The 72,089-nt window shown below is 39.7% G+C and overlaps 3 protein-coding genes across 3 annotated transcripts; 2 read left to right on the top strand and 1 right to left on the bottom strand.

Moving 5' to 3' along the window:
* The first annotated feature begins 39,664 nt into the window (after positions 1-39,664).
* LOC135714287 (uncharacterized) lies at positions 39,665-49,117 on the top strand. Its single transcript, XM_065237623.1, has 2 exons — positions 39,665-39,871; positions 47,234-49,117. Exons 1-2 carry the CDS (start codon positions 39,665-39,667, stop codon positions 49,115-49,117), a joined length of 2,091 nt encoding a protein of 696 aa, XP_065093695.1.
* Positions 49,118-49,140: 23 nt separating this feature from the next.
* On the top strand, positions 49,141-50,314 carry LOC135714286 (uncharacterized). The gene is made up of 2 exons (XM_065237622.1): positions 49,141-50,259; positions 50,303-50,314. The coding sequence occupies exons 1-2, from the start codon at positions 49,141-49,143 to the stop codon at positions 50,312-50,314; spliced, it is 1,131 nt and encodes a 376-aa protein (XP_065093694.1).
* Positions 50,315-59,853: 9,539 nt separating this feature from the next.
* Positions 59,854-64,701, bottom strand: LOC135714285 (uncharacterized). Its single transcript, XM_065237621.1, has 2 exons — positions 64,489-64,701; positions 59,854-64,347 (listed from the first exon to the last, which is right to left on the bottom strand). The coding sequence occupies exons 1-2, from the start codon at positions 64,699-64,701 to the stop codon at positions 59,854-59,856; spliced, it is 4,707 nt and encodes a 1,568-aa protein (XP_065093693.1).
* Positions 64,702-72,089: the final 7,388 nt, after the last annotated feature.

Genomic DNA, 72,089 nt, shown 5'->3' with positions numbered 1-72,089 from the left:
CAACAGATCTACCACTAGCGAATCAATCTTCGAAAAATATTCTTTTATTTCTCGCATCTACTAGCATCGCGTCTCATCTTTTTACAGGAAATCTTCAGAATCGTCATCAATCTTCTTTCTATCTACTCAGCGTGCGCGCAGCTAGCCGAAGCCTTCTCCGTTCTTGGGTTCATTCGCCGCAATGCATCTCAATTCACCGACGTGCACACATTAAAAGCCTTGTTCTGTGCTTTAGTGCGAAGTATCCTGGAATATGCTGCTCCCATTTGGGCACCGTACCATACATCTCAGGTGATCCGCATCGAACGTGTGCAGAAATCATTCATTCGCTTTGCTCTTCGGCACCTACCGTGGAATGATCCTGTCCATCTACCTGCATATCCAGAACGATGTCAACTAATTGATCTGGAACTGCTATCGGCAAGACGGCTGAAATTGCAGCGGCTGGTTATATTCGATATCGTCCAGAATAACGTCGACTGTTCGGATCTTCTCCTGCAAGTATCACTGAACGTTCCACAGCGTCAGCTGCGGTACTCAGCACTTATCGCAGTTCCCGCACATAGAACATGTTATGGTCATAACAACCCGCTCAGTTCTTGCCTCAGAGCTTTCAACAATGTTAGTGATTTGTTTGATTTTAATGTGTCCAAAAATTGTTTTAAAAATAGGATTAAAAACATAGCATAAGTTAAACTAGTCTGTACGACACTGTCGAAGACGAAGAACAAATAAACAAATAAACAAATAAAGAAACAAAACACAATTTTTCCTGCATCGTAGCTACAGTCGCCCCCCTAGGTCTATATACATATGTTTTTTAATTTGATCAATAAACCTTGAAAAATTGCTACATTAGTGCGTAGCTACTCAGGTTTACTGTTCTGCCCGTGTTTTTTTTTTCAGAAGAGCAGAACGATGGGCGAGCGTCTAAAATAAGCTTCTTAAAAAGTTTCTAAATGAAAATTCCATAGCTTCATAACAATATTATTATAGAATCTTCTTTTGGAAGCTAATTCTAGACGGTTGCCCGTCGCTTCGCACATCTACCTTAAATACACGGGCAGGACAGTAAATCTAAGTAGATAAGCAGTGGGGCAATTTTTCAAGGTTTATGGATCAAAATTTATAAAAATAGTGTCCTAAACATGAATAATATACGTCTAATTTATGGATCATGCCTATATTTTTAAGTGTGCAAACTTGATTTTTATGGATCACTTTCTTTAGCGAGTAACATTCATTGCTGAATATTTTATGGATCAATTGCAATATGTTTATAGGTAATTTGTACAATTCCAATGCTCATTATTTAGAAATTTAGTGGTACATTTTTACAATTGTGTTGCTAAATTTCACATAAAATATTGATAATATTGATATGTTTTATGGATCATCCACACTTTTTTAGGGATTTTCTCCGATGTTTTATGGATCATTTGGATGTTTTTAATGGAACGTTTTTCAATATTTTATGGATCGTTTTATCAATTCTAAAGGTGCAAACTTAGGGCTGCCTTTATTGGTGAACCCCTGTAGTATTTAGTCCAATTTGAGATTTTTCATTGCTTGTGCTTTGTTAATTAGGGTACGTATATATTTTAGTCATAGAAGTACCAGATATGTTTTGCAGTGTTAGGTACTCAATTTTGTAGTCTGTGAGAGGGAAATCACAAATCGAGTGCAAGCAAAATACATGGCATGTTGAGAAATTGAACTAGTGAGGGCAAATTTTCTCTCTTAAATTTGAATTTTTTGGCTCTCTGAGAACTGGTAGCAGACCAGGTAAAACTGTATGCGAAAAAATAATTTTTATTTAATTGCAGCTTGGTTAACAATAATTTCCGCGAAAAAACTAAACGAAAAAGTCCCTGACTAATTTATTTAGGTTGTCGTTCATTTTGTTTTTGACCTGAATATGCACCGAAAGCGAAATATTCCCACTTCTATCAAATTCTATATGGGTATTTTTATCACTTCCTACCAGCGGAACAGCGCCATCTCTGTGGAAAATGGCCGGACGATATGATTAATTGACCTTGTACCGAACCGTGAGCTGCTTTGGAGCACCTCAACGACTTCGATTTGGCTGTTTATGTTGTGCTGTTCCGCTGCTCCATATCGGACCGCATTTTGTTGGATCTATTCTTCGGCTAGTTGCCCACTTCCCAACTAACAATTTTAGCTGCAGATTAGCTTATACAGCCAAAAATTAGCTTATACAGCTAATTTTTGTCTGTATAAGCTAGTCTGAAGCTAAAATTGTTTGTTGGGTTGTCTCTCAGTGGATCGTGCTGCTTCTCCAGTTAGTGTGTAAGGTTGATAATATTGATATCCTTTTTTATTACATTATTTGGAACAACTATCTGCCCAAGTCTCAGGATTACTGGAAACAAGAAAGAGCTTTTAAATTAATTTGAAATGTAATTCTCAAAACACGTAAATCATCATGATTTCAAAATTGAAGCATGCCGTTTATTCACACGAGCCGTTGACATAGTTTCAGTATATGGGCAGAAAGGAATTTAATTAGAATTTTTCTCATTTTCACCGTCCTTTCGTCGTTTAGCATTTCAACTGATGACATCAACTTTCACCCATTTTCCCTCTAAGGAAAACGCTCTTTTAAATATGTTATAAAACATGGCATGTCTCTATTCATGTTTCAAAATCGGACAACGACAAAGTTTTGCACTAAAATCTGAAATGCAAATATTCCGGTCACTTTTATACACCGCCGCTCTCACTATACTACACACCAACGGGCCTCTCTGTCTGCTCCCTCCTAGCTAAATATGTGACATCTCACCTAGCCAGTAGAAGATGGGAAAGAAGTTACACAACAGGGTGAGCTTGTCTGGAAATTGACTTTTCCAAGGCTGGCAGCAACCACTAACTGATCCTGCTGGGCTGTCGCCCACATTGACTGACAGATGTGACGTGATACTTTTTCGGCAGATTGCTACGCTGTCGGTGTGCACACGTTGATGCAAATACGGAAAGAATGTCGAAACATATGCAAATTTCCCCGGAACGGTGGCTGGCTAACCAACCAACGCTGCCAACTGCCCAGTTCCACCGTCGCTAATGTATGGAATGTAGGTGTAGGTGGTAAATATTCACGCCAACGGACGCCAGAAGGAAATTTTGGTAAGCTGAAAATTTAAATCAACGAGCTCGGCCCTAAATGGAAACGGCTGGATTTGTTGACACAGTGCCCCTTTTCCTTGTTTAATATGTATTAATGTTACAATATTGAATAGAGAGGAATTTAATAAAGGTTTGAATCATCAAGCGAACAAAATTTGCTGAATGGATAGTTGGGTTTTGACTGGCTTCATGTTGCAGATCTGCAGATTTTGATTTGGCAGCAGGAATGGGATATTTTTTAGTGCTACCAGAACATAATATTTTGATTATTCTTTTAGAAATATTTTCATGAGATAGGTTTGGTAAGACGCCCCTTGGGGTATAAAGGGCACCCAACAGTATTATTCGAAGACTCACATTGCGTAGATTTGACTAATACTGATCCGTATTTCAACTAAATTCAGTTTTTTCGCGGTGCTCACCAATATTATCTTACTGCTTTAAATTTTGTTGCTGAACAAACATATCGTCTGGGCCTCCAGGGTTCGAAACTCGTCACCAAAGCTGGTTATAGGCTCAGATATAACATTCCTGACTTACGCCGATCTGGCTCTGAACACGGTCCGGTGAAGGACCGTGTCAACCCTACCACGACTTCCCTGCTTGCATAGATCACCATGGGTCCATGATAGGCGACTAAATACCGTATGCGTGATAATGTTTGCACAATTGAGCAATGTAAAAATTGAAAAAAGTCTCAAAAATGTTCTTTTCGACTTTTTTTTATTTATTCAAAAGGGGAGAGTCTTAAACTATGTTAATCATCGATCGAGTTTCCACTTGCTGCAATTACGGCCTCCACACGCTTCCGGAATGCACGGCAGGTTCTAATAATGTATACATACATACATACTATAGTCTGGATTCATTTCTCTCCAGGTACGGGTCAATGTTTGTCTGAGGCTTGCTGTACTCGGGTGGCGTTTAGAACAGGCCTTGGCCTTCATGACGCGCCATATTGAGTAATCCAGCGTATTAAGATCGGGGCTGGATGGCGCCCAGAACGGAAGATGTTCCTGCAACCACTTCTGAGTGCGGTTCGAGGTTTGGCCCGGAGCCGCATCTTGTTGAAATACAACATTTGGCTTCGGACCGTACTGTTCTTTGATCCACGGAAGAACATACTTACTTAAAATCCCGATGTAGACCTCCGTGTTGACCTTGTCGCCTTCTGGAATGAACACCGGGTCCATTTTGTTGACATCGGAAGCCACCAATCCAAACACCATAACGCTAGCATGATGCTTGGTCAGATACACGTTCTTGTGCTCGTCGGCCACGTCTTTTACCGGAAGAGAACTAATATACCGGTCGGTTCTGGAATTTGATATGGGATCGACGGTAAACATGCTGTCGTCGGTGAACAGGATTACCGGATTTTTTCGCTTAAGGAAGTTCAAGATTTTCTTGCATCGTTCGACTCGTAGCTCCCGGATGCGGTTGGTAATCATGTGAGTTTTTTTTTTGCCGTGACCTCGACTTCACCCCGCAATCTTCCTCTACGATCTTCCGTGCCTAAAGTCACTGATCCCGTGTTCCTTTACCATTTTCCTTATTGAACGCACTGGATTCACCCGAATCTTCCTTTTGATAGCAGGGATAATCATCGGAACCCGAGCTGACCTCGGACGACCTGTGGCCACCTTCGCTGATAGTTGTCATTTCTTTTCTCGGTCTAAAACCCTTTTGACGGTTCACCGGGGCACTCCCACGGCGATTGAAATCACGAATACGCTGCCACTTCGTCATGGTGCAACAGTCAAACTAAGTATATCATTTTCTTTTATACACAGCCTACTACGGTATGAGCTCTAGGTTACGTGCAAGCAAAGAAAACCAAGGCATTGTATGCACAGGTGAAACGGAAACCTTATTGGTACGAAACATTATCACACATACGGTACAACGAGAGCAGATAGCGGCCCGGATCAGGGAATGGAGAAAAACCGAGAAAAATACAAAACAGATGAAAATGAAAAACAGTAAAACGGAGGAGCGAAGGTGTTTGCAAGGAGTGGAATGTTGCAAAGATCACCAGAGTCGAACCTGGTGGTCACAGCAAGTTCCAGTAGTAACAAGTGTCTAGGAGAGCAGCAAGTATTCCAATGAGAGCTATGTGTTGTGCTAAGCCAGATGTTCACACCGAAATCCAGAAGTAGCACTCTTGTGAGTGAATAAATAAAATTTACGGAATAGGACTGACATTTTAATTAACTAATATGCGACCGTGATAAATCGGTACTCGGTGAGCTACAAAATAATTGGAATTATGGAGAGAAGCTTGAGAAGGCTAATTTTTTTCCTTGATTTATTTTCCATGCTGAGCACCAATGCTACCGCCAGGGAGGCAGCTCCCACACCTGGACCCTACCTATCGACCCATCAACTCATGATCAGAGATGTTATGCCTCAGAACATCCCGACTGGGATTGAACCCAGACCTGCTGGAGTGAGACGTAATCACGCTTACTACTACACCACCGGCGCCCAGAAGGCCAATTGCTTGCGCTAAAAAAAATAAAGATCTGATTTCGGTAAGCTTTCAAAATCATTTAAATCCTTTGAATACTCATAAAATAAATGAAAATATGTAAATGGAGTACAAAATCTTACGCCAAAAATAACTATGCTACTAAAAGGTGTTGAGTCGAGACGTTGAGAGGTCAACGAGTATCAGCAGAATGCTGATCCAGAGTATCATGCTGGACAATCGTATCCCATAACCCTCACGTGTGTATATTGAAGGGAATTGAACGTTTTCACGATCCAAAACCAACTAAATCTATTTCATTTTCATTAAAATAAAATGCAATTAGATTAAGCGTCACTATATTTTCAACTTCTTCCGGTTTACTGTTTGTTTTGATTCCATGAATATTTCACTGATGATAATTGCGGTTAAAGATGGTGCAAAGCCATGTTATCGATCTATGAGAGTGGCTACAACAGCTGGAGCGTCGACATACTTTTCGAGAGCTGAAATTGCCGATTTCGACTGGCAAAACTGTTTCCGGTTAGCAAAACCAATACTGATAGAATTTTTCAAAAAGCACTTCTATCCGAACTACTGTATCCTACAGCATGTATCGTATGAGCCAAATCAAAAGAAAAGAAACTGAACTTATGACGTGCTGTGCATCTAGAGTTTGGGCAAATGTCAACCTATTTGAACCGTCGTGAGTTGCAAAGGGAAAAAATCAATCTATGGTGTGATAAAAAGAGCACCAGATCCGTAACTCCGTAAGGAAAACAAACAGAGCACGTCTTGCGAGAGTACACACACCCTTTTGAATGATCGTCTGATTTCTAAATATTTCTTGGAAATTGACCCGCTGAAGTTGATTTATTGATCGTGACCACTTTTTGTATGTGCCGAAAAACGGTTTCAGCAACCTGTACCTAAAGAGTAGAACCCTAGTAAAAACTGCCAATGATATAGTTCGGCACTAGGAAACACATGCCATTTAGTGTATAAATCTACGAGTTGTTCGTACCGGGATAAGCAACCAAGCCAGGCACGGAATGATGACGATGACGACGAAGACTACAAAAAAGACTGAGAACCTGCAACTGGGTGCAAAAGTCATGATAACAGGTGGGAAAAACGGCATAATTTTCCATTAAGAGAAGCGAGTGCTGAGGAAATCTTGTCGCTCGGTACATTCGATGAAAGAGGAAGGGATGCTATTTTTTTCTGTGTGAAGGTCCTTCGAAATTGAGGTTGAAAATTTCGCTTCGGCTATAAAATAGCACCTTTACCTATGTTTTACTATTATTGCTTTTAACCCTCTTGTTGGTGCCAAGACCAGGTTGAAGATTTGGTGCTTTTATGTTTTGTTCGCACGTTGTTCTTAAAGCAGTCGGTGTGCGTTTTATTGCTGTTCGGAGTTTGACTCTCGAAACAGACGAATAAGTGTAGTAAGCAACCACAAAGGCACACATCTTAGCTTGCATTGCGTGGGGTGTTCCAGAAAGTATAAATACTAACTTACTGTTTGAGATTGAAACAAAACTAATTATTCTAAACGAACTTAAATTTAATATACATGTTCTATACACAGTGATGGAATTCTCACCAAAATATCATTTTCGCTTGCGATACGTTTTCTCTTGGGAACTTTCCCTCACTAGTTTCACACTCCAATATTTCCTGAGCGAACTTTCTGGGATGAGAGAATGAGATATCGCGAACTTTTTTAACTCGAATCACCAACGTGAGGATACGAAAAATATCAGATCATTTTTTCTCTCTATCTCTTTACACCACATTCGTTCTTGAAAATTGCACTGCACATTTCACAAGGGAAAGATTATAGACAGAACGCTATCCCGAGTAAATCAATACAATCTCTAAAGACTGATAAGTCTGGTACCTGGCTGTCTACTGGCGCCTGTTGTTTAAAGTAGCCGTTATCAGGATGATGTGAACAGTTTTGTGCAACTGATTGATTGGTGCATTGGTTTCTGGCAAAAAAAAAATGAATGAATCAGCACAAGTGTCAACGCGACATTAACGAGGAACGGGGAGGGTAGTGTAAGATTTTGTGACTAGCAATTTTTATATTAAAACCGTTCCTCAGGATAGGGGGTTGCGGAAGGAGGAGCGCCTAATGTATCCTCATTTTCACGAAATACAGTTAATGCATGGCTCCTCTCATCACTAGTGTTCGTAATATCGTTCCTGTAAGCTCTTATGCAATAATTATATGCAGGGGGATGGTTGGAAATATAGGTGGTGGTGAACTTTTTCACTGTGCTATTAGTCCAGTGCTGTAAATTCTCAAAATCATTTGAACATTTTTGATGAAAATGAGAAAAGTAGCTATTCGCTATCAAAGGGGACCTCCTCCGAATGGGTGATATCAGTTGCTTAGTCATTTGACGAAGGCATGGATCATTCTCATTTGAGAAACACTATATATCATTCGATTGAGTGTAACCTACACACAAACGGAGCTCTGGTCGACATTCCGGCGAAAAAGCTAAGCCAACCCGACACCAACCTGACTTCTATCAAACCCCAACCCGATGTTGACCCGACATTGACCCGACATAAACCCAAAATTGACCCGACATTGACCCGACATTGCCTTACATTGATCATTAAATTAGCCTTACATTGATCCGACATCGGGTCGACTTGTCTGTTCGGGACCATTTTCCTGGATTTCTTCCATACTCCACTGTCGTATATCAAATGATACTGAGTGACTCAATTGACAGTGACAATGAGCTTCGAATGAGAAAGGGGCTCTTCAAATTATGGTCATGTGAGAATTCGTTTACACAGAATTGATTGAATGGTTGTAGTGGTTCATCTTCAATCGAATGATATGAAAATTTACAGCACTGAGTTACAAGTATCTACTATTAGCTGGTTGCATTGAGAACTAAAACTATAAATAAATCCGGAAAACTTTGAGATTAGGGCGTAATTTCTTTTGTAAACACACACTTAATTCGCCGATTTCTCGTGAATTAAAGTTCAATCTAAAAAACTAACAACACAGACAGGTAGAGGAATGATTCATTTGGTATAGTATAGTTCGCTAGATTGTGCTTTGATTCGTGAGAAATCGCTGAATGACGTGTTTGTTTACAAAAGCAATTACGCCCAAATCTCAAAGTTCTCTGGAAATGGTATTTAATGTGAAGGATGCGAAAAATATCGGAGAACGAGAAGAAAACAAACAGACACTCTCGCATGATCATCGCCTACCTTTACTCGCTGGAAAAAAAGAACAAAGCTGAGGGAATATTTGGTTGGTTCGAATCACGAGTACGTGTGAAATGATGTGAGATGGAGAGACGAAAGATCTTTCGCGATACGAAATGAAAATTTCTCTCGCTCTACGCTTTCATGAACTTTTTATCATCTCTCGTTCGCGAACTTTTTGTGAGAAGTTCCTTTGGGATTTATCTCTGCAATGAGCTGTGATAGAACTTTTTTTGAAAATGATTTTTCCAACACTGTCTATACATGTGGTTAGCTCAGTATACATATTTTGGATGAATTTTTGGGGGTTATTTGGTAGAATGTCCGACACTTCACGCCATCCATAATAGCTTGTACAGTGGTATCCGGTATCTTTTACTATTTTTTAACCTTTACTTTCTCCTTGATCTTTTTTTAAAGTTCCCGCTTCATCATAGGTTTCAATTGGGCGTAGTTCTGGACAGTTCACTGGATTCATGCCCTTGGGGACAAAATGCACCGAATTAGCCTCATACCATTCCAGCACGCTTTTAGAATTGTGACATCCCAAGTAACATTGCAAGTTTTATGGAGGTTTTAAAGCATACTACAAGTCTAAATCATGGTCTATAGAACCCTTATAAAACCGAAATTGTTACTTGGGATATAGCTAGGTCCAGCCAAAACAATGGTTTTTCACTGTGCTGCCTCAAAAATGGCAGTAGAAGTTTCATTCATTTTTCTGTGACTTTGTGACGAATATTTTACTTCTTTTCCACAGACCACATAAGGTATTTTAATGCAAATTTCGACATTTTCATTTTCTTGAGACGATCATCTACTTGGAACTTATCTTTTCCGGTATAAAACTCCTGTCCTGGGTATTTGTTGGAAGTTAGCTTTGACGTATGTTTTATCATCCATCACGCAAGCAACTGTATCTGGTCAACATTTCCGGGTAGCGCTTCCTTCCCAACTAACAATTTTAGCAATGCAACGCTTTACTCATTTAATTTCTCAAGCCTCAAGCTGTATTAAAATGTTATACGATATGAGGAAACCTTTACTTAATCTCTATACAAGCAAATCTGGTAAACTTAGTCAGCTACTTATGGCTGTTGTGACAGTTGGGACAAACTCTTATTGCATATCTATTTACGCTTCCATACAGCTGTTATTCCTGCTGTTTAGTGGTGTGTGAACTTGAAAGGCGCTTACTCAACCTTTACCCGAATATCCAATAATTACTACACTGCTTTCTCTTGACGCCAGGTTAAATATTGTTCACGTTTTTTTTTTTTTTTTTTTGGAGGGATTTATCATGTTTATTTGACTACGAATCAAATTAATCTAAATTAGTTATAAGCATTACCAACAAATTATTTACACTGTACCGGAACCTGGAATCGAACTCGAGACGACCGCATTGGTGAACCTTGATACTATCAACTTCGCTACGCCAACACTTTCAACTGATGTAAACAAATTTACATGCGCTTCTACAACAAAATCGCTGAGTAGAGGCTTTATAATTGTGCACATGAATCAATTTTCTCGACTAGTTAATTCAGCTTTATATAGAAGCAGAGTAAGCGCTGTAAAACTGCACATGTCTAAAAAAAAACCTAGTTCACTTCACTGTAAAACAGCTATTAAAGTAGCGCTAACACAGTTTATTAGCTGAGTACAGGTTGTCGAAAAAGCACTTTTGATGTTTTTGTTATTCAGCAAGAGTGGATGGTTGTGTAGAAGCCATCAAATAAGTAATATATTCGCTTTACTAGCTTTGTTTTGAAGCTAACAGATTGATTAATATAGAAGTGACATTAGCGTTTATTGGCTGCTGTTATTCAGTGCGACTGACAAATTGAATAATGGTTGTGAAAAAGTTGAGTAAACGCTCTCCAAAACAATTTTGCTAGCTTCTGCTTGTAGCTGTATCTGCAGATTTGTTTCAGCTACTTTACAGCACAACGCTCGAAAATTTGGCTTATAAAGCTGAAAATGTTAGTTGGGTTGAGCGGGTTTGCAGGCGTTCATCGTGGATTGGGAAGTTTTGAACCTTGAATGCATGTAATCCAGCTCTTACCTTGACCTTCTGCACGTAACTTTGCCGAACACCGACCTTTTTGGCAACATCAGGCTTAGAAATGTTGGGATTTCGGGTGAAATTACTCTTCACCTTTCCCTCCGTCTACCTAAATGCTGCTACTGGTTTCCTTCCTTGCTACGTGATTGTGATCCAATATCAACCGGTCCCTTAACCTGTTTATAGCTTTTGATACGGTTGAATTATTGATATGCAGTATTTATCCTAAAGCTCGATGGGACAGCTCCGCATTTTCGGTGTGAGCGTACAACATTTTTTCACGCGTACTCACTTGACTCACTTCTAGCTTAACGGCATCGAAACAGACATTAACGCAATTTCCAAGATATAAATAATAAACTTCAAAGATAAACTATGCAAAGTTTGCTTAATTTTCTCCAAGTAGGAATAAAGATACAGTCAGTGGTAAGTGTTGCAATAATTTCATGTTCGCTCTTTTTATTCTGTATCCTAGCAGGGTGGCCAGACCTACCGATTTATCGGTAGTCCTACCGATTTTTGGGATGCCTACCGATTCACAGACGATTTTTCTCTTTTCCTACCAAGAATCTCAGATTTTAAGGCTGTGTTCCATTTTGTGAATTTTCGCTTAAACTTTACACTTCGAAAATAAGGTATAGTGTTCGAAAATCCCTCTGTTGTTGATCGTTTGATTTTTGACAAAGTGTTTGTTAAGATAGATTCCTGATCGGTCAGAAATCCTACTATAAGATTTATTTGAAATGTTAACATCTGTCAAATTTAAGTGAAAATTCACCATTGTAATCACCAGTAATCTCGAAAATGTTCGAAACCTATGTTTCGTTTTCCGTATAGTCAGTCATCTTGATCGAACGCGATGTGTTTTGCAACTCCAATTTAACGTATACACGGAGACGAAAGACTACCCAAAACTAAGTACTTTTCCCTCGACTCCCGGGTTCAGCCCAATAACCCAGATATGAGTAAATCGCATATAGTAGTTTTCATTTAACACCAGCAAAAAAAAAATATACGTACTCTTAAGTATATTTTACCTAAAATTAAGTTTAATTCACGTAAATTTGAGAATATGTAATTTACTCAAAAGTAACTTATTGGGCTTAACTATATCGTTGGGTCAAATCTCTCGCTTTATGTTTGACAACAACAACGAGTGCAAGTGAGAGACTCAACGCAAAACTAAGTAAAAATAGTTCAAATTTTAGGTAGCATTTTTTATCCGTGTACGGTAAGAAAAAAGTACCCAAAAGTATGTTCTTTTCACTCATCTCGGCACTATCAACAATCAATACGAAACTAACGATTTTAAATTGGCTCACTACTTGACTAGTCTATTGGTCCCAAGCAAATCGATTAACGTACCCCTTTCTAGTCAAAATTCTAGTACTACACAATGTTTGTTTTGATTCGCTATGAAAGTTTGACAGATAAAATGAGGGGTTAGTGGATTTTCCTATGTTTCGAGGGGTGAATCGATTAGCTTGGGACCGAAGAGAGTACCAGAGCTGAGCCAAAAAGTTGAGCACGTTTCTTCGGAACCTACTAGTCTTAGAGTTACCTCTATGGCACTATGGTGCAGGAATAAAAAAGTGAGAAAAGCGGGTCAAAGTAGTTTTCATTTACTTGCACGGAATTCGTATGGAATTTTCTACTAGCTTTCTACCCAAAAGTAAGTTAGTTGTACCCAAAAGTAGGTAAATATGATAATACTCAACGTTATACCCTGGACAGACTATGGCTTATATCATTTAATATAGGCTGTCTTGCAATGAGCATTCATATATAGGATTTCCAGTGAAAACTAGATGTATGAGTTGCAAGACAGCCTATATTACATGATATAAGCCATAATCTGTCCGGGGTATTAGGTTCCCACACTTTACTACCCCTGTGGGGTGGTTTTGCTCCTCCGTTTTTGACAACAACTTTAACTTTTCTTACCGTGTACGAATGAGTTTTTTTTTTACGATTAATCGACATTCTCTGTCTGTTGCTATTTTCTGTTTCTTTCTTTTTTGATTTCGTGTTCCGTTCGTCCTACTCGCACTTACTTGTTATTCTTCATTGTTACTGTTAATATTCGCATCTTTTGAGGGGTACGAACTACTCACATCATTGAACCAATAGGTGTATAACGGTTCTCTTTCTGTTTAAAACTAATAGAATGTCGGACATCTAGGAAATCGTATAGGGGGAGTACACCAGTATTGACCATACACACTAAAAAAATCTGAATTTTACTGGTGATGTAAACATCCATGCATGCAAACATTCATGCATGTAAACTTCCTTTTCACGTAAACTAGCAGCTTGCAAGAAATGTTGCAAACAAAGGTGGAAAGTTGCATACAATATATGGAATATTGCATGACATGTATCATAAATTTACACGATTTATAATGTAAATTTGTATGATTTATGACGCTCCATTTATGTACATCATACATAACGGAAATTTACACTACTTTTTTTTTAGCTGTGTAGGTTCCTATTTTGGCCACACCTCAGAAAACCGATTAAATTACAATATTCGTGCATCTTGTGGTCAAAATGTTTATGTACAGTGACATACATTGTACACCGATGAATGCGATTTGTACCAAAAAACTGAACGCAACTGAACATCTCAAAATTGTAAACACCGTGAACGATTGTCAAAAGGTGGCCAACATAGGAACATGACCAATACTGGTGCGTTTACCCTATTCAAAAAACATCGGTTCGAAAGTCCGAAATTGCGCGTGATTTGTTTTCATGCTGGTGCAGCAATATTGGAAGATTGCCGTAAAAGCTCGACGCAGATGTCGCCACTGCATGATGATGATAATGTTGACAGACTGCATATAAAATTCGTGAAAATTAGCATTAAATTATAATTTTCATCAAGCCTGTGTAAAATCCTTCCAATATAACATTTGAATTGAAGAAGAAAATGTTTTCACGATCAGAATGATGTGCATCTTTGACTTTTCCAGATGAACTTTCATAAGATATATTCATTCCATTTCACAGCTCCATCAATGCTGCATCGTACATATGATGTAAACAGAAGTAAATTGCTCAATTACACAAAATAAAGATGATTTGGCATCTTGTTATCACTTTATGAACCATCTAGCACCATTTTATAGTATGGTGCGTGTTGAGTAAATTAAGTTCCGTTGCGTTTTCCGTCGAAAATTGTGAGTATCAATATGTTTACCTAAAAAAGGCCAAAATGAACATTTATTGAATATTGGCGTCCTATACAACCATTTCTCCATTATCACCAGCATGATACAATATTTGCTAAATAATTTCACTTAATTTCCACTTTCATCCTAGTGGAAATCGCTTATATTCATCATTTTCCGAAAAATGCAGCTGCGCAGGAGATAACCTCTACCTGTGGGTGCAAACTTGTTATGCATAATTTTCCATGAAAACATCTCCGATCTATACCGAAATAATAACAGTTAGTTTGCAAACACGTTTTCTTACACGATTCAAGCAAAAGTTTCCACGGGAAATTATTAGTTTTTCTTTATGGACCGATTTGCCCTAGAAATCGTCTGCTTTACTTGGATAATTTGGAAACTATCCTCCTTCTAGTAGTTCTCACTTCGAAATGTAGGTGGCGAAAGCTTGGAAATGTTTCACTGCAAGACGCCAATGGAACAAAACGTTTTCAATCTAGCTCCATTTGTAAAATGTAAAGTGTATAACAACATTTTAATCACATTAGCCTCTCGGGGTCTCCTTTTACATTTTTCGAAAGATTTACTGTTCATGCACAGGAAAAAATTCTGAATTTTAACTATCGCGTAAAATCTCCCTTCGTTTAATGATGAGCTATACTTGGCATAAACAGCGAAATCGTTTACAAGCTTGCATACAATATTGCTAATTTATGCGATATTTTGCTTAAATTTACACAAAATATCGCGTAGTTTTATGCCAAATCTAGCGTTAATTTTATGTGCGCTATATGTCGCAGAAATTTACATGAATTTTTCGAACGGTGTGGCATCTAACATATTTAATAGCGATCTATGTATATTCATTTAACGTCTATAATTTGGTTATTTTGGCTATTTTGGTTATAATTTGGTGCAGTGGTTGCTGAGAACCACACCGTTCTTAATTTCCTAACACAACCAAGTGTTGGCTACTTCAATCTGAACAACGCATTAGGTCCTAAATAACATTGACAGATTCTCTTCGTCGACTTTCCCCTTCTATCCCCTCGGCCATGTAAAGACTAAAGCTAGCCGTTATAAAATTTTCGGTTGCATTCGGCTCTAAAGAAAAAAATCATGAAATTCAATCTCACCACAGTTTGGAGAGATTTGCAGCTGGTGAGTTTTATAAGCTTCATATTCTGTAATATTGCAATTGCAATATCAACCGCAGTTGGGTGCTTGCGGGGTGGCCACATTATTTTTTTCATTATCGGTAGGTTCTCAAAACTTTTATCGGTAGTTATCGGTAGGCCTTAAGACGGCTTTCCCGAAATTCCATGATTGCTGCACCAGCAATCATTTGACAAAACGTTTTCAAATTTCATCAATTGTGTTTTGTGTGCGGCTCTCACATTCCCTTTTGTTTTCCGCTATGACCTCGATCGCATGTGGTGTATTGTTCAATCGTGGCGGTGTGATGATTCGGGAATGTTCACGCTAGTGTGGTGTGATCAGACACGTTCGGTCACGCAGTGCTTGGGCTTGGCTCTGGGTTTAATGGATGAATGGAAATTATATGGAAGAAAAGTTATGGGGTGTTTACACTTATGCTATTTCACTAGCGCTAATGAGCTAGCTGCTAGCAAAAAAGCTCACTAGCATAATGTAAACAGGGAATCAGCGTCTTCTTCTTCTTCGTATATCAAGCTTATTGAATATCGTATATTAGCTTATTGCGTGCTCTCAACTTAGAGTTCTTGATGCACTTCCACAGTTATTAATTAAGAGCTTCCGATGCCTGTACCATTTTTGCATTGATATGATTGTGTGGCAAGCAGTGATGGAAAAGTTCACAAAAACTCTCTATGACTCGCGAACTTTTCCCTTGGTGAACTTCGTGAAATATCGCGAACTTTTCCAACACTGGTGGCAAGTCTAATCATACTTCTATACCCAGGGAAGTCGAGAAATTTGCCAACCCGAAAAATTCCTAGACCGGACCGGGAATCGAACCCAGCCACTTCAGCATGGTCTTGTTTTGTAGCTGCGCCTTTACCGACTGAGCTAAGGGAGGCCCCAGCGTCTACCAGCATGAAATTTCAGGAGCAACTGAAATTCGTGCTAGTTGGCGAGTACCTAGGCGAGTAAGAGAGGTGACACAGTCGGAAGCAGTGTTAGCATAGAGGTAACTCTAAGACTAGAAGGTCCCGAAATAACGTGCTCAACTTTTTGGCTCAGCTCTGGTACTCTCTTCTGTCCCAAGCTAATCGATTCACCCCTCGAAACATAGGAAAAACCAATAACCCCTCATTTTGTCTGTCAAACTTTCATAGCGAATCAAAACAAACATTGCGTAGTACTAAAATTTCGACTGGAATGGGGTACGTTAATCGTTAGCTTGGGACCAATAGGCTAGTCAAGTAGTGAGCCAATTTAAAATCGTTAGTTTTGTATTGATTGTTGGTGTTAGTTTGTTTACTAAAATGAATCATGCCCATTTTGTTATGGCAAGTTTGCTATAAGAATTGCTCCTCGTGTTTATTAGCGAAATTCACATCAAAGATCGATTAATTGCGTAAGAAATCAGTTTGGCACGGAATTTGTGACCAGCTTACACATTCGGGTCATATTAAACAGGTCAAAAACCGTCCAAATCCACCAAAAAAAAATTTTGTTTTGAATTTCTGTATGGCATAATAGTGAACTTTTCGTGAACATTAACGGCAAAGAACTCACCAACACTGGGAGACCGTGAGTTCCTGCCCACCTGTCATTTTCCATCGCGGGCGAGTACACTATCGCGAGTAAATCCTCACAGATGTAAACACCCTATTAATCTTATTTAACGATCGTGTGCTTAAACAGATTTTTCGGTTGTATTGGTCCCGGGCGTCGCATGGTGGTTTGGTTGAATTAATTTTAGTTTTTCGCATACGTTTTGTTCTCGAGTGCACAGAGTTTTTCGGTAGATTTTGTTGGTCTTGTGCGCCATCATTTGGTCTGATTGAATAAGTTTTGGTAATTTTGAAGTTCTCGATCATGTTGCAGATGTAATTATACTTGCATTTTCCTTTGTTGCACGGTATGGTTGCGATCGTGAGTGATCTTTTATTCGTTTATTGTGATGAGCCTTTGGCTGATCGGAGTGTGTGAGTGGAATTTGTGACGATAGGCTCCGGCAAGGAGATGGTGTGAAAATTATATTGAAGAATGGTTAATCGTATCAAACTATTGTGCAGCTTTAGAATTAACAGCACAACATGTGTGACACAGGCAGTGTTGGAAAAATATCAAAAAATCAAATCTCACCAACGCTCAAGATCACGCTTGATTTTCGTAGACAAAAATCAACAAGCAAACTACTGCGGTTGATTTTGCAAGCTGTGATATCGCAGCTCGGAATATCAAGCTAACAAAACTCACCAACTGCAAATCTCACCAAACTGTGGTGAGATTGAGTTTAATGATTTTTGCTTTACACCCGAATGTAACCGAAACTTCCATAATGGCTTGCAGCAGCGTCTGTCATCGGTGAAGATTAAAAAGAGATGGCAAACTATGCTTTCTCTTTCTAAAAAACGATGTGTAATGGAATCATTTTTGTGTCGTGTAAACTCTCAGCTTGATTTTAGTTCGTTGTGAATAGTCTCGCAATATCAAAGGAGCTTGTAAAATCAATATCAAGCATGATATTTTGTGATATCACGCGTGATATTGCGAGCGCTTGAGAGCGGAAAAATATCAATTGATTTCTGATTTTGCCAACACTGGACACAGGTGTTAAAAAACTGTCATTGGATCTATTATTTTATGTTATTTATGATTATTTTCATCTCTTCAATTATGGGAAATCTTTAGATTCACTTATTTTTGCTTACGTTCAGGTTGGATTTATTGATTTAAATTTTGTAAGTTTATATTCAGTTCTTGGATAATGAAAGATCATTACATTCACTTCATTCAGCCTTCGTTCAGGCTGGATCTGGATCGATTGATCTTAATTATTTAAGTTTGTTTTCAGCTCATGGATAATGAAACATCATTACTCAGAAATGATAACAAATTGTACCGAAGCCATAATCACATAACTTATCAAGGTGAATCCTGATCATACAAACCTAACCATCTAGCCTAGGGTGTCCCAAAATTGCACTATGTCTGGAAATCTGAGGGCTCAACCTCCAAATGATAGCTAAGGGTGTTACAAACAAACTTTTGTATGGCGGCAACTCTGGGAAATGTTGTTTAGAGGTCGCCCCGACGAGATTTTTGAAAAAAGTCCATTTTTTATAGCTATTATCCAATAAATATTTTTAGTTCTTTAAATTTCAGTGAAATCTCACCCTTTTATATTTTTCGCAGATTCCCAAGGGTTAAAACTACAAGAGATAAAAAATGCTACGGCATGTTGTGTCCAATTTGTTAGTTACAATTTTTCAAATTCGCTAAAATGATGTTTTTTGTTGTACATCACTGCATTCAATCATCAAAATTGGGTATGAAATATAGCGTTATTATCAATCAAATGCAGCAGAAGTATGGGAAATTTTATAAGCAAAAACATTGCCCAAGACACTTTAACCTTATTTTTAACCGTTAAAAAGTTATTCGTGAATATACTATCAAGTTCATAACAAGGACATCACCCAGTATTTTCATCTAGAAAGTCATTCAATGGCTATACTCTATATCTTCGCTATCTTCATCATGCATTCATGATAACCAGTCATTTGCAGTGCAATTCTCACCCACTTTAAAAGCTATCTGCACACCGCCATTGAAATTTAGTTCAACGAGATCGTTATCATTAGCGCCAACTTTGCCGCATATTAAAATAATTGGTTCTCCTATATCCGAAAAGAATCCAAAGCATCCTGCAATCGGCCATGGCCCACCCTTAAGACGAATCAGAATGGCAGCTAAGTAGCGATGAAGATGAAGATAATTGCTTCGAAAATTTTCATTCACCTTCCCTACCGCTGATTCTGTTATCTTTTCACTAAAATTTAGAGGACAAGGAACGGAGAATAGCCTTCATCTTACCCCAATTGGATGCGCCTTACTTGGTCTGCCGATTCCCGGGAAGTCCTTTTGACGTCGCCCGCCGGCAATTGATTTTATCGAACTCATGTTTTATTCAAAAGGCAGCCCCTTTGAATCGATTCCAGCAGCAGGGGCTACAAACTATCTGTTCGTTCGTTCTACAGAGCGCACGACCGCTTTCTCTGTTTCGCTGATTGTGACCATGACCATCGTTACCGCTTACTTTATACCGTTGATTATTCGTACGGTGTGAATTGCACTTTCTTTCACTGTCTGATAATGATAACGGTAAGCAGATGGTGGTATTTCCAATTTAGGTGGAAAATTGATGGTTATCTGATAAAGTTTTAAAAATATCATCATTTTTCAACGGTTGGGTTGTTGTGTGGTTAAGAACAAAATGTAGCTGAGATATCTGTAAGTAGAGTTACACACTTAGAAATACCTAATCTTACACGTGACGGAATTCATCTTTGACATAAAGAATGAGACGTAAACAAACATTTCATGTAAAATAAGGTGCTGCGAGACTGAAAAGTTCGAAAGTACATTCGATTGAGCTGAATTTCGCGTCTATTATGACTCAATTTTATGTCAAAATTGACGCTCGTATATGTCAGTCTCAGAGCACCTAAATTTACATCAATTTTTCTAAGCGTGTAGGTAGGACAGAGATAGGCTATTGCGTTGCGTTCAAAAGTAGATAGTCATACTTTTCAAATAGTGAAAAAAATTTAAAATTTGGTAACCAAATTGCCGAAAACCAATCATGTCAACACGAATCGACACGCATTTTTCTTGGGATTTTTCCGAGTTTTCCATTACGACTGGCCAACTACAGGTTCAATCGGGTTTCTATCTATCCAAATAAAAGTAGGTAGCCATACCTGGTGGCTGAATCATAACGATTGATCATCGCATTGCCAAGACCAGTCATGTCAACATGCATCAACACGCTATTTGCAGCCTTGGGGTGTTGTCAGTTAATGTGATATTTATTTTTATTTTTTTCTGTAATACACCACTACTTTTAGTTCGAATCATGAACTGATCTTGCTTGTAAATCATTAACATATATCACTATGATTCTGCTTTGAAACCTAGTATTTAATCTCTTAATTGAAATCCTTCCGTTTCCCAACAACGCCCTCAGGGAGTGCCGAATCAACGACGCAAGCTTTAACGTGATTACTTGAGTTAATTAGGCTATTACTACAACATCCGGAGACTGCAGGGTGTTTTTTTTCCAGCTCGCGTGATAACTGCTTTTCCTGCCTTGATATTTTACCATGAGAAATGTTCATTTTTTCCCAGCGCAAGCACTATTTCATTAGAGTGTACTCTAATTAATTTACACCTTGGTCAACGAAGTTGGAGCTAGTAAATGGGATGCAAGATAGAATCAAAGCATGTCAGGATCATTACAGGACGAGTAATGGAATGCTCCGTAGAGTAATGAGCTTTGGAGCAGAAGTTTTTTTTATTGGATCATAATTAGCGAAAAATGAGTTCATTAAGGTGCCACTAGAAAAAAAACTCTTGTGTTACTTTATGAGGCACTGCTTTATTTTGCATCTTGAGCATTTGAACAACTATGGGCAAAAGCGTTCGTGGTATAATATTTCATCGTTTCAACGAATGGAAATTTCCGCTGCAAGTACCTACCCCCACAAGAATAAAATAATTTACATTATGCACTTGACTTAATTGTTTCTCCAGAATGTGGCTGACTTTGGCAAACAAATTTGACTTGGATGCAACAGAGAGCTGCTCCCGGCAACGAATGGACCAGACCAATATCACAACCGGGCAGTGAAATGTCTAAGACACACAGGGGAATCGGTTGCTTCCTTCTATAAAGTTGTGTGACCAAAAGTGCACATCACAGCAATAGCAACAACAACACAGCGATGCATAGTTAGAATTAGAGTTTTGAAACTTTCTTCGTTGGGAAGAAAGTGTTCTGGAAAGGGGACTGAGTCAAGGAAGGGAAAACGAATTGTGGTGGCACATGCATATGAGAAAATGCTCTCCGAACAGAAATTATCAAAAGTTTGAGCAATCTGAGGTTAAGCCATTTATAGTTTGTTAAAATTTCATAGCCAATAAGGGAGAGGGAAAGTTTCGTAAATAAATTTTGGCAAGTGACCTCAGAAAAGCTGTGCCCTGTGTCTGGTGGCAAAAGTACTGTCCGATGTTGTGCTTCTGGCGAGTTGTGTCTTATGGACACATACCAAAATAATCGATCTGCGCTGTCGAATTTCAGGTAGTATACATGGGCGTAGCCAAGAGGTCGTAAGAGGGGGGGGGGTTACCATCCCTCCCCATACTCACCAACATTTTGATTTTGTCTCATAGTTAATTTACAGAAACATGAAGTGTTCCGAAAGTTATTGGGCTGCAATGGTCATGAGACCCATGTAGTAGATCATCATGATTGACCATTTTTTTTTTATGAATCCTTGAAATTATAAAAATTGCAATCCAGGAAAACCATTTTGACTTACCGAAATTTTCAAGATTCCAGGCCATGCAGACAGAAATTTTCGCGTAAATTGGACTTGCAGATATATTCAAGGTATCGGATTTAAAAAAAAGGCCATGAAACTGCATTTTAGAACATAATAGAAGATTCTCGGCTTTGGAATACTTTTTATATTCTTATAAATGGACTTTGGGGTCTCCCTTAGCTTAGTTGATAAAGGCGCAGTTCCAATGCAAGACCTCGCTGGAGATGACAGGGTTTGATTCCCGGTTCAGTCTAGGCATTTTTGGGTTGGAAAATTTCTCGACTTCCCTGGGCATAGAGTATCATTGTAGTTGCCACACAATTATAGTAATGCAAAAATGATACAGACATCGAAAGTTCTCAAGTAATAACTGTGGAAGTGCATCTAGAACACTAAATTGAGAGCACGCAATAAGCTAATATGCGATAAGTAATAAGCTTCAAATACGAAGAAGAAGAATAAAAAGAAGACGTAACATTGCATTTTTTTCAAGAGCACTTCGAAGTTTCTTAAGAATTTTGAGATGAATTCCAAAGAAATATTGAGAAGAATTGAAAAACAATGGGATATTTTTTAAACTCCCAGGGAATAAATAAACACATATTAGCTATGTTTATGCAAGGTTGGTTTATGCAACCTCCTCTCCTAGGATAAATGCCCGCACCTTCGACTTAACGCTACCCATCAAATCCTGTGCACCATCCTTCTTACACACTTGCATCCACTCTTTCTTCAAATCCTTGTCGTTTTTGAAGACTTTCCCCGTTTTCCGGAGGTTGCCATTAATAAAAACCCAGATTTTTTCTATTGGGCAAAGTTCTGGCGAGTTTGGCGGATTTGCCTCTTTCGGCACAAAGACAACATCGTTGGCTTCGTACCACTCCACACGGAAACAAATCAGATTCCATTTTCATGAATAAAAAATCATGAAATGAAAAAACTTGCCATCCCATGAAATCGTAACAATGATTCATGATTTCGTCATGGAAATTCATGGTTTCATAATGCAGTGGAATCAAGACCGCTACAAACGTTACACGTACTTGGCAAACGTGTTCATAAATCGCACTACATAGGTATCTTTTATACGCCTTTTGTCTTCTACCTTATACAAGTACTGATAGTCTAGTGGTCAAAGAATGGGTTTAATTATCTCAAGGTTCTTGGTTCGAATCCAGTCTGATGCTTTATTTTATTCTTTTAACATTTTTTCGTTAAAAGTTAAACCCATGAATTTAGATCATGATTTCAACTCGGATGATTCATGATTTTGGAAATGTTTGCTGCGTTACGCAAAAGTTGCTTATGATATCATGAATATTATTCATGGTGTATTTTCATAACATGAAAATACGCTTTGTTCATGAAATCATGAGTCATTTTTCTCATTTCGGGGATCGGATTTTTTCCCGTGCATCACCGGTTTCGCGTAATGGCACGATGCCAGATCCGGCCAAAACAGAGCGTTACCTTCGTGGGACCGGGGCAACGACAGCAAGCGCTTCTGGAGGCATTCTTCTTTATTTATTTCGCCGTTGATGGTGCCGATCGTTATGTAAGGCTTGCTGAATTTGCCGCACCCACAGATCGCCTGCCACACTAGCGCCTTTCTTACCTTGAAGAGATGAAGTCTGGCCCGATTCATAGTCTGCTGGACGATCCAGACGGAAGAATTGACCTTCTTGGCCACGTCCCGAATCGAAAGGTTCAGATTGCGCTTGAAGTAATCCCTCGCCTTCCTTGAGTTCACGGGGACGGTCGTCTTCGCTTTTCTTCCGCTGCCAGCTCGCCGCTGGTTCGTCTGGGTTCCTTGAACGATTTTACCACACGGGACACGGTCGAATTGTCGATTCCAAACTGTTTCGCGATCCAACTGTGGGACTGGCCTTGATTTTCCACGAACGCTCCCATATTTTTTTGTCGAAGCACTTCTTGCTTGGAAGCCATCTCGATAACCACTTGTTAGATTGGTTCGAGACTTTGCACATGTAAACATTACACTCTAAACTATTTTTACTCAAAAATTCATAAATTTTTACCAATGCAATAAAAGGTTGTACACAAAAGAAAGTGTTGCATTTTTTTCGAGTACAATCTTTAATTGTTGACGCCGACAATCAGTGCCGGGGTGCAGAAAATAGATACAAATCCACAGTACAAATTGTCCTGACCTTATTTAAAACGTATATACAAATTACTACACCCATTCCCGATCTGTGGGCTAGGGGTGCAACGGGTGAGCGAGCAAGCGTTGATCTGCTCAGAGTCCGTCTGTGCAGACGATGGACCGTTTGATTCGGTGGTGATCCATCGAACTACTCCAATTGCTTTCCCAATACTGTTGCTGCTGCTTTACTGCTGTGGTGGAAGTGGGGGTAGGCATACAGCTGCTTGATCGATCAAGACACTGTACCCCTGTGAGGAGTACAGTGTCTTGATCGACCAGGTGTACAATGCTTTGCGAACTGTGGCAACGTCCCAGAACGGTGAAACTATTGTTTCGCACCGTCTGGACGTTGACCTGCTGTGTGCAGTAGCCAAATCTGGATCAAAAATGGAAAAGGGCCCATCAGCATGTGTAAACAAACCGTTCCAAAACTCTATTCCTTACCAATCGAAAGCCGCCCACACAAACCAACAACATCATCATGTAGGGGGAAGTTTCCTCTTTACGATGATGGTGTTAGTTTGCGTGAGTGACCTTCGCTTTGTGAGGAAAGGGCTTTGGAACGGTTTGTTTATAAGTGCTGATGGGCCCTTTTCTATTGTTGATCCAGATATATAGCAAACATGAATAGTGAAAGGGAATCTGCTTTTGCACTATAGGTATGGGGGGGGTGTCCACGGTAGTGTTTACGTTCGGCGTGAACCCCAGCCAACAATATTGTTCACATTACTGAATTGCTACTCTGCTAAGTGGAACTTTATTCGGTAAAAATAAATCGTATAAAGTGCATTGAATTCAACCACTGACAAACAGACGTAACTCTTCATTCCGGATCTTCGATCACGCATTTACCGATTTATTTGAATATTATCATTTCCGCGAACTACTCACCGCAGCGCTGGCATCGGCACACTTTGACGTTTCTATATATTATGCTTATCTTGCACGCAATATTATTTGCGACTTAGCGAGCAAGCTTGTTTTCCGCAAGAAGCCCGAGAGATGTCGTAACTGAGGTCTAATGTTTATAGATACTATGTTTTCAAGAAAAAATCATTAAAAAGCTACGTCTGCTTGTCTGTGATTCAACTATACGTACAAATCTGGAGGCCATATACGTGCATGTGGAAAAATATTCCTACATTGTATGATTTCATATGATTCAATAGGGTACTTTATACAACTCCATGTATAACTTTATCTTGCATCTAATATGATTTTGTATATACCAATATATAATTTAAAATGTTGTTTGTACGACTTTCATTTTTGTTTTTTTTTTTTTTTAGGAGATTTTCAGCCGTACGCTGAAAATATCCTAAATAAAAAAAAAAAAAAAAAACTTTTAAATTACATCTCCAAAATAATGGCAATCCATATAGTCACACCAAAAAGCAAAATAAAAATATCTGTTAAATGAACCTTCATAACGGTGCCGGTGGTGTAGTGGTAAGCGTGATTACCTCTCACCCCAGCAGGCCTGGGTTCAATCCCAGTCGGCGCCGCCGGGATGTTCTGAGGCATAACATCTCTGATCACGCCTTCCTTCGGATGGGAAGTAAAGCCGTTGGTCCCCGGTTCATGAGTTGATGGGTCGATAGGTAGTGTCCAGGTGTGGAAGAGCTGCCTTCCTGGCACGTCGGTAGCATTGGTGCTCAGCACGGAAAACAAGATCGACGGAAAAAACAAACCAAAGGAAAAAAAAATGAACCTTCAATTTTCAAGTTGGTGGTACCTGGTGATATTGGTTTGAATAGAAGTTGTTAATAGAAATATAATAAGTTATCTTTTAAAATGATGAACATATTTAAAGCATAGTGCTTTTAAATTGAGAAAGTTTTTCGAATACGCGTCATTTTTTTTTCATCACAAAGGATTGATTGATTTCTTTATTATAAAGACTTTCAGTCGTTGGCTGGTTCGTCTCTGACATCACAAAGAAATACATTTGGCTGTCACTTCATTTTTTTTTGTTTTGGTCCAATATATTGTTTTTATGACTGAAACTGGTCTTATATGTGATCATCAACATTTTTAAAATAGAACGCTTTAATTAATTCCTTATTGACATCAAACGAACTCATATATAATCTCGCAAAGAGGATTATAATTGAATCATAATTTTTCATCTTAGACAATTTCAACCAATTTGGTATTGCATCTTGTGCAACTTCAACTTGATTTGGATATTTATACGTTTTTAAACGAACATCCTTTTACGATTTGTGGTTTGCTGGGACAGTAATTAAGAACAGAACTTCTAGAAGAATTTCAAGATAGTTCATAGGAGAACTCGATATGAATTTAAATCCAAGTGAATTAAATCGATAATTTGTACAGAAATCTGAAGAAAATTTAATTTGACATGCACAACATAATCCTCCACTTAATTTACTCTGTACATCTTGTTGGGGAACCGGATAACTGGCTCCTTCGACTGGGTGGACCCTCGACACTCTGCCTCTTTGATTGGGTTAATGACAGTAACCCATAGGTTTTTGATGGGGAATTCTTTCGTAAAATCTCTACACTCGCGGCTTAATTACAGGAGTTTTTTTTTAACAAAAAAAAAACACTAACTACACAAACCACATTTATTACCTTGAACTAACAATAGACACACAACGATACAAAAAAACTAGCACGCAGTGGCTTCTACAATCTTCCATATTAGTTATTTCCATTTAATTCCACTACCTTATTTGCTTTTCCTTGACAGATACGCGTATTTCGTCTACTATGTGCAGACTTCTTCAGAGTCTCTCTAATACTCGACTGAAAAAAAACATCGCATTTTACCGAATATAGGTAAACTTATATTTAATTTCCTGTAGGAACAGGTACTCCGCTGCTTACTCGTTGATGTGTCATAGGTAGTAACTTGAAAAGGCATGTGTCTCTGTTTCCTTGATCCCTGTTGAGTAAAGTTGAATTTCGATGTTTGTTGATCACGAGGCTCTCTGCAACATCCAGTTTCCATCGTGTAAATACGGTTTGTAAAATCGTGATGTCCTCCGTTGATAGTTGGTGGTTCTCTGGAAAGATGTGCTCTGCACATTATTATTTTTTTTCCTATGCATTGATTTCCAAAGCTTTATTGTTCCATTTAATTTTTTGATTTTGGTTATAGGTGTTTTTTTTTCTCTATTGAATTGAGTGTCTGTGGCAAGTGGTGAAAAGTCTTTGGCAAAGTTGTAGAACGAAAAATTGTCGTAAAGTTGTCGCAGACATAGAAGCTTTAATGGAGATATACGAAGTTTTGTAAAATTAGTCTTAAATTCATGTTTTATTAAAATCCTTAATTGATTTTCTCATATTTAATTACAGCAGATTCAAGAAGTCAATATGTATACTAATGCTACGTGGTGAGCGAATTCTTAATATCCAGAACAACATGTGAAAAGGGCATACAAACTTTTTGTAAACAAACCTTTGTAGGCCCTTTTCTCACCAACCGAGGAGCGCCCACGCAAACCAGCAATATCATCAGGAAGGGGAAAGTGTTCCCTACCCGGCGATGTCAAAGGTTTGCGTTGGTGTCATATGGGTGGTGATAAAAGGGCATAAGAAGGTTTGTTTACAAAAAGCTTGTATGCCCTTTTCACATGTTGTTCTGGATATGGTATTTTTCCGGAAGGGTTTGGTCATCTGAACAACTTTAACGAGGACAGTAGTTCGTAGCTAGGCAGAATCTCGTGATATAATACAGCAGATTCAGGAAGTCATATGTATACTAGTGCCACGTGGTAAGTGAATTCTGAATTAATCCGTTCACCAACCAAACGTCTTGGTCACATGAACAACTTTGCTGAAGACAGAAACTTTCTATATGGACAAGCTCTCAAGATATATCAGATACTAGCGCCATGTTATGCAAGAATTCTGAACTAATATGTTCTTCTTCTTCTTATTCGCATTTCAAGCTTATTGCTTAGTGCATATTAGCTTCTTGCGTGCTCTCAACTTAGTGTTCTAAATGCACTTCCTCAGTTATTAATTGAGAGCTTTCGATGCCAATTACCAATGCATGAATTTGTATATTGTGTGGCAAGCACAATGATACTCTATGCCCAGGGAAGTCGAGAAAATTTCCAATCCGAAAGACTCCCTCGACCGGACCAGGAATCGAACTAATATGTCCACCAACCATAACGACTTAATCTCTTGAACAACTTTGCCGAAGACTGTAAGTTTGTATTTGGCCATGATCTGCAGTCTGCAGATATTCTATGATAAATCTTGTAAACCCAAATACATAGTGTTACCAATTTATCAGATGAAAAATCATGCAAAAAAATTTGCATGGGTTCTAAATTAAATAGCTTTCTTAATTGGAGTACTGTCTTCAGCAAACAATTTTAAGAATAGTTGTTCTATATGCTACATATGTATGGAATTGTTTATTCTACGTAAAAGTACTCATCCATTTCAAATTCTAGAAAATTGATTTTCCCCATACTGAGGAAGTAAAATTTCCATGTAAAATTTTAATTCAAAAGCGACCAAGGAAGATGTTTTTTATTTATTTTTTTACGTTCACATGGGATGTTTTAAGGCAGTTATACAACTTTTGTCACTATGTACGTACTAATTCCAAAATTCGCAAAAAATCAACACGGCCTATTGTAGTGGCCTTACATTCACAGAAAAAAAATCTAAATATTACTGGTGATGTAAACATCCATGTGTGTAAACTTATACGTCTTTTCTGACAAACTAGCAACTAATGAAATTAATGAAGTAATGAAATTGGGTTGTTCCATTGCTTCATTGTGATGGCTACCAGGCCTTTGAGAATTTTCCTTATTATAGATTTGTATCGGTTTTTCTCCTTTAGTTTACTTAAATCTTTAGTTTTTTAGTTAAGTAGGTTCCGATTCTACATATTGTAGTTTCATTTTTATACCTGAGATCTTGAAATTTTAACCTAAGGGATAAGTACTTAAGGGGGTTAGGTTTTGATAAGTTCTTTAGAGGGAATGACACTGATGAAGACTGCACATTGTAGTAGAAATACGTATCTGTCATGGATTGCAAAATGAATTAAGTGGAATTAAATGGAAGATAAACTTTTTTGCTGTTTTATGTTTTAAAAGTTTCTTTGATTTTAACATCAGAATCAAATACTTTAGAAGCTCTGCACGTAGAATCAATTACTTGCCGGTCGAACCAAGGATGTGTTAGCTCGTAATCGCACCATACTGTTGGTTAAACAGCAACATGCTGATTCTGACATAAGGGTTACAAACTTTTAGTCAACTTTTAGCAGTTATTTGTTTTGACGCAAATCGTAGCATTTTTGCAGGAATTTAAATTCGTAAGAAGGGACAGATCCCAACCAAGGTGGATAAATAAAGTTGTATACGAATTCTTTGACGCTTGCCATATGACGGCATTGTGCGGAGCTGACTCCAAGTAAAGCCCTGCCAATTAAGAATCGGTACGCTTCTTAAAAAAATTACAATGTCTTTCCCTTTAACTCTTGTGCACACATTTTACAAAAAGTTTGAAATACCACGCACTGCAAGAAAAAAGAAGAGAATTAATTCAGCTATATATGAAAACCCAACATGGTCGCCTACGAGGATCGCAAAGGAGTTGAAAATGGCCAAAACTCCCGACTGTGCCGTGCTGAAACGTTTCAAGGCACGTTTGTCTGTTTCCCAGAAGGTGCAATCAAGGCGTCGAAGTGGACCGGAAACTGCATCAGAACGCCATGAAGGCTTTCAAAGCGAATCCAGGACTTTCGAACGTGGATCTGGACAACAAACTCGGTGCTGTTCGCAGTTCAGTTCGGAATATACGCATTCGGGTACGGTTTCTTCAAGTATCGGGCTATTAAGCAACCGAACCGGAACGCAAAACGTTACGGCCAAAACGCGAGCTGTATGACCTGGTACTGACCAAATCCAACGGATGCATCCTTATGGACGATGGATCGTATGTCAAATTGGACTTCAAACAGCTTCCGGGACAGAAGTTTGATTTTGCCAGGGGTCGAGGAGAGGTTCCCAAAATATATATATTGGTAGGGTTGGTCAGAAGACTCTGATTATCATCACAATCAACAATATGAACGGACAGGTATACATCAACGAATGCCTGAAAAATTGTGTATTGCCGTTCATTAGGTCCCACCGGGGCCCCGTCAAGTTTTGGCCAGATTTGGAGAGTTGCCACTTCAGTACACTCAAAATAATCCACACTTTAATACTACGTGAAAAATCACGTAAGGTTTCAATTTTCCCACTTCAGTCTTCTTTACGTGACTCTCGTAAAATCTACGCGGCACCTGAATGTTAAAAGAATTTCCAATTATTTCCCCATACTTAGAATCTATATGCCTTTCACGTAAGACTTAAGTGAATTCCACGCATGAAAAAAATAGGGCGCGAAGCAGGGTGATCAACATGGCGGCATGAGTGTGAAATGCAGATTGTATTTTTTTGGACTGGTTGAAACGTAAGTATAAAATTTAAATCATGCTGTAAAATATTAGGGTTTTAATTCGTTTATTGGAAGGTGGCAATCAGCAAATGCAGCCGAGTTTACAGCTCACGACTCCTCACCGGAACGGGAAGATAAAGGTTGGTATTACCAGTCATAGGCAGCTCAAATGAAAGAGAAGCTATCACGAGGCCGGGAAGTGCAATCGTCCCATGGAGGCACGTCGACCTAACATCGGGTTCCTGATTGGGTTTTATAGCAATTTTCTTTTTCTAATTTTCATGCATCCGATTGAACGCGTACCGATTCTAATTTGGCAGGGCTGTCCAAGGAGCTCACCCCATTATTGCACTCACATGTAAACATTTCTGAAACGTCAGAGAAGTCTTTTGTCAAAAAGGTTCCTAGCAGAATTCCTGTGGGCCATTCGCATTCCCACATTCTTGATTGTATCCACAAGCCACATACTAATAGCGAATTTGTTTATTATCGGGGTTGAAAACCAGTTCCAACCCAGTGCGAAATCGAACTTTTTGTCAGTGCGAACCTGAACCTGAGGTAGGTTTTAAAAACAAACGATCAAACTGACGTTTGTCAGAAAACAAGCAGAGCCGATCTTGATACCTGATCCAGGTTGGAACTGAATAATAAACAAATTCGCTATAAATTTAGCAACACTTGGAAATTTCGGTCTCAGCAACTTTAATCATCCGGCGTAATTATCACACTGCTGCTACCTAGCGGCAAACGGAAGAAAAAACCGAAACGCTTTCAAACGCTGCTGAAACTTGTTGAGCATTTACGATACGTCTTCGTGTCGTAAGCAGCATACAAAGCTTTTTGGCTGCGTTCTTGCATTGGCAACTGCTTTTCTCTTCGTGGAAAGCGAACGCACGACCGATGAGATCGAACAACAATTGTGCGTGTTTTCACTAAAATTTTGCCAGAACGGACACACGGCCAAATCTGAGATTCGTTCACTCAAGGGGTGATGCACGTATTATGTCACGCTATAAGAGGAAGGGGATTCATGCTTTTGTGACAAGCAATGCATTACACTCATAAAATAAATCACATAATCAGTGGAAAATATCCATGTGAATTTCACATAACTTTCATGTGATCCCATAATTGGAAATTGCACCACTAAATTACATAAACGTTATGTGTCCAATGAAATCTATATGATTTCTCATATAGAATTTCTAATGTTATGTGATATTCAGGTAAAAATCATTGTTTTTGTTTTTGGAAAAATACTATGTGCGTTCCTCCTCCTTTGGTTTGTTTTTTTCCGTCGCTCTTGTTTTCCGTGCTGAGCACCAATGCTACCGACGTGCCAGAAAAGCAGCTCCCACACCTGGATCCTACCTATCGACCCATCAACTCATGAACCGGGGACCAACGGCTTTAATTCCCATCCGAAGGAAGGCGTGATCAGAGATGTTATGCCTCAGAACATCCCGGCGGCGCCGACTGGTATTGAACCCAGGCCTGCTGGGGTGAGAGGTAATCACGCTTACCACTACACCACCGGCGCCGTTATGTGCGTTCCTAATAGAAACTAAGTGAAAACTTTTTTCAGTGTAGGTATTGGAAAACCGTCACAAAAGGGTGGTGGGTGGGAGGTGGTTGATTTTTCCTCAACTTAGCGTGACATAATAAATGGATCGCACCCAAATTCGCAAAAAAAGTAGGTTCCTCATAGACTGAGTAAAGTTTTCCTCGATTTTCCAGGAAAAACTATTCAAATATCCCGTATACAAAACATATGATACAGTTTATGGATGAAATTCTATATAAGCTTATAAGCGAATTATAAATCAAATATGCGGAAGCATCTGGGTAATATTTATTTATAGCTAGCTGAGCTCGGGATTCAATGTTAGCTTGAGTTTATGCGCCGATTCAAAAAAGCATGCTACATTTTTCTGTTTCATTTGTATGAGAGCCCTCCTCCCTTACAGGGGGGGTCTCGAACCATAATAAGAACCTTTCCCGGCCCCTAAAACCCCTGTATACAAATTTTCACGCCGATCGTTTCAGTAGTTTCCGAGTCTATAAGGGCCGGCGCCGGTGGTGTAGTGGTAAGCGTGACTGCTTTCTCACCTCGAGGTCGGTCGGATTTTTCTGAGGCATATAAATCTCTGGTCACGTCTTCCTTCGGAAGGAAAGTGAAGCCGTTGGTCCCGGCCCACGTGTGTTGAATGGGTGCGATATCGTACGCAGGTGTGCAAGCTGCCTTCCTGCACATTTGATTGCCGTCAATGGATGGCAATCGATGTCCGTCGGTGATTGGCACTAGATTGCGGAACAGAGACCGACTTTTAATATGGACCAACAGGTCTGTGCCATAAAAAGGGAGAAAAAAAAGAGACCGACTTTAAAATAAAGGAAAGAAGAAGAGTCTCTAATTTATTTTAATATATATTCGTCTAATTCTTTGATTTGTTTATTGGTTGGTTGAAAGGTGTAACAAAAAATAGTACCGTAGTCCGGGGGTAAATGGATAAAAATGTCTTGCGTTGTTAGCTGTCCCTTAGAAAATTGTCGGTTAACGATATCAAGAGAAATATTGATAGTGTTTAATAAAGAGTCTAATGATTTTTTTGACGAGTTTTTCTCAACAAATAAGTATAGCTTACGGCATGAATTTATTATTTTTATAGTGAATTGAACACCACTTACAATTAGATTAGATTAGATTTCTTTATTAAAGAGACTTTTAGCCATGGACTGGTTCGTCTATGATAGCTTACGATATCATCATTCAAACAAACGATTATAGGGTTGCAACGACTATTGTTATAAGCTTGAAAATTGTTTGTTGACTAAAGTAAGTGTAGTGAATATAAATTATGTAAAATATTACGCAACAAGACTTTCAAAATCAATATAAGGTAGAGCACTACTTCGTTGTAATCGCCCATTTCCGTTCTATCAATCAGAAAATATCAATATTATCAATGATTTCACTGTGCACAAATCAATAATAGGTTTGTTCCGATGTGTTAGTTCATTAGCCACAACATAAATCCTGTTAGAGCGCATTGTATGAATATTTACGCTCATTGTTCTCAAAACAAAAGAAGCGCTCCTAGCGAATCCCATTTTTCTACGTTTATCCGTAGGACTAAGAAAATATAATGGCGTTTAAATGTGTTAGGAGGGAATTGAAACTCGTAGAACGAATTTAGAATCAAGAAGCAGTATTAGATTTTAAACAAATCTCAACAATTTGTGACTCTTTATCAAATCTAACGATACGTATGGAAAGGTGAATAAATTTAGAAGTCATTTTTAACTGAAATATTCCACTGATATTCCATTCAAGCCATGAATCCCTCCAATAAGTTCTTGGTACATCTTTTATCTACCGATTGAACAAATAAAAAAAAAATACGAAGGCTGTGTTCCATTTGGAAAATTTTCACTTAGATTTGTCACTTCGAAAATAAATTAAGATGTTCGAAAATCCCTCTGTTGTAGATCGGCTGATTTTCGAGAAAGCGTCTGTCAAATTGATTCCTTGTCTGTCAGAAATAAATCTGCTGGAATAGCAGGTTTATTTGAAAATTTTCCATCTGTCAAATTTAAGTAAACATTCACCAAATGGAACACAGCCTTAACAACTTAAGCACAGGATCGTTTTTTGTTGTGTTTGTTGTATTATATGCTAGATAAAAACTTCTTTTATCGATATGTGTGCTGAAAATACCTGGGCCGAGTGGATTCAAGGAGAAAGTCGACGAAGAGAATCTTGTCAGTGTTACTTAGGACCGAATGCAATGTTCAGCTTGAATTGTTTCGCTTAGCTGTAAACAGAAAATCGATGAAGAGAATCGAACATAACAAGTAGGCCGTTTTGAACGCTCACTGTCAAATTTCAGAACCTAGCACTGAAAATAAACTCGACGGTACCTCTATTTATGCTAAGAGATAACCCAAGTAACAATTTCGGTTTTATAAGAGAGAAAATGGCCTTACAAGGTTTTTTTTTTATTTTTGGTCAAAAATATACGTAATTTTTTTTTTTTTTCCTTTGGTTTGTTTTTTTCCGTCGATCTTGTTTTCCGTGCTGAGCACCAATGCTACCGACGTGCCAGGAAGGCAGCTCCCACACCTGGACCCTACCTATCGACCCATCAACTCATGAACCGGGGACCAACGGCTTTACTTCCCATCCGAAGGAAGGCGTGATCAGAGATGTTATGCCTCAGAACATCCCGGCGGCGCCGACTGGGATTGAACCCAGGCCTGCTGGGGTGAGAGGTAATCACGCTTACCACTACACCACCGGCGCCGTTTATACGTAATTTATGGATGGGCCTAAAATTTTACTTCCAAGGCTGTGTCACAATGGGCGAGTTGAATTTAACTCGTCTTTAAAAGTGACAGATGAGTTATCGAATAACCCTGCTATACGTGCGTGGATATTTCGGACCGACTAGAAGTTAAATTTTGGTAACCGTGGCTGAGTTCTGTTTGAAAACTGATCAATTTCCGGCATTTTCGAACATTGAAAATAACTTACGAAATGTAACTCGGCAATTGGTACACAGCCCAAGAAGTATTTCTCGATTAATTTTTCGAAGGAACGTATCAGCTTTTGTAAAAAACGCATTTGATCGTCGATTTGGCGTAACTGGTAGCTCGCCCACACATGCTAGATAGGGGAAAATTTTCCCAACCTGTTAGCGGTGTTAGTATGTGGGGCGAGCTATTAGTTATGTCAAATCGACGATAAAATGCGTTGTTTACAAAAGCTGATATGTCCTTCCGAAAAGTAATCGAGATTTGTAGTTATCATTCAGGCAAGGAGCGCTTGCGCCATCGAGGCGACGCCGCTACCAGCAGCCAATGATCTCGACGGGAACGACGTGCAAAGTTCGAGGTGCAAAACTCCAACTCTGCGCGCTTGACAGGAACCGCCTTCCTACTGCTGCTACTGCTGCTTCTACCTGCTTACCCGCCGTCCGAAGCGAAAATGAGTTGAGGCACATTAGCAGCGCTGTTTTATAACTTTTCTGATTCAAGCAGCACGATGTACAACCAAATTGTACTTGATTATGAAGACTGGGTTTGGGGAGAACGTTTATTTCATGAAAACAGTGATAAAATTATCACTTTTTATTTGACCATTTTTTTGACGTAGGACTACGTCTTTGATTTCTATATGGGGGTACACTTTGTGAAAACCGAAAATGGAACATGTAACAAATTAAGAAAGATTTTGAACGTTAATAACTCAGCAATCGATCAGAAATATGGCTACGCATTGATAAAAATGCTTCCAAATGTTGATTTTCAACAAGAAACTATTGAAAAACTGGTAAATGTTCAGCATTGTCCAAAAGCGTCGAATTAACTAACAAATCCACCAATTACCTACATGCATATGCTGCTTTCCCAGCACAGTCGTCAGAGAGTAGTAAGTAGACGAAACAAGTCGAAGTGGCATTCGTCTCCGATCCTCGGGCGCGTGCGAATAGGGAGGATGGAATTGCGTAATATTTTGCACACTCATTACCATGTTCAGAACCAAACGCAAATTCTTCGAGGTTAAATCATCACCAACATTGGAAACAAAGCGGCTCTTTTCAGGGCCACCAAGCTTATTACAGAAAAGAGTAGGAATAGAATTCATCTACCTGTTTGTCCATATTCAGAACCACCGACACACAAAATGCTCATGTAATCAAACTGGAAGCAGGGATACAAATTATTTTGATCAACCTTGATCAACTTTGAATCGCCACGGCCGGATATTTTCGATGGAAGAAGCAACAATCTAGCATCTAATTCGACGAAGACGTCAGGAAACATTTCTGGATCAACAATAGAATAGGGCCCATCAGCATTTGTAAACAAACCGTTCCAAAGCCTCACAAATCGAAGGCCGCTCACACAAACCAACACCAACATCTTGTAGGTAGAAGTTTCCCCTATCCGATGATGGTGTTGGTTTGTGTGGGTGGCCTTCGCTTTGTGAGTAAACGGTTTGTGTACAAATGCTGATGGGCTCTTTTCTATTGTTGATCCAGATTTGTGAAGCCGAGTTATTTACGAAAGAGAGTGTCGATGAAGAGAATCGATCAATGTAGATAGGACCTATTGAAAAGTGATGCGAGATTTGTTTTCCATACTGAGCTCCAAGCAAACCAAAAGAATAAACGAAGATTTTTTCCTTTAAATATATGAATTGAACTACCAATAGAAAAATAAGAAGATTTTTGTGATATGAATTTTGACTGAAAGAAACGATTTTTTGTCGACCAATTTTTGCGTGTTCCAGTCTTTATGATAAGTTTTTTGGAAAAGCGGAAGAAATGTTGTCTCGTTTACCCCCTGAAGTAAAAGTACATATATATGGGGACTTTAACCAACGCAATGTTGACTTTATTTCTGATATGGACAATGAGAGCATCTTACTTCCAGTCGTTGAGGAAAATGAAACACTCCATTTCATTTTTGACAAAATTGCGAATTTGAAAAATCCACAAAATTGTTATTTAGGCCTTAATTATTAAATTAATTAACAATAATTAATTTCTCCAGACGAAGTACAGAAAGTTCTCGATGAGCTTGATTCAAAGAAAGGACCCGGAACAGACAGCTTGCCTCCTGTGTTTTTGAAGAACTGCGCCGCTACGCTGGCGACGCCCATCGCTGCTGTTTTCAACCGTTCGCTCCAAGACAGAACGTTCCCAAATGCATGGAAAATGGCGTCCATAGTACCGATTCATAAATCCGGAAGCTACAAGTGTGTCACCAATTATCGAGGTGTATCCATACTTTGTAGTCTCAGTAAGGTATTTGAGAAACTGATCCACACCGTTTTGTACAGAGCTGCTGCACCGATCATCTCCAACAGTCAACACGGCTTTATGAAGCATCGTTCAACAACATCGAACTTAATGTGTTATGTATCAGCGATATCCCGTAGCTTAGAATCGAAGCAACAAGTGGATTCGGTTTATGTTGATTTTGCGAAAGCGTTTGATACAGTACGGCACAATCTCATCGCTGCCAAAATGAACCACATTGGATTTCCGACATGGATCACTGAATGGCTCTATTCATACCTGTCTAATCGCAATGCTTTCGTGATGGTGAATTCCGCACGCTCCAGGACTTTCAACATACCGTCTGGCGTGCCACAAGGCAGTGTTCTCGGTCCTCTTATTTTTATCATTTATGTTAATGACCTGTGTGACATGCTCTCATCATCCAAACTTTATTTTGCCGATGATCTAAAATTTTTCCGTGTGATTGTTTCTCCCACTGACTGTGTGGGTCGTTGCAAGAAGATATACATCGTGTGATAGTCTGGTGCGGTGACAACGGCATGCGCGTAAACAGCAAAAAGTGCAAAATAATATCCTTCACTCGCTGCAACAACGTTATTCACCATCAATATTACATGGGGCCGGATTCTCTAGAAAGTGCAATTTCAATCTGCGATCTAGGTATTACGATCGATTCGAAGCTAAGGTTTAACGAACACATAAACATCGTAACTGCTAAAGCATATACCTACTGTGCTTGGTTTTATTCATCGTCATGCTTCTGGTTTCACCGATGTTTATTGTCTCAAGACGCTATTCTGCTCGCTGGTTCGCAGCATTTTAGAATATGCTTCCCCGGTTTGGTCTCCATTTTACGTTACGCATATCCTTGCGGTTGAAAGGATTCAGAAAAGTTTTATAAGGTTTGCATTGCGTCAGCTCCCCTGGAATGATCCAGTCAATCTTCCAAGTTATCCCGACCGATGCAAGCTGATTGATTTGGAATTCCTCTCTGCCAGGCGTCTCAAATTGCAACGACTGTTTATCTTTGACCTCATAACAGGAAACGTGGACTGTCCTGAACTTCTGGAACTGATTCCATGGAATACTCCTCCTTGACGACCCTAATAAAAAATAACCATAAACGAACGATAACCCAAATTATTGAACTATTCCATAAATGGTTTGGATGATACCCAGAACACGTCGTTAAGCAAATTAACCATACAATTTTTATTAGGGGATTCCGTAATTCCCCGTTACTTGCAATTCCATTTCACAGAACGAACTTTGGATTCAATAATTGTTTTAATTCTTGTTTGCGTTCCTTTAATGATGTTTGTAGCGAGTTTGATTTTATGTTGACCAAACATGTATTTAGTGCTAGAATAAGGCGTTCAGATTAAATTAGGTTTTAAGTAATGAGTCTGTACTACGTAGTCGAAGATGGTGATCAAAAAAAATTTAAATAAACTTTCAAATACTTATGAAGATTTCTGTGTGACTAAATCGTTAAGGTGGAATTCAGTTCAAAAAATTCAACTACATACAAACTCATACTTGCGAGTGTATGTGTGTTTAAGAGACACTACTGAATTACCCATTTTTACGTGGATTCCGGCACACAGTGAAAATTGGGAATACCATTAACAAAAACTTGAAACACTTACCTTGTTATACCGCTCACATGAATCTGAGTTTTAACCTTTTACGATTAAAAAAGCTGCCCATTTCGATTGAGGCGCGCTTTCATTTTATTTTGGGCCGCCAACGCACACCCTCTCACTACACTACACTAACACACTCCAAAAAAGCAATGTTTTGGTTCATTGCTAATTTTTTTATGTTTCACAACACTTTCCGCTCTTGTACACGGCTTCACTTTGTTGGTCTATGACTCAACTATTATAAAAACGTTAAAAAATCCGCGGCGACGAGCACAAAATCGCGAAAACTTCACCAAACGAACTTTGCGAAAATTTGGAAACGTCGAGAGCTTCCCCCCGGCGCCGTACTAGCACTTTCCTGTTGTTCAATTCTCTATGCATTGGTCTGGCTGTCAGGCTTGTTGTTTCTTTTACTCTCGCACTCTTAAAATGCAAAATGTTTTACGTCATCATCATTGCCAAACATCAGTGAGAAAGGGACAAAAAAAAAACACATGACCAGTCTTGTTTTGTTGGCACAGTCGGAGAGGGTGTGTGTGTTTATTTTCAGTTGTGCTGATTCACAAGGTTGCTAGAATCATTTCACCGAATTCAAAATAAAACATCAATTCTCAAATGAATGTTGCGTGAGGATTGCGTTAAAATTGAAAGAAATATTGATTGCGATGGCTTATTACGCGTAATAATGCATTTCTACTTCGTAAATGATAATGTCGAGTACTAACAGATATTATGACTAAATACTAAACTTGCTTTTGGCAGCACTGCCAGCTGACTAATGTATGCAAAAATTATGCTCAATTCGTGCGTAACTTCTTCGTGTTCTGGGTGCAGTTTTTAAATCAGCGATAAAAATGCCGCATTTAACGAAGGCAAAAAAGGCGGCTTTAAAACGCGAAGCTTTAAAGCGTAAAAACAGGAATCCAGTATGTGAAAGCGTGGCGATGTGTAATCCAGAACCGGAACCGGAAAGCGATGAGGAGTTTGAAGAGATTCTAAACTTTCTCTCTGAATCTGATTCAGCATGTTCGGTCAATAGTGAGGGCAGTGAATTTGAGTGTTTTCTTAAGGTTAAAGATGCCAATGTCGAGGAAGATGATGTTCAGATGATCGAAATCGGTAATGAGACCTGCGCGTTTGGTTTCGGAAGTGTATGGGAAACTTTTAATGCTTCCACATGCAGTGAGCTGCAGAACTTCTCTCTCGGGGATATTGAAAAGATGGATTTGTTTGACAATATGGAAACGATAGGCAGTGCTTTTGAATGTGTTAAAATGGCCGAGGAAAATGAAGAAAATATACGGCATGTGCATGATGATGACAGAAATGAAAAGGATGAAGGTATGTCATACATAATTCTTAATTATAGTTTTATTGTGCCGATTTCCCTGTGTTGTCAAATTACAATTAAGGAGAAACCACAATGAATGACGTTTTCCAAAATAATATGTTTTCCTGAAAACCTTGGAAGAAAAAAAATCCCGAGTACTCTCCAAAATACTTTCTCTATATTGTTCCGCAAGAACAGAGATTGAAAATTATATTTCTTTAATAATTTTACTCCTCTACAATAAGTAGCTGAATCATAATTGCGAAAAAACCATCGTTGATATTTTACCAAGATTCATGGCAAGTCCGTTCTGTAGCAGAAATCAGCAAGCTGAGGAAACGCGTCTTTAGTTTTCTTTGTACCATTTCTTATTCTTATTCAATGGGGAAATCAATATTGGACTTCTTCCAAAACTTTTGGGAACATTGTTGTCATTTCCATTGAAAATCTCTTAATTTTGACCAAAACTTAAACCAAAACTTATATAGTTAGAATATGTTTTGTTTTCGTTGAAATTAAATTCAAATCGTATACTCCAGGTTTAAATGACAACTTACCTTGCACGGAAGGATGCTGTGATTCTCTTGAGAGTTTGGTATGTAGATTTTATTTTGTAAAGTTAGGTTCTTAAATTAATTTAATGGTTGTGTTTAGACTAGCGATCGTGGCGAGTCTACTGTACATATTCCAAGTATTCCTTATTTTGGTGATCTTGACCCAATGGAAGGTTCATCTGGAACAGTGGCGTATGCTGAATGCCATACAACGGAGTTTCGTGGCATCAACGAATCTTTCGAAGTAGTTACGAATGACGTCCTTGTTTCAGCAGAACTGTTAGCTTCCTCAATTAAGCGACCGTTAATAAACAATCCGTCCATTGATACGACCAATGACAAGCCGAAGAAACCTCGAACAGCACAAAATCAACAAAACGTCATCGATACACACCAATACAGCCAAGAAGTAAAATCGGACTGGTTTATCGTAGATGGTCGAAGAATTGTTGATTGGAACTATGTTTTCAAGTGCATGTTGCAAGCTCAACGTATGCATTCCGAGACATGTCCAGGTCTGTTATGCATGTTGAATGAAAAGTACAGGTCGATGATTTCTGTAATGATTTTCAAATGTGATACATGTGAAGCCATGTACAAAGTACAAACTGAAGAACCGTCAGAAAAGCCACAGCTAAGAAGAAGCATGGTTTGGGCAACTCTGTGTTCTGGAGGCACATACAATTCAACAAAGGAACTATTGGCACTATGTAACATCCCTTTTATGCCTTTTCAAACGTTCATCACCGATGAGATGAACATGGATTACATATTGGAAGAAACAATGGAGAGTTCATTAGTTCGTTCCATACAGGACGAAAAACAGGCTGTGTATGGTATAACTTCAAATGATCAGCAAGTTCCGGTGAAATTAAGTGTAGCTCTGGATGGCAGTTGGAGTACACGAAGTTATGGAAAACGATTCACCTCGGCATCAGGCTGCGGAGTAATAGTCGGTGTGAAATCGAAAAAGATTTTATATGTGGGGTGCAGAAATAAGCGATGTTCTGTATGCAACCGTGCAGCCCGTCTCAATAAGGACAATCCTCCCGAACATCGTTGCTTTAAAAACTATAAAGGATCATCTGGTGGCATGGAGTCAGATATAATGATTGATGGATTTAAAAAGTTGATGATGGATGGTATTTGGTTGACCACTATAACAACGGATGGGGACTCGACTACCGTGGCGAAATTAAAAAATGCTATCAAGTACGGTGCATCTATTCAACATCAGCTATGTTGTAACCACGTCACCAAGAATTGCGGTAAAAAACTTCGAGAGGTAAGATATCTTTAGTTCACATAATATGATAAGAATATTTAAGAAAATATATGGAATAGGGGTAATATCGACAATTATAAATGCATGTCCATTTGCTCTTCAGATTAAATACCCTAAGGAAGTGAATGATATTGTCATAAAAAAGTTGGATAGAATCACCTTCGGTATTCGCTGTGCTATTAAGCACTGTGCTGATGAGACCGATGCTCAAGATGTAGAAGGCTTAAGATTTGATATCCGAAACGTACCAGCTCACGTCTTTGGCAATCATAACAAATGTCGTGAATATTTGTGTGCCAAAGAAACACTGGATGATGAAAACTACATTCCTCAGCTTACCAAATGTGATGTGCTATCGAAAATTCAAAAGATAGTTGATGCTGTGGCCGCAAAAGCAGAATTTCTGAACTATAATAAAACCAGCAATCTGTAAGTATATAAAAGCTGTGTGGCATATTTTGCCTCCTGGTTTTCGTGTAACAACTTGGTTTTAGAAGGATAATTTCTTATAATTGTTGATATAACATTTTTGTTCCATTTTTGCTACAACTTTCTATACACTTTTTTTTAGCGTTTTTAATTTAATTTAATTGAGTTATCTTTAACTAGCCCTAACTTATATATATAGTTTTTAAAAAGAAGTTTTTTTGTATATTCTTAGCGTTGCTTCAATGAATATCCATACATTAAACACATTTCAGGGCTGAAAATGTCTTCAGCAGGCTGTGTAAGTTCAATATGGGAAAAAGGCTGAACATTATGAGCAGAGGATCATACCAGAGGAGGGTATGGATCACCGTGTTGCATCATAATGAAGGATATAATTGGCATTATGAAGGTTTGAAAAAATTCGCCGGATGTTCTCCAGGTAAAATTTTCAACCAGTTGATTGTGTATAAGGCGAAGCTGAAAGAAGCTACCACGAAATCAAAAAGCCGGTCTGAGTATGCAAGAAAACCAGCCAAGCTGAATGAAGTCGATCGAGATTATGGTCCACAAGCGATTGAAGCAGCTGAGAGAGTTCAGAACTTTGAAAACATGGGAACTAATGTGATTCTAAGGTATCAGGTAATTATCAATTGATCCGATCATCCACTCTGTTTATGTATCATCGAATTTTGTATTTTTTTACAGCTCACCTCTGAATCTCAAGACAAAATTCATCGAGATCTCACAATTCCCGAGTTGGAGGAATTTGCTAAAGGGCGTATTCTTTCTGCATTTGTTGCTGACATTTTATGGTCAACACCGCAGACCTTGGCTAAAAAATGTGATAACATTTTGTTGACCACGAATACTTGGAACTACATTAAGCAAAACAGGACTATCATTGGACCGATTACAGAGTATCTGAAAGTGGATCATGGATACGAAATGGGAGGCAGCCGAATTTTCATTGACAAGTGTCATAGCTTTTTGTGTTGCATACCAGATGGTAGAGAATATCAATGTTTTGAATTACATTTTTATATTATTATCCTGCTTTTCAGCTGTTTCCGATACCACTGGAGAAATTCTATTGGTAAAGAAAAAAGCTGTTCAGGGATTGATCAAGGATCACGCGAGTAAAGCCACAGGAGGAATTGGATGCAAAATCAAAGACGGTGAAGTAGTTTTGGATAGGAAAACGTTTTGCGAGGCACAAACCGCACTGCATGTTTGCAACCTTGGGAAGGCTGTGTGCCTTTTCGTTAATTCGAATAATTTACACGACTTTTTTACCAAGGAAGTGGTTAAAGATGACTCTTATTTTTCTGAAAAAGTTGAGAACAAAATCGTTAAGTTTTTTGACCAATTTTTGTCACTAAAAGTTGTCGAAGATGACACTTTTATTAAATGCTGATATTTATGAATGTTTTAAGTGTGTGTATATTTTTTTTTGATGGTCTGTGTATTGATAGCTATGTATTTATTTGAGTTGATAAAAAACTACCGAATAAACTTTATGGCCGGATAAGATGCAATCTCAGTGATTTTGAAATAAAGAGTAAATATTATCTGAAAATCACATATTGAACAAGCTTATACACAAAAAAAATACCATTATTATCTGTTCTCTCATCAAACATATCAATATCGTCGAAGGAGCATTATTGAAATTGCTGCTTCTTTCGGAACTTCGGATCCACAAATTAGAGATTAGACCATAACCGAAAACTTGAAGTTGTGCTATGGTGTTCGGTGTGTCATGTAAACTAAATACTTATTCCTATTAGTTAGGACCCGTCCATTAACAACTCTATTTTAAGTTTTTTTCAACCCTTTTTTCTCTAACAAATCCGAGATATAAGTACACAGAGGGGGGTCCCGTGGCGTAGTTGGCTACACGTTTGCTTCTCAAGTGGATGGTCATGAGTTAGATTTCCATACCCCCCCCCCCCATTGGTAGCAGTACGGAAAACAAGATCGACGGAAAATAAATCAAAGGAAAAAAAGTCAGTAAATAATGCAATTTTGAAAAATAAGAAAATGCTGAACTCAATTCCCCCGATAAATAATAAACCCTTACGTAATAAGTACATGACCCCTTACATGTATGAATTTATTTGAATTTGAAGTTTACACTTGCCCTGAAGTTTTTAGAAAAAAATATAGTTAAACTTAAAACTGCAAAATTACAATACTTCCCCCCTTTATAAAGAGAAACACTAATTTACTGTATGTATTGGTACACCTGCACCAAAACCAATACATACGTTCAAATCGTTTATGCATACTTATACATACAAAGGCTAAATCCAATCTGATTTGCACCTTAAGTCCCATATGGAGAAATTAAATGTTTCACACAGCTATAGAATATTCTTTATTCGTTCATATAAATGAATGAACCAACGACTACGAATTTGATGAAATCTTTGGTTACAATCCAGCAAATTATGATAAAATTTGAAATCGATTGAACATTGTCGATTGGCAAGCAATATTAAGAACTGCAGGAAATGTTGAATGTACAGTTGACGTATTATACATTGTGTTGTTTGAAATAATACTTGAAGAAGTGCCAACTAAAAGAAGAAGACGCCAATATCATGCAAAACATCCGTTTTTATTACAACACGGAACTGAAAAATTTAAAAAAATCTAAAGCAAAAAGTGCACAAATTTTATAAAAAAAAAATATAATAGCTAAGAAACTTTGTCATACTAGACATTTGAGATCATTTAAATTTGGCGGTGAATATGGCATTTGAGGAGTATAATTTAAAAACTGAACTTGAAATAAAATCTTGTCCTAGCAACTTCTTTAATTATGTGAAAACCAAATTAAAATCTGATAATTTTCCATCAAAGATACATTTGGACGATAGGGTAGGTGAGAACTCGGATGATATATGCAATTTGGTTGCAAATTTTTTCCAAGAAATCTATACTACGTTTTCAGAATAGGACCATGACCGTAAATATTTTGGAACTTTCAAGTGACATCAGCGTAAGTCAAATCAAGGTTCATGATATCTTAAAGGGTTGAAACAATTTACATGCATCTAAAGGTCCTGGCCCTGACGGTGTTCCACCAGTTTTTATGAAAACTTTAGCAACTGAACTTACTGCTCCATTATTTTGGATTTTCAATATGTCACTGGAATCCGGAAACTTCCCTAAAATATGGAAAAACTCGTTTTTAGTGCCTATCTTTAAATCGGGAAAAAAAAATCTGACTTACGTAATAATCGTGGTATAGAATTATCTCTTGCATTCCGAAACTTGTCGAGGCGATTGTAAATGAAAAACTCTTTCTTTAAATTTAAAACAGCAGCCTTTAACGTTCAACAACTACGAATTTGTTCGAATTTATGAATTATCCTTGAATGCAAAGGATAACGGAATCCTTGTAGAAGTGTTGTATACAAATTTCAGCAAAGCGTTTGATCAAATGGACATACCCATGCTTCTTTTTAAACTTCGAAAATAGGAATTCATTACGCACTCCTCAAGTGGCTTGAATCATATTTAATGACCGCCATAAAATACAAAGGAAAGACTTCAAATCCCGTTGACGTCACTTCAGGAGTTCCTCAAGGCTCCCATTTAGGACCGCTTTTGTCAATGACATATCTCTCATTATTAAGAAATTGAAAGTTTTAATCTCTGCTGACGACATTAAACTTTTTTATGCCGGCGCCGGTGGTGTAGTGGTAAGCGTGACTGCTTTCTAACACCCCAATTGGTCTGGGTTCAATCCCAGCCGAGGTCGGTGGGATTTTTCTGAGGTATAAAAATCACTGGTCACGTCTTCCTTCGGAAGGGAAGTAAAGCCGTTGGTCCCGGCCCATGTGTGTTGAATGGGTGCGATATCCTACGCAGGTGTGGAAGCTGCATTCCTGCACATTCGATTGCCGTCAATGGATGGCAATTGATGTCCGTCGGTGATTGGCACAAGATTGCGGAACAGAGACCGACGTTAAATAAAGGAAAGAGGGACATTAAACTTTTTTTGGAAATAAAAGATGCCAAAGACATCAACACCTTCAAAGAGGAAATACAGACAGTGCTGTGGTTGTGGGTATTCGCAGGTAGTCGATGACTACTTAGCTCCAATCCAAAAAAAAAGTTTGCAAAATAGGTAAAATACAGCAATCTAATCCCATAACTAGCGTCTCTGATATACATGTTTAGGTGGAAATTGGTAGACAAGTTCAGGAAAAAATATCAAAATCGTTCAGGGAAAAATTGCAAAAAAATTATGTTCAATTTGAAATTGCTACGCGCCTAATAAACACGTTCGGGAAAAAATTTAAATTGTATATTTAAAATGGCTTGTGCACCTGGGAAACAACAAAAAATTGCTCAAAATAGTTAAATTTGAAGTGGCTGGTGCCCCTGGTAAACATGATCAAGTAAACATTTACAAAAAAAAAAATACACTAGGAGACACGTTTAAAGAAATTGAAAAATAATGTTAAATATTAAAAGGCAGCGCCCCTGGTAAATCAGGGTAGAATAAAAAAAATGCTAGTGCCCGTGGTAGATTTAATGAGGGGAAAAATAACTGGAAATGAATTGCGCCCCTTGTAAAACATTTAAGGTTAAAATTGATAATAATCTTTAAATTTGAAACGGCTAATCCCCTGATGAACACGATCAAAAAAAAATTCAAATCAAATATTTTTAGTTTTTAAATGAGTTTCTGGTAGACAAATTAAAAACAAAAATACGTTAAATTTGAATAAACCTGTTCAGGGAAAAAAAACGTTCAAAATCTTTAAATTTAAAGTGGCTAGCACTCCTTATATACACGTTCAGGATAATATTAAAAAAAAAACATTAAAATTTCAAATGGCTTCATTTCTTCATCCTCTGCAATAAGCTCGACGCATCTACGTTACGTTCTTGGGAACAGGAAACGCGTCAGAAGGACGACGTAAGCTACGATGAGTTGATTGAATTCCTTATCCAGCAAGTTCGAATGCTGAAGTCCGTATCAAGCGATCTACAACATCGCTCTCAAGGGACTAGCATCAAGGTGGCCGGTCCAAACCCGAAGAAATTGTCCACATTCAAGTCCGTTGTCAATGCTGCTACAAGTGAAGTCAAGTCGAACACTCTTCATTGCCCTGCATGTTCCGAGAAGCATCTGCTACACCAGTGTTCAACATTCAACAAGCTGTCCGTATCCCAACGACGAGAGTTGGTAACCCAGCGAAGCTTGTATTGGAACTGCTTTCGTTCTGGTCATCAAGCGCGGGCCTGCAAATCCAAATTTAGTTGCAGAACCTGCCAAGCCAGACATCACACCTCGCTGCACGACGCAGCTCCGAAGAAGACAACTCCTGCCGTACCTTCGAATCCTCCTATGCAACAACCAGCTCCATCCACGTCAGCGCACGCGGGGACCTCTGGATCAGCGCATCCACCAGAAGTTAGCATGGCTATCCAATCGAACCACAGCACGGTCCTACTGGAAACGGTTGTTCTAATCGTCGTCGATCAACACGGCAAGGAATTCACCGTACGAGCGCTCCTAGATTCTGCATCGATGTCCAATTTCATCACCAAGCGGGTGGCATACGCTCTTGTCACGCAGCGTACTGCAGTAGACGTCGTTGTATCAGGACTAGGAGAATCCGTCAAGCAGATCAAACGTCAAATCACGGCTACGATCAAATCGAAAACGAACACCTTTTCCTCCACACTCGAATTTCTCGTAATGAAGAAACCATCTGCCAATCTTCCGACTATCGCCATCAACACAGCTGCGTGGAACTTACCAAGCGTTCCACTGGCCGATCCGCACTTCAATATTCCGGGCATGATCGATATCATCATCGGTGGGGAATGCTACCACGAAATCCACACCGGTAACCGCATAGCACTCGGGAACGGTCTACCATTGCTGGTCGAAACACACTTCGGGTGGGCAGTTTCTGGAAAAACGTCCACCAATTCCGCTGTTGCACCACCAGCATGCTACATATCAACCACCGACCGATCCCTCGAATCAGCGCTTCAACGTTTCTGGGAGCTTGAAGCCGTCGATAATGGCCCGACGCATTCCTCAGAAGAGAAACTGTGCGAAGAGATCTATGCCACTACTACCACTCGAACTCACGATGGAAGGTACGTTGTACGCCTTCCTCGGTCCGAAGATCCGCAAGTCACACTCGGAGAGTCCCGAGAAATTTCCACACGCCGCTTCTACAGCCTTGAGCGCCGCCTTGAACGAGATCCTGCCTTGAAGAAAGCCTACCACGATTTTGTGGAAGAATACCTCCGCCTCGATCATATGCGCAAACTCGATTCTGTTGACGACGAAGTTCCGCATTGTTATCTGCCGCATCACCCGGTATTCAAGGAGAGCAGCACCACCACAAAGGTACGCGTGGTGTTCGACGCTTCCTGTAAGACCTCCTCCGGAATGTCACTCAACGATATACTCCTCGTCGGCCCAGTTGTGCAGCAGAATCTCGACACCATCCGCTTCCGTTTTCACGTTGTTGCCATTGTGGCTGACGTAGAGAAAATGTACCGTCAGATTTTCCACTTTCCTGCTGATCAACATTTCCTACGCATTCTATTTCGTCGAAGGCCATCAGATCCAATCGACACATACGAGCTCCTCACGGTTACGTATGGAACATCCTCCGCCCCGTTCTTGGCAACACGTACACTGCAGCAGCTAGCGAAAGACGAAGGAGACATTTACCCGGAAGCAGTAGAAGCTGTCGTCGAAGATTTTACGTCGATGATCTCCTTACTGGCGCAGACAACTTGGAGTCTGCCATAGAAAAACGTCGTCAAATATCTGCCATGCTCGCATCGGCTGGTCTACCGCTGAAGAAGTGGGCTTCCAACGTTCCTGAAGCTTTGGCTGACATCCCGCCTGAAGATCTGGCGATCAAACCTTTCCATGATCTGCAAGATGACCAGTCAGTATCCACGCTTGGCCTTGTATGGGATACGAAGACGGATATGCTCCGCTTCAACGTCGATCTTCCGCTACCAGCACCGATTCTTACGAAAAGAAAGGTAATCTCGTACATTGCCAAGATTTTCGATCCGTTAGGCCTCGTTGGACCCACTATAGCCACTGCCAAATTGTTCATGCAGCGACTTTGGAAACTAAAGAACGAAGACAACGCACCCTACGAATGGGACCGCCCGATCCCGCAGAAGCTACAGGATGAGTGGAAGCAATTCCATGCTACGCTTCCCATCCTGGCTGACATCAGAATTCCACGCTTCGTATCTTTGGCCGCCGTTTCCAAGGTTGAGTTGCACTTCTTTTGCGATGCATCAGACGCTGCCTACGGAGCATGCTGCTTCATCCGCTCGTTGAACAACGACCAAGTAAAGGTTCAATTGCTGACATCGGAGTCAAAGGTGGCACCCCTTGCCACGAAACACACTATCGCAAGACTTGAGTTGTGTGCAGCCGTTCTTTCCGCGAAGCTGTATCAGAAGGTTGAACACGCAATCAAGTTATCTACCGATGTCTACTTCTGGACAGACTCAACCACAGTCATTCAATGGTTGCAGTCACCGCCGAATCGTTGGAAAACATTCGTTGCGAATCGTGTTTCCACCATCCAATCCAACACTGAAATTGCCGCTTGGAGACATGTCCCAGGAGTAGAAAACCCAGCCGACGAACTATCTCGAGGATTGCAGCCCGCAGACTTAGTCAATCAGTCCAGATGGTGGAACGGACCGAAGTGGTTGTGGGAATTTCCTGCGCACTGGCCTGTCTCGAATGTTCCAGAAGAAGAGTACATTACCGTCATCGAAGAAGCTCGGAAGGTAACTTTGATATCGCTCAATGCTGACGAACAGTTTGCAAATCAGCTATTCGCTCGTTTCTCTAACTACACAACTCTTCGCCGTGTAGTAGCGTACTGCATGAAGTATATCAAGGCATTGCAAGCCACAGTACGTAAGTCCACCAAATCATCGAACATCATTCTCACGACAGCTGATCTCGTAGTCGCCGATCACACGCTAATTCGACTTGCTCAATCGCAACTCTACTCGGAAGAGCTAGCTGAGGATTTTTGGTGCCAGCTTTTATTTCCAATTTTAGGGTGCAAAAACGGACTGTTTTCTCAAAACGTCGCCATATTTTTATTTTTCAACCAAATCAAAAACGGCTACGTACAAGACTGGGTCATCTATCATTACTTCACAAAACTGTGGAAAGTACTGTATTAAATCTCTTAAGTTTGCAATCATTTCCTCAAGAGCTGAATCACTCTGTAATAATTGAATCACTACAGAAAAGTTTGGAATCACTTCAGAAAAATCGGAATCCCTTTGGGGTGCACAGCATCATTTAAAAAAAGTTCAAAATCTCTTCTGAAAGTACTAAAACACTTTAGAAAATTTTGGAACCGATCTGAAAAGTACTGAATTACTGCAGAAATGCTTCAGAAAGTACTGAATCACTTCGGATAGTACAGACATAATAAAGCATCAGAATGATTAACCGCTCGCGGTTGCTACCCCGTTATTACCAGATTATCTGTACTACACAGAGAAGCAACTAACGATGCGTAGGACTAGCATGCATTTGCAATGTGTAAGTACTGGTGATCTCATACTAACAGCGCCAGCCGCGTCCAAATGTAGGCTAATTAGTGGATGGATAAGTGATTCTCACTTTGTTGGAAACCGAGAAATCCTCCTCACTTCCATGAATTTTTATTAGTTTTTCAACAGGATTCACTTAAGGGAGTATTGATTCTTATCGCTAGCCCACATTAGTACTCAATTGTGACTCATCGAAAAAGTTCTTGATTTTGGCAGTAAACTCTCCACAACTCGATGTCGATGCTCGAAATCGAGTTATAGAACCATGGTAAACATGAATGTCATGGCTACTGCGATAGGGAATTTGTATGGGATTCTTATTCTATAACTCGATGGTCCCTCCAATATCGAGTTGTAGAGAGTGCACTGTGGTTTCGTTTCCTAAAACGAGATCTATCTGTACCTTCATAACATTACATTAGGACAGTTCGGAAACACTTTGGAAAAGTTCAGAATCACTCCAGACAGTACTAAATCACTTGAGAAAAGCTTAGGACACTGGATCCGTGTATTCAGCTCATGAAATATTTAATAGCTTCAGAAAATCTTGAGTTCAGTAGAGAAAATGTTGATTTGCTCAAGGATAGAATGGGTTCAGAAAGTGTAATATTTTCTGGATTATTTAATACTTTCGGAAGTAATTCCACGAGCTCTTGGGAACGTTTGAAACAAGAATCTGATTGATTTGATATGCGTAGCTACGATTGCGTTATTGACACGCACAAATGCTCGAGGAGTTTGGGATTCCACTTTTGCTAAAAGTAACAAAAGTTGGGTTCACGCGGTTTCCTAGATAAAAGTTTCCTTTACGAAAGTAATATTCTTGTACAAGTTCTTGTACAAGAGCCAAATGGGATATGCCATTTAGCATTAATCCACATAGATTTATCATTGCTGTTCTATTATGCTGTAGATTGATTTATGCTATCTTAACAATAATCATAATTGAAAACTATTCACAAATGCACCACCTCCAGCATAAAGTTAACAGCAACGTAGAAAGCAAATTGGTAATTATTTGTAAAACGCAAGAGGTATTCTGAGTTGAACGTGGTATTATTTTTCATAAATTTAGGCATCACCATATCCATAATCTTGCCCTTATTTAGCCTCGTACTAAAGACTTAAGAAGGTTGACTGAGTGCCTCGGAGAAACAAAGTTCCGTTGCGCCATTGCTTTGGTTAGCGCAGTAAGGGCTTCATACTGTGGAGGTTTTGATTTGGTTACTTACTAGTAGTTTTGGGAACTTTGTTTGGCCCGAGGGGGGTGACACATCTAAATCTCAATTGTAGATGCACAAAAAATCTCACACTAGCGAATAAATCTTCGGAAAATCTTCTCTCATTTCTCGCATCTACTTGCATCGCGCATCATCTTTTTGGAGGAAATCTTCAAAATCGTGATAAATCTTCTTTCTATCTACTCAGCGTACGCGCAGCTAGCCACAGCAAAACACAATATTTCCTGCATCGTAGATAGAGTCGTCCCCCTCGGTTTGGCCCAAGATTTTGCCCACGAATGTTTAGGACATTTTTTAGAAATTGTTCAAGGTATTTCCTGACATTTTGAGAAAGTAAAGTATGATATGAGATAAATAAGAAAACAAAAGATATGGTGCTTGGAAATGTTGACAGAACTTTTGGAAATTAATCACAATTTCAAGAAGTAAGGATACAGGGACTTTGTAGATGTTCAAGGAATATTAGAGCGATTTTTCGCCCCTCGGGTTTTTGTTGTGTGGCAAATGCCACCTTCGCCACCTGTAGAGTATGGTGCTGCTCATCATGCAGCATCGATAAAGTGTAAATGATTTGCAACGTACCATATCAACTAGATAAAACACAATTTAAAACAACGTCATCAACGTCAGGGGCGGCCGCATCGTTATTTTAGGCAGATTTATATTTTAAGGGCGTAGGTCAATATTGGGTGCGACTACTTAGCTCAAATTTTAGGAATACAGCACTGAATACAGATATTCCATACTTGGTGTCAAAAAAGCCTGCTACAATTAAATATAAAAAAAAAATGTAACTAAATTACCATTAGTAGAAAATGAATCACACCCGATATAACAATCACTTTAGGAAAGCAAATTGTAGAAAAGTGTGGTATAGTCAGGAATCTAGGTGTTATTTTGGACTGAAAACATGCCTTCACTGATCATTATAACACAATTATTAACAGAGCTAACAACATGCTTGGTGCTTCATAACACGTTTCTTCTATAACTTTCACAATCCATATACGATAAAAACATTGTACATTGCTTATGTAAGGTCGATATTAGAATATTGCAGCATAGTTTGATCTCCTTTTTCAATCACACTCGAAAAAAAATAGAGCCCGTTCAAAAGCAGTTTCTATTGTATGCCCTCCGCAAGTTAGGTTGGACTGTATTTCCTCTGCCATCCTACACAGCTCAGTGTATGCTCATAAATATCCAAACATTAAAAGAGCGTCGTGAATTTGCTATGATAGTTCTATAGTTGATAGTTCCGTTAGAGTACGGCCGTGTGAAGATTGCATATAGATATTAGAATAGCGAGCTAGGACAACTTTTAAGGAAGGTACAAATCGGTTTTGTCCCCCCCCGCCAACACTGGCAAAAAGAGATGAAAACTGACCCGCTCAAGTACCAACGGTGTGTTTGAAACAGTTCTAGGGGAAACGCTCCTATAGTTGCGGTACGTTAGAAGCGTTAGGTTCCTATAGTTGTGTATGGAGACTCCGTACACAACTATAGGAACCTAACGCTTCTAACGTACCGCAACTATAGGAGCGTTTCCCCTACCGATTTTTTACCGCACTTCACTGCCCATAATCGCAAGTCAGTCCCATCTGTAAAAAACTGGAAATGAGAAAACGGCGTTCAAAGATTTTTCAAGTTTTCTGATTTGACACCTATTTTGGAGGGATAAATTTAAAAATAAACGTACAATGTGATAGAATGCATCTATGTTTACCCAAAAATATTGGAAAAATATCGTGATATTTTTATTTTATGGCCAAAATCTGAGTGGGGCTGACTTGCGATTACATTTAACGTCAATGTGAAAAATAACCGCAAGTCAGTCACAATTCCATGCCGATGCTGCATTAGTTTAGCACAGTATTGAACAGTAGAAAGATACTATGGTCCCATAGAACGTTATTGAATGTTTTTGGATTTGTTCCGCTGGTTCCAGAGCAATGGCCGGAACATGTTCCGGTGAGTATGGGTCTTCATCAGACCAGAGCCAAACGTGCCAAACCCACCATGCGATAAATCAATTCACATGAGAATTCAAAAATAAGATCAATAAGAGTCATGATGAGTGACCAGCACCATGTTGGCCACACCCGGACATGTTCCGGGTATACCCGGGGAAGTAGCAAATCCTTTTTAATTAAAATCCATCAAGCGATACATCAAATCACATGATAATTCAAAGCCATATCCATTGGCGGTCAAACTGAGTATCGTAAGAACTATATTGGCCACATCCGGACATGTTCCAGATACCCTAGGGGAAGTGGACAAAAGCTGTATTGAGACAAATCTCATGATGCGATGTGTTGTTTAACATTTCTGATATATTTTTTTCATATGGGACTGACTTGCAGTTACTTTTCGCTGTGGGACAATTTGACTTGGTATTGTTTTTCAGTTTTCTTGAGCAAACCACATTTTTTCAATAGCACATCTCAAAAAACATAGAATGATAAACTGAATAATGATGCTAACTCAAAACTGATAAAAATGCAGATGGGACTGACTTGCGATTACCGGCAGTTCAGTTGTTATCTGAAGGAAGGCATCCAGTCGTAGGTTTGGAAATTGCAACTACCACGATATGTGCTCTTGTCATCGTCGTCTTGACGATCTCGAGGGGACACGGGTGGGGTAGGTGCTGCTACTGTACCTTTCGACCATTGACAGTGAAATAAAAAAAAAATCCTCGCATAACGTCAGCTAGAAGTATTTTTTTTTACTTGTTCTCAAGGCATACTATAAAAAATATAAACAAAGACAAAATTGTAAAAATAGCACTTAAGACAAAAATTGTAAAACAGTCTACACTGATTGACGACAAATAAAAAAATAAAAAATTAGGCTTGATCCAAATTGTAAATAGAAGATAAAAATGGCACTTTTGGCCAAAAAAGTTTCGGCAAATCTTCATCCAAAAAAAAAATAAAGAATAAAATGATTAGCGAATTAGTATGGAATTCGATAAATCACCGTTTTCGGCAAGAAGGCTGAATTTAAAGCAAAACAGTGTCTTCCGGAAGCGGAATAAAAATCTCATATTAAGAAATATTTCTAACAAATGACTCTATGAACGAAGATTTCCCAACCTAATTGCCACCGCTTATCAGCTTTATGGCACAAATTAAATCTCAATTAAAGTCATAAAATTCCGCCGCCAGAAAAAAAAAAACCAACCGAATGAGTACGAGAAACATGAGCCAGAAGCGCACGATTTGGCATCTGGCAATAAAATTCATTCCATTCCATAACTCATGCTTCTTTCTCTCGCTCTCTCTCTCTCTCTCTCTCTGTTCTGTTCCATTTCGAATTATGACGATTCCGAGTCACATTAATCGCTCGTATCGGCAGTAGGTCCGTTGCGTTTGTCCGTCTTCTCTCGGTAAATGAAAAGTGAAATTTTCCCTTAGGAACTTGATCAGTACACAGCAAAAAAAAATGTAATATCGATCAACGTAATTCAAGCTGATGTATGAAATAATGATGTAATAGCAAAAAGCAGATACAATATTACATCAATGGATGTAATTTTGTTCGCAAAATCGATGTACATCGTACAATGTGATATTACACAACCGATGGATTGACCTGGTTGCAGCAGTTTCGATGTAATATTCAACAACTTTTTTTGCTGTGTAAAGTCGGAGAGAATAAAAAGTTCATTGGAATAGTGAAAACAGTAGTTCGGATCATGCACCGCGTGAAAATAGCATTCTCAAGTGGTTTTACTAACCTAACCACCAGTGTACATTTCTTCGCATTTGGTTATAAATAATAGACGATACAAATTGGGTTTTTAATATCTGGACAGATGACTGCTGTCGGTTCCTGTGGATTCATAAAGATATCAAATGTTGGTTGCTTGCTCAAATAAATCATACATTTTTTTTTCGATTTTTGATTAGCTACGAAGGGTAAGCTGCATTGATGATGAGCTTGCTCAAATGACAAATTGTTTACCAAAGAGAACACACCGAAAGTGTTCAGGAAGGGAAGATAGGCAAAGAACATGAAAAGCATATGTCACCGTCCTGGATGGTGCAACTGCATACTTTGTGATGCAAATAATCGGCGCCACTTCACTTTAGCATATGCATTCGTCTTCGACCGAGTATGTTTCGGAAAACCTTTTAACCTTTTTCTTCTATCTCGATAATTTATGGGTCGCAGTTGTCCCCGAAAGAGTTCAAAGTTCTTCACAGTAAATGCAACATGGATCTAACTTGCACTGAAAATTTCACGAACGAGCACTCCCTCGTCGGGTCAGAATGCGCAGTAGCGGAATTTTCACTGCGTTGCCGTCAGCCACCATCGACAGACGGGACTGGGAAACATCACGTAAGCTCCACCCTCAACTGATTCGAACTTGTTTACCACAGTCAACCAATGGAACCGGGTCATAAAATGCTCCGATAGGTTTTATTTTCACTGGTTCATCTTTCACCGCAAGCATTGCGTCAGGTTGACGAGGGAAATTTTGTTCGATCATCACTAGTATCCATACAAACATCTGCTAGTAATGGAAATTGTCCAATTTGTTTGATTTGTTGTGCGCCTGGCGGCGCTTGGCCTGCTGGGATTGTCAGGACCTCCAGAGGACCACAGGCAGCCAGACGACAAGCAGAACAAGGGTGTACTTTGATTCTCAATTTTCGTGTAAATATTTTCCCGAACAGTTTTACGACGCAAATATTTCATGTTTTCGTGTCTAGACGGAGTGACACTGCCGAAAGGACATGACAATATATATGGACCGATGTTGTTTTCAATCCAAAGTAAACGACAAGGATCGCTTTGTAATTCGATGCCTTCGTGTAACAATGTTTTTCCTTGTTCGGGAGACAAATTTTCAAGTGAGCTGTCAACGTTTTGCTAGTGAATTTCTAAAACCAGTGATCTGTAGGTTTTTTTTAAATGTTCAGTATTGATTGTATAAACAATGTCTTCAAATGCTGATTTATCTACCTATTTTATATCTGTTGTTGTTTACAAACGTCTTAACGATTTAATTTAAGTCGTTAAACATTTCTAGCTAATAACGCCTCATTTTCGCTGGCAACACTTTACAGTTCGGCAAATTCGTATTTTGTCAGCGGAGTTAATTACGTCGCATGTCGCAACTTGGGCTGACGAGCTTCAGTTTAGTAGTGGCGAATATCCATGTAAAATTCCACATGATTTTCATGTGTCCACACATAAACAGAATCCACTCAGAACTACACATGAAATTTATGAGTCAAATGAATAGTATGTGTGGCTACACATGAATTTTATGTGTACACATTAAAACTATGTATGTTAACGACACATATATATCATATAATTTTATTAATTTATTTATTCGTCACCGTCTCCGACTAGTCGTACAGACTGAACTATTTTACTTATAAACTAGAAATTACTACTAATCCTATTTCTAAAAACGTTTTTAGTCAAGTTAAAATCGAATTCGTCACAGACAACATTGAACAAGCGAAGACACGAATCAAAAGGGTTGTTGTAGCCGTAGTTTGTTCTGTGGTATGGGACTGCTATTAAGGTCTGAGGTCACGATCCGCCATTTTTGATGGTTTTTTCGAAAAACTAGTGTTGAAAACCCAACTATCTCGAATATGGTAAAGATTATCGCAAAATCCAACTGACAATCGTTTCTAATTATGCCAAAGAATATTCTGTGGAATTGTCAAAGTTGCAAAATATTCATTAAAATTTACTTGAATTCCTAAATTGGGAGAAAATCCTTGAGATAATCCTCTGCCATTGTCTCTGAGCAGAAGAGAGAATGGAGCATATACCATAAAGTGGACCCTACACGATTACTTTTATTGACAATAATCGTATTGTCAATACATTCGATATTGACGTCAATATATCGAGATTGACAATATTTCTGAATTCACATCATCAATATTGATGATGTGAATTCATAAATATTGTCAATCTCGATATATTGACGTCAATCTAGCATGTATTGACAGTACGATTATTGTCAATAAAAGCAATCGTGTAGGGTTCACTATAGTCGAGCAAGTACTGTGTTGCCAGTGGAAGGCTATGTTTCTTTTTCACACTTTGATGACCCGCAATAATGCTGTAAATGCAGCAGCATTAGAATCTTTTCGAGTATGTGATCAATGTATAATATGCAATTTATCAAACCATTTTATTAAATTGCGTTTATGTGAAAGTAAAATAGATATGTTGGGGAAACGGTTCACGGAGTGGCAGGATGTGGCCAAACTGGACCCTACTCTTCAGCATGCACCATGCACTGGTTAATTATTCATCGATAGATGAAATTTCACTCCACAGTTTGAACTTCACTTTATTGTTGCTTCCACGCACTTACAAAATAATTTCAAATCTTCACTTCTTGAGCTACTGATAAGGACTGTGTATTTTTATTACTGCTACGGTCAACTTAAATCTAATAGGAACAGCTGATTATGTGCATGTATTGAAAACTGCACGAAATAATTGAAAAGCGATAGCTAACCTAACGAAGAGTTCACACTAGAGTTGGATTCTGCTTTTAGCTATATATACCGTTACACAACATCGCCGCCACCTTGAAATGCTCAATTTCAAAACTCTTGTAATTCAAAATCTAGTACTACATTTACCCGCTACCAAAAACTAACATAATAAGAGAAACAAAAGAGAACATAATGTAAATAATGTGTCACAATATTCTTCTTCTCCTCGGTGATGACGTTTATGTTGCTGCTACTCTCACATCCTGTCCGTCAACGATTGCTACGCTGTCATCTCGTTCGGCGTCATTTCGATTTTCATTTGCAACGGGAACAATCTCTGCATCGGAAGGAAGCAAACAAATTTTCGTAATCGGCCGCTTGATGATACCACGAGAAGTCTTCAGGGTCACCACACGAGTCAGCTGATCCTTGCCTGGATGGACATCGACGATGCGGGCGAGAGGCCATTTCACTGGATGCTGCATTTCATCAACGACGATTACGAGACGCCCAGGCAGAATAGCATTGTTCGGCTTGCCATATTTTGTGCATCGCTGCATCTCCTGCAAGTACTCCAGCCTCCAATGATGCCAAAACTGTTGGAAATTTCGCTGTATGGCCTGGTAGTGACTCAGCATACTCGAAGGATGTCTTGTGAAATCCGGCTCCGGAACTGCGTGCATCGTTGACCCAATCAGAAAGTGCGCAGGAGTTAGGCACGCCAAATCGTTGGGATCTTCCGATAGAGGCACAAGTGGTCGGCTGTTCATCGACGCTTCGATTTGTGTCAGCAGTAGAGTCGGTGTATAATGAGTCACGCCAAGAGAAAAACAGTGGAACTCGCATCACGGTTTTTGAGAGTTTCCTTCCCTTTCACTTGGCAACAGAGGACTTGTGCATCAACTTCAAATGACTTCTAGCGAGAAATTAAATTACCGGCTGCAGTAAATTATTATATTAGTGATTTTGGCGGATTAAATCAGCAACTTATATTACAAATTCTCATTACTGATCATTACCATACGAATCTAATTACAATTTAAATTCTCACTGCGTGTTTATGGTCATTTCTTCGATTAAATTTTATATTTTATTTCAATACCTTTCGTTTAGCTTTCATAGCATCGTAATGTTTATTTATTTTGCACGATAGGTAGCCAGTTTGACAGTTCAATAGGTAGACTTGGCTTCACTCTTGGCGTGACTCATTATACACCGACTCTAGTCAGCAGCGTCGTCATTGCTTCGAACGAAAGTCGAGAATTTCCCAGCTGACAGTAAAGATGTTTTTTGGCAACCTTCACTGCAGCCTCCCATAGTCCACCAAAGTGAGGCGCTTTTGGTGGACACAAATGCCAGTTGATTCCTTCATCGGTGCAGAAGGTATGCATTTCATCAGCTTTCTTTTCTCGTTTTAGCAGACGGTGAATTTCCTCCAGGTCATTTTTCGCTCCTTCAAAATTCTTGCCGTTGTCGGAGTAGATGTCTGTTGGCCGGCCTCGACGCGACGTAAATCTGCGCAATGCTGCCAGGAAAGCTGGGGTCGACAAGTCTCCTACCAGCTCTATGTGCACCGCCTTGGTACAAAAGCAGACGAAAATGCAGATGTACGCCTTGGTTGCAGGTGCTCTTTTGTGGTTCGGTTTGAGGTATAACGGTCCCGCAAAATCTACACCGGTTACGCTGAATGGACGGCTGGGACTGATGCGGTGAACTGGAAGCTGTCCTAGTTGCTGGGTGGCTGGAACGGGACTTGCTCGGGCGCAGCGAAAACATGCACGGATAATGCTCCTGATGAGTCGTCTCCCATTCGTTGGCCAGAATTTCTCCCGCATGGAGGCCAGTGTGAGTCGGCCGCCACCGTGAATTAGTTGTAGATGGTAGAATTTGGCAAGAAGGCTTGTGTATGGGTGAGGATTCGGTAGGAGGATAGGGTGTTTGTTTACATAGGGCTGCTCTAACAGGTTCAATCTCCCTCCCACTCTAATTATGCCTTCAGGGTCGAGAAAGGGGCTTAGTAAGTGAATCGAGGACTTCTTCGAAACGGTGTTGCTTTTGCGAAGGTCTTTGAGCTCTTCCTTGAAACCATCGGCCTGAACTTGCTTGACGAGAACCGACTGGGCAGCGGTAAGTTCGTCTCTTGTAAGCAGATTACTGAGACGTTGACCCGCACTGGGGGGCTGCTTACGAATCCTTTCACGACAGTGGCGGACAAAGCGAAGGCAGTAAGCGGTTACACGGTTTATTGCAGTGTGCGACGAGAATCGGATGAAGTGCGGATTGATAGTAGATTCGGCTCTGGTTACTGCTACGACAAGCTTGCGACGCTCCTTTCCGTCCTCTGGATATTCAGGTAGGCTTTCACTTGGCCATTGCTGTTCGGGAAAGGACAACCAGCTGGGTCCGTGCTTCCACAATGCACATTCGACGAAATTGGTGGTATCCATTCCTCGCGATACCATATCGGCAGGATTGTGTTTGCCGGCTACGTGGTTCCAGCGCGCTCCGTGGGTAGCCGATTGTATTGCGGATACACGGTTGGCCACAAATGTTTTCCAGGTGTTGGGTGAAGCCTTGAGCCATTGGAGAGTGACTGTGGAGTCGCACCAAAAGTATGAAGCGGAAATGTCAATTTGCAGTGCTTCGGATACCTTGACGAAGAGCTTTGCAGCTAGATCTGCGGCACAAAGTTCCAATCGGGGAAGGCTGACGCGTTTCAGTGGTGCCACTCGGGATTTCGATGCTAGTAGATGAACAGCAACATTGCCCTGGGAGTCAACGGATCGAGCGTATGTGCATGCACCGTAGGCAGCCTCGGATGCATCGGAGAATGTGTGCAGCTGGATGGTAGCGTTTGGAAGCAACGCGTAGCGTGGTACCCGGAACTCGGAAAGCTTCGGTAGTTGTTCGGCATACTTCTCCCATTTCTTAGCGACCGATTCAGGAACCTCGTCGTCCCAGCCAGACGATTGCAGCCACAGGAGTTGCATCAGCATTTTGCCACGGATTACGACAGGAGAAACTATTCCGAGGGGGTCGAATAGCTGCGATATCCCAGATAAAATGCTCCTTTTGGTAGGTGGTCCTTGGGTCGGTCGAAGTATGGTCTCAAAACGGAACACGTCGAGTTCAGGTTCCCAGCTGATTCCCAATGCCTTGATTGTTTCGTCCTTGTCGAATTTCAGAGAGGACTGAGTTCCGATTTGGTCAACAGCTAGTCCTTGCAGCACTTCCAGACTGTTCGACGTCCATTTCCTCAAGCAGAATCCACCCTTCGCCATTAACTCTCCCAATTCGGTCCTCAACTGGATAGCCTCTTGAACCGACTGGGCACCTCCAATGAAATCGTCTACGTAGAATCCTTTCCTGAGTGCTGGTCCTCCCAGCGGATAGGCATCACCTTCGTCGTCGGCCAACTGCAGCAGCGTGCGCGTAGCGAGGAATGCAGACGGAGCCATGCCATACGTAACTGTCAGGAGACGGTAAGTTTGCACTGGATCGAATTTGCTGAATCGAAACAGTATTTCTTGGAGTGGTGTATCGTCTTCGTGATTCAAGACCTGGCGGTACATCTTCTCGACGTCACCCACAACCGCTACTGGGAAGGTTCGAAACCGAAGGCTGATATTAAGAATATCGTCCTGTACTACAGGCCCTACAAGTAATGCTTCATTCAGTGAGTGCCCCGTAGAAGTCTTGGCGGAAGCATCAAAGACGACACGTACCTTTGTCGTCGTGCTGGCCTCTTTTAGCACTGGGTGGTGGGGCAGGAAGCATTCCTTCGACTTGCTTGCTTCTTTCTCGGGAACCAAACGCATATGCCCTAACTCTAAGTACTCTCGCATAAATTTACAGTACTCTTCTTTCAGGTGGGCATCTCGGTCAAGCCTGCGTTCAAGAAGTTCGAATCGTCGTAGAGCGGTGGCCTTCGATTCTCCAACTAGCTCGTCGAAGTTGGATTTGCGTGGTAGTCGCACTACGTATCGTCCTTCGCTGTTTCTGGTAACCGTGGATGTGTAAAATTCATCACATTTCTTCTCCTCTAGTGAATAGGAGGATCGAGCTGGCAGTTCTTCGATTTCCCAAAATCGTTCCAGGCTTTCTTCGAGGGACATTAGTGAAACGGTCGTAACGGAGCAGGTGGACGCATCGTGGGCATTTGTGGCAGCGTGGGCGGTACCAGAGACGATCCAACCGAATACACTATCGACAAGCAACGGAAGTGAATCGGACAGTTGGATTCTAGCGGCAGTCTTGAAGCAAGAGAAGAAATGCGCATTGCCGATTATCAAATCAATCCCGGAGCTCTTGTGGAAGATTGGATCGGCGTAGAACAGGTCCTGGGGTAGATTCCAGTCTTCAATGGAGACGTCACGAGACGGAAGGTTCGGGATGACCTTGTTCAGAACCAAGAAGTCGACATCTAGGATGAATTCTCCTTTCCGGGAACGAACTTGCGTACGGACAGAGTTGCGAGCGTGTTGCGGCTTCTCTCCTACTCCATGGATCAGAACATTCACCTTGTTTCGCTTTAGCCGCAGAATTTGAGCTAAATTTTCGGAGATGATGTTCGGTTGGGAAGCGCAATCCAAAAGAGCTCTGGCAAAATGCTCTTCACCATAACAGTCGACGATTTTCAGCAGTACGGTGAGCATGAAAACGTTTCTACCGCAACTTTGCATCGGGATACTGCACACTTGCTTTTGGGATCTCACCAATGTCGATGCGGACAGCAACGGAACTGCCTCGGAAGCGGCTACGTTGGTTTGAACGGATGTCCTAGAAGAACTAACAGAAGAGGAAGCGTTGACATTTGCGCTGGATTGTTTGGACCTATCCACGTAGGCTGCATGGATGAGGGAGTGGTGGCGTTTCTGGCAGAACTTGCAGCTGTACTTCGACGAACAATTTCGAGCGAGGTGGTCGTTGCGGAAGCAATTGAGACAGAGACGCTTGGCATTAAGAAGGTTCAACTTTTCGGAAATTGGAAGCTTTTCGAATTTGTAGCACTTTACTAAAGGATGACGTTGATCGCAGGCGTAGCACTTCATAGGAGAATTTTCGACGGCAGCATGGGACGAGACTTTAGTTGGAAACGATCTTTTCGAAAACGGAGGTTTGAATTGGGTTTCGGCTGGAACAGACGAATAGTGTTGGTTGACGGAAATCGATTCCAATACACGCATACGACGTTGCAGGAACTCGATCAGTCGCTCGTAAGTTACTGCGTCCAGAGTGGAAGCGTGATCCTCCCATGCCTTCAAGGTGTCATCGTGCAGTCGCGTACAGAGGATGTGCTCCAATATGGTACTCCACGAATTTACTGGTTCACCCAACTGACCTAGAATTTTGACGTGTCGCTCGAAGTCATCGACGATGGTATGCAAGACGGACGCTGACTCTCTCTTCATCTTTGGGCACTCCAACAACGCTTGAAGATGACGTTTCCTCAGGAGGTACTTGTTAGCATATCGGTTGACAAGAGCTTCCCAAGCGAGCGAATAATTAGCAGCACTGATTCCAACTGACTCGATTAACTGAGCTGCTTCTCCCTTGATAGCAGCCCTTAGGTAGTGGAATTTCTGGATGTCCGCCACATCCGGATTCGCATGGATAAGAGCCAGGAAAGTGTCGTGAAACGCAAGCCAGTCTTTGTAGTCCCCAGAAAATTCAGGCAATGAAATGGTAGGCAGTTTCAGACCCTTTAGAGTGTTAGCCCCAGAAGCAGTATGTTGAGGGAGATTGTCTTGCAGATTAATTGGAGGAGGAAGTTTAGAGCGTAAGAAGGATTTTATTTTAAAGGACAGAGTTTCGAAATTGGAACGAAACTGTAAGTTTCTCACCATGCCTTCGTTGGTGTCCTCCATGTCCTCCAGTTCCGTCTGCACTTCCTCTATTCCTTGAAGGATCACGTCAAGATTCTCCAATCGCAGATCGACCTCGAGCTTGTCCCGTTCCTCCTGGTACTGCAGCATGAACTTCTCCGCTCTTCCTAGAGACGCAAGCAGAGTGGTTCGCCGGGATGTCAGCACATGTTTCCGACGATCTTCCTCCATCGCGTTGAAGCGAGATGTGCGGTGACGATAGGTAGAGAGACACGTATCTGACCAAGGCGGACTTGTGCCTTGTATAGTTGTCAATTACTCAGCAGTACTCCGACTCGACGAGATTATTCCTCGGTTTGCACCACGGCGTGGTCGCAAGAAGTCCACCAATGTTGGACACACTGAAGCAGGCTGCTATTCACGGCCGACTTGGGACGGGATGTAAATTCAGTTTCTGCCACGGCGTGGACACAGAAAACCAAATGGCTGAACGTAATCCTCCTGAGCAGTAGCTAAGTACGTGTGAGCGTGGAGTTAAAATTGAAGCAATGGCGGATGCACTTGAGCTCCAAAGCGAAATAATCGGCATGTACATGCAAGGATAAAACACTCTAAAAAGCACCAGAAATCACTGTGACAATAGTTGGACAGGCAATTACCTTCTGCCTGATCTCAACAGGCCTTGTATTTAAAAAATATCTGGAACTAATCTCCACTTCCAAGACGCAAGGAAGGTTAGTGTCACGATGGCGGATGGCGTCACTATGATGGCACAATAGGGGTGGCTGTATGCCTATTCAGGCTTGGCTTTGATGGCGGAACACTCAATAGCCGAGATGACTACGATGGCGTCAAGATTGTTCCCAGGACAAAGAATGGAACACTGGTATTGTTCAGGACTTCGCTTGGAAAATGGCGAAGGTAGAACGGGCTTCTTTATCGCGCAGGAGTGTCAAAACGGTTGGCGACCTCTTGAACTGAATTGCCACTATCCTGGTCACGGCACCAAATTATGTTGGGGAAACGGTTCACGGAGTGGCAGGATGTGGCCAAACTGGACCCTACTCTTCAGCATGCACCATGCACTGGTTAATTATTCATCGATAGATGAAATTTCACTCCACAGTTTGAACTTCACTTTATTGTTGCTTCCACGCACTTACAAAATAATTTCAAATCTTCACTTCTTGAGCTACTGATAAGGACTGTGTATTTTTATTACTGCTACGGTCAACTTAAATCTAATAGGAACAGCTGATTATGTGCATGTATTGAAAACTGCACGAAATAATTGAAAAGCGATAGCTAACCTAACGAAGAGTTCACACTAGAGTTGGATTCTGCTTTTAGCTATATATACCGTTACACAACAAGATATTATCCCTCGGTCATTTATTACTACCATAAGCAGATACATAGATAAACATCCTATACGAGTTGGCCACATGGCTGAGTCTGATCCTTGAACCCGAGAGAATCTAAACAGAGAAGTATGGGAAATCTTTCTATATGGCGCGTTTAGTACTGTAAAAAACGCAAGGAAAAAACTGCTCGAATTTTTATTCCAAAGTTACGTAGCAAGTGTTTGGTGTCCGTTCATTTAATTTTTTTTTGCAAAATGGTTTTTTTTAAGAAAAAATCTGCTGTCCGTCAAGTGAAAAGGTATCAACGAGAATGCCAAGATACACAGCCAGTAGAAACGCCGTCACCAAAGCGTCAGAGACAGACATCTTCGGATGGTGAAATAAGGTAAGGTAGTATGATGATAATTCAACCAAGGTATGTCCAATTTCTGCAGTAACGGGACTCTGCTATCCCTAATAAAGTGTGTATGCTTATTTTGCTTAACGTCATGTTCTGGGTATCATCCAAACGATTTGTGGAATAGTTAAATTAATTGGGTTATCGTTCGGGTATGGTATTTTTTTAATTGGGGATGTTGGTTTATGTAACGATTTATATTTTTCTAAGACAATAGGTCTATGACCTGATTTGGAGTCTATTTTTATTTACACAAGATGATCAAATCGTCCTAGATTTTTTTTACTATTGTCACATGGGTGACAGGCTAAAGCCACGGGTGGTCCATCTCGTCTAATCGTTAAGATCACTCGATCTACTTGATCAACCACGACTGAGATAATTGCCATATCAGTGAAGCATGTTCAAGGCGTCATTCTATAATTTCGTAAGAAGTTAGGAGGAAGGCAGTGTTGGAAATTAGCTTACGTTGTCTTACATGGGAGGAAAAGGGTCTCAGAAATATCTTACACATTTATTTGTTTTGCCGAGATTGGCACCACCGAGTAGGTTGTCATTTTATTTTGCTGGATCTCAGTAAAAATAAATGCCGAGGTTGCTCAGCAGTGCCAATCTCGGGAAAAAAGCTAAGTGTGTAGACTTTCATGTTCCAAGGTAATTTTTTAAAAAAAGTTATGCTATTTTAATTATTTTCGCGATCTCCCAGCTTTTCCATTTCTGACTGAAATAATAATAAGTTAAATGGAATTTTAATTCTCATGATTTGTTCCAAATTATCGAATAGTTTTGTAAATATTTCAGGAGAACAAACTAAACAACTTATTTTTTTCACTTTGGCAACCACCCAGCTTTGCAATTTTAAATATTTATGAGTTAAAGTGAACCCCAATTCTCATGAAATGTTCAAAAAGTATTTGAGGTTATTCTGTGAAGATTTCAGCGCGTTTAAAACATGGACTTATAGGTTTCGACGTTTTGTTGAAAATAGTTATGCAAATTTAATTTATTTTAGAAATCATATAGCGTTGTATTTAAGATTGAAATATTTATAAGCCACATTGAACCTCAATTATCATGAGTTGTTTCGAATGTATTTGAGATTATTCTTTAGAAATATCAGCGTATTTGGAAAATAAACTTACTAGTGTCGGGGTATTTTTGAAAATAATTTGAATATATTAATTAATTTTAGTCATAACCCGAGAATTTCAATTTTAACTATTTATTAGTCAAATTGAACTTCAATTCATTTCAAAAATATTTGAGGTTATTCTGTAAAAAATTAAAAATATTGGGAGCATAGAATTTCATGTATCTGAGAATTTTCGAATATAGATACGCAAATTTAATTTATTTTAGAAATCACCCAGCTTTGCCATTTGTGATTTAAATATTTATTAGTCAGATTAAAATTCAATTCTCATGAGTTGATTCAAAACAATTTGAAATTATTATGTAATAATATGACATCCTTCCGATGTATTGTCAAAATATCTAGAGAACATTGATTGAAATCTTTAGAATAATATTAAACCCTCTCAAATATTGAACCCCCTCTTGTTAAAATATTCAGAGAATACATTGTTCAGGAATATGACCAACTGATGGTCTTTGGAATAATTCCTGGTCAACCTGCTGTCTTCTGACGGTATGTTCTCTAGATATTTTGACAATACATCGCACAGTGGCTTATTTCGAGCAAAAAAACAGACGCAATTCAGAAACGGGTTTTCAGCTTACGGAAGATAGTGAATCTTATGTAAAAAATTCCGGGGAATCTCATGGTGCCAACCCCTTTCCGAAAAAATGGCAGGAAACGTCCGATTTCTCCCTTTTTCCCCTATAAATGAGAAATATTTGAAAATATCGATCTATAACAATCTGCAACCTCGATAAAGACATTCAAAAACCATTGTACCTTACGTAAAAAAGTCTAAGGAATCGAATGCCAGTATCCTCTTTGATGTCAAAAATCTTAAAGTGGCCCAATTCACCCGTTTTCCCCTATAAGTTGAAATTTTTGGAAATATTGATCTATAACAATCCGCAACTTCAATAAAGATATTCAAAAACCATGCTGCCTCACGTAAAAAAGTCCAAGGAATCGAATAGCGTTATCCCCTTTCATGTCAAAGATCGAAAAGTGGCCTAATTCACCCGTTTTCCCCTAAAAATTGAAATTTTTCAAAATATCGATCAATAACAATCCGCAACTTCGATGAAGGCGATCAAAAACCATGCTACCTTACGTAAAAAAGTCCAAGGAATTGAATGCTGGTAACTACTTCAACGTCAAAGATCGAGAAGTGGCACAAATTGCCCATTTTCCCCTATAAGTTGATTTTTTTTTTAAATTTCGATCTATAACAATTCAAAACTTCGATAAAGACATTCAAAAACCAAGCTGCTTTACGTAAAAAAGTCCAAGGAATCGAATGCCGTTATCCCCTTTCATGTTAAAGATCGAAAAGTGGCCTAAATCACCCGTTTTCCGCTAAATATTGAAATTTTTTCAAAATATCGATCAATAACAATCCAAAACTTCGATTAAGACATTCAAAAACCAAGCTGCCTTACGTAAAAAAGTCTAAGGAATCGAATGCTGGTATCCTCTTTAATGCCAAAAATCTAAAAGTGACCCAATTCAACCGTTTTCCCCTATAAGTTGATTTTTTTTTTTAAATATCGATCTATAACAATCCACAACTTCGATAAAGATATTCAAAAACCATGCTACCTTACGTAAAAAAGTCCAAGAAATTGAATACCGTTATCCACTTTCACGTCAAAGATCGAAAAGTGGTCTAATTCACCCGTTTTCCCCTATAAGTTGAAATTTTTGAAAATATTGATCAATAACAATCCGCAACTTCGATAAAGACATTCCAAAGCCATGCTACCATATGTAACAATAAGTTGAAGGGATCAAATTCCGGTATCCTTTATACTGTCAAAGATCAGAAATCAAATCAAATGTTGCCCGCTCAAGACATTTTCATTAGAAATAATAAGAAGCGTTTTGACTTTGACTTTGCACCTGTGCAAAAATGTTATCAATTTTAATTCTTTTTTATCATGTAGTATCATCCTCATCGCTTTCCTCTTCACTCTCATTTGATTCATCATCGCCCATCTCCTCATCATCACTTTGTACATTGCTATCGTCTTCATCGGCCTTATCCCTATCATCTTTATCGGAATAGTAAAATGTCATCTGTCGCTCAAACAGCTCGTCTTTTATTCTTTTCCGTGAGCGTTCTGCTGTAACATCTTGATCAGCGTGTTTCGGGTCTGACCAGGTCAATGAGAGGCGCATCATGTCTTCCAAGTTGTTCTCTGGTGACGTTTTCCGAGAAAGATACGTTCTGCCATATTTGGACCGTTTATGGCACCTCTCACCGGCTTGTTCATCCGCAAAACTTAGAGGATATGGCTGAAATGGTTCAGTTATGAAATTAGTTTTTCTTACTGCCATAAGAATCTTTTAATTATAGTTACCAATTTTTCGATGTACTCCGGTAGGTGTGAATATTTATGCATTGATGGCGGTATTTTATTATTCAGGAATGGAAACTGCTTCCAGATCTGCTGTTCAAGCTGCTCATACAATTGTCTGACTTTTTCGGCGTTAAGATGTTTGGATGACAATGCCAAAGAACTTATCATTCTGAGCTTTTCTACCAACTCCTGGCTGATTCCCAAAATGGCGGAGAAGTTCTTTGGATCAGCGAGGAGTCTTCGAGCCATGTTTCCGTTATTGGATGAGCCGCTTCCTCCGATTTTCGGTCTATTTATTAAGAGTTTAAAGTGGCTCTCGAGCTGTCTGGTTATCTCCTTTCTCTTCTCCTTAACTTTAGTGTCCTTTTGTGCGGGATGTCCAGGAATGTGCAGCTGACCAGAGACCCGAATCAGCCATTCTACACAGTTCAGTCGACAATGGTAAAAAGACGGTCCAATCCGATCGTCTGCTGCGTTGACGCATAGAGGACACTTATGCGTGTCAGTGTTTTTGTTCACCGCATTAGCAACTTTGCCGTCAACCATCGAGTAAAAAGCCGAAACCGTGACATTCAACCTCAATCCTTGCTGAATGAAAAAAAAAAAAGTGCAATGAGAATCAGAAATGTTTATAATATGAGAGATAATACCTCGTTTTCAACGACTAGTGGTTCTTCCGCGATATGGTCAACCTCTGCAAAAAACTTTCCGAACAGATCCCTTGTTACACAATCAGTCTCTTTTTGCCAGCTCATAGACTTAGCTCGGCAAAATTTATCCGATTGTGGGTTGGGATTTGTCCACAGTTTTTCCCCCGATCTGGTCTCCAAAATTAGCGGGAGCACGCATTCGGTGAGCAACGAATTATCCTTCGTCATAATTCCTTTCTGGCTGTACTGGCTGAAACCGGTAGCAGAGTCTACGCCAGCCGACAGTAACAAAACACAATCCACGTCACCGTCCATCATGATCACAGCCTCCTGAACTTCCTCCAAGCTAAGTAATCTCTCGATAATATTTACGACCATGTCTCTTAGAGCTACCCTACAGGTTAAAACTCCGTTGTCCCAAATCGGAGGATCATACGCCGGAATGATGGCATCTCGATGCTGCATCGCCTCCTCCCACGGAACTAAGCAGTTCCTACCATAAATTGACTTGCTATACTTTCTGATACTGGCGTACTTTCTCCGTGTCAGGCCCAATCGAGTTTTGAGACGAAGCGACTTCTCTGCTGTTGGTTTGACAAGCTTCTCTTGCCTTGCCTTCTTCAAAGCTTTGCATGCCCATTCCTCTCCGCGTATCCTCAGCTTTCGGAGCATTTTTGCCATACTTGGAGACAAGCTATGCATGCTACATAGTTTTTCAGCTGCCCGCAGCAATTTCTCCAAAGGCTCTGTATCGGCTAAAGCTTTGCTTTGCTTGCTCTTCAAGCTTTCAGAGAGATCTTCGAAGCATTTATTTTTCGGACCACGTTTTCTCTTCGAAATTGGGGCGACCTATTTCAAAAGTAAGAACGTGCAGGGCATCCTTGATAATGACACACTTAACGCAACAAACATTTACCAGGTTTAACTATTCTACTAGAAAAACTCTACCTACATAGTCAACAACCATAGAATTGGCAAAACAAATTGTCAATTCAATGAAAATAATAGAATGTGTTTTAAATAATAATATATCTTACCACGAACGTTTCATCGAGCCATCTCCGGTATTTCTCATAAAATTTTCGTTTCCCATGCGACAATTTCCAGCGGTAGCGGAAGTTTCGAATCCACGTTGTAACAGCAGGCAACAGTTCTTTCCGATTGCTCACACCTTCTGCGATAAGCTCCTGAATTAAACACTCGCGATCTTGCTTTGAACGGAGATAGAGGTCCACAACTTTTTCGTTCCTCATTTTAACAAAAAAAACACACACCCACACTTGAGAAATCAACTCAGGAAACTGTGCAGCATAAAACGCATTTCCGAGTTTTTGACACATCATTCATCTTCTTTTCTATTTACATGAGCAAGCGTCTTATTCGCCTTGACGACAGTAGCGTGCTGCCATCTGGTTTAAGTGAGATGAAAAGAGAGAAAGGATGTTTGTTTACATTCCTCCTCACACCGGATACCGGTTTTCAATTCCTTGGATTTTTGCATGAGGCAGCATGGCTTTTGAATGTCTTTATCGAAGTGGATGATTGGTATGGAGCGTTATTTAAAAAAAAATCAAGTTAAACGGAAAAAGGGGCGAATCAAGCCACTGCTCGATTTTGAAAATTAAAGGGGATACCGGCATTCGATTTCTTGGACTTTTTACATAAAGGTGCATGGTTTATGAATGTCTTAATCGAATTTGCGGATCGTTG

The sequence above is a fragment of the Ochlerotatus camptorhynchus genome, unplaced genomic scaffold, assembly GCF_037179485.1.
Source record: "Ochlerotatus camptorhynchus isolate MF236.1 unplaced genomic scaffold, CSIRO-AGI_Acam_v1.1 ptg000636l, whole genome shotgun sequence".
Taxonomy (NCBI): Eukaryota; Metazoa; Arthropoda; class Insecta; order Diptera; family Culicidae; genus Ochlerotatus; species Ochlerotatus camptorhynchus.
This window is presented reverse-complemented; position numbering and strand designations above follow the sequence as displayed.

Excerpts from the sequence above, each read along its gene's own strand:
- LOC135714287 (XM_065237623.1), top strand. The coding sequence starts at position 39,665 with ATGTGTAATCCAGAACCGGAACCGGAAAGCGATGAGGAGTTTGAAGAG. Across the intron at positions 39,872-47,233 it reads GCGCGTTTGGTTTCGGAAGT|GAAACGCGTCAGAAGGACGA; the intron begins GTATGGGAAACT and ends TCTTGGGAACAG.
- LOC135714286 (XM_065237622.1), top strand. The coding sequence starts at position 49,141 with ATGCTCGCATCGGCTGGTCTACCGCTGAAGAAGTGGGCTTCCAACGTT.
- LOC135714285 (XM_065237621.1), bottom strand. The coding sequence starts at position 64,701 with ATGGAGGAAGATCGTCGGAAACATGTGCTGACATCCCGGCGAACCACT. Across the intron at positions 64,348-64,488 it reads AGGACACCAACGAAGGCATG|GGTCTGAAACTGCCTACCAT; the intron begins GTGAGAAACTTA and ends AACACTCTAAAG.